The 72,089-nt window shown below is 45.4% G+C and overlaps 1 protein-coding gene across 1 annotated transcript; it reads right to left on the bottom strand.

Annotated features, from left to right (window-relative positions):
• Positions 1–30,421: 30,421 nt before the first annotated feature.
• On the bottom strand, positions 30,422–42,235 carry LOC128596338 (neuroblastoma breakpoint family member 6-like protein). Its single transcript, XM_053606020.1, has 8 exons — positions 42,058–42,235; positions 40,041–40,143; positions 39,041–39,243; positions 34,283–34,334; positions 33,344–33,519; positions 32,390–32,441; positions 31,484–31,671; positions 30,422–30,481 (listed from the first exon to the last, which is right to left on the bottom strand). Exons 1-8 carry the CDS (start codon positions 42,233–42,235, stop codon positions 30,429–30,431), a joined length of 1,005 nt encoding a protein of 334 aa, XP_053461995.1. The 3' UTR covers positions 30,422–30,428.
• Positions 42,236–72,089: the final 29,854 nt, after the last annotated feature.

Below are 72,089 nucleotides of genomic sequence, written 5' to 3'. Positions count from 1 at the left end.
ACCAGGGCGGGAAGATGGAAGAAACCGTGACAGACTCACAGCTGCCACTCGTGCCTGTGCACAGCAGAGCCGGCACACACCCGTTCTGTGAGGCTGGGACTCGTGCTCTGTGCTGCAGGGCTCTGCTGAAGGCTGTTCCATGGACATCAGTGCTTATCCAGGTAGCTTAGTGGTCCTGCCTGTGTCTATGGAGTTGTTGCTACCCTGGCTCCTCAACCCATCACAATACCTCTCCTCTCTAATTTGACTTACACTTGTCAAAGACTTGTAAGAATACCAGGAAACAAACAAATACATGTCCATGGTGTCACCTGGACATGTCCTTGAAATCAAAGCAAATACACTGTCGCCTCCTATCTCTATGAGTATCCCAAGCCCCTGGACCCTGAGCCCCGGATGTCGCTCCCACAGACCCCTGTACACACTTTCTTGTAAATCCCACCCGTTAGCGTAGCTTCAGTGTAACCTCACCTTCACCCACACCCTTCAGGGTGTCACTGGAGACAGCTGAGTCTTGCATCAGAATCACCTGAAGGCATCTGGCCTGGTCCTTGCAACCTCCGGGAATGTAGATGCGTTCAGCTGTTCATCCAGCTTGGGGCAGAGGCTGAGGTGAGGACAGAGCTGAGCATCAGTCCTCTTGGAGCTGAGACAGCCAGACCCAGACACTCTCTAGACGGCACACTTAGCAGCCACCAGTAGGGTCCATGTAGAGCGTCCTGGGCTTTCCCCGGAGAACAGCACATCCCTGAGATGGCACAGGGCTCTGTGTGATGCGCCAAGCATGTGAAGTGGGAACTGCATCCCATGGCTGGCTTTGTCTAAATTTACTTGCAGAAAATGAGAAGCAGAGCAGACATGAGAAGGAAGATGGAGCAGACCTGATGCCCTCCTGGTGAGCCACCATTACCAACTGTCCATGAAGTGTTGACATCTGGAAATCCCAGACCCAGGACCACCTGAATGTGCTGAATGTACCTGCTTCATTCATTCAGCAACAATGAAGAGCCCTGGCAAGATGGGGCTCTTCCTGGGTGGCTCTGCTGTTGGTGTTCACTTCCCATTAATAATGTCTCAAGTTGAGTGACAGGGCCTCAGTGTAACCCAGCTGAAATACTCCAAGGGATTCCTGCTCTCAGGGAGAACACCTGGACCACCAAGATAAGAGGCTCGCCTGTTTTCTGCAAGGTCACCCTTTGTTACTTGCCAGGAGTTTGATAACAAGAACGGTAGCCACACTGGGCAAGGCCTATGATTTCATAGTATTGGGAGGTCAAGACCTGGAGTGCTGCTGACCTGCTGGAGTCAGCACAGCCAAAGGAGCTTTATCCACTGGCTCCTGGCAGGCACAGGGGCCCAACCTGGCCCTGGGGCTGTGCCCAGTGTTGTGGCTGTCCTGGTCTGTTTGTCCTGGCTGGACAAGGCAGGCCAAGTAAAGTGCCTGGTCAGCCTGTTCTGTGGCCAGTGCACTGACGTCCTGCTGCTCTTGGCCAACTCTGCCCTCCCCATTCTTGTGGCAGCCCTGTTCTGTGCCATCAGAAGAGGACAGTGTGTTCCTCCTCTCTGAAGGGCCGGGTTCCCTCTCTGCCTGTAGCACCTCTCACTTGGGCATCCAGTAAGGACATGGTGATGTCCAGTCCTCCATCGTTTCATATTCTGTCTCCTCACCCCTCTGTCATCAGCCGGGAGCTGCAGGAGGGGGACGTGTGTGACATCTCACACGTGTCTCTGGATGAGCAGTATCTTACACCTTGCTGGTCCCAGGACTTCTCTGGCACTCGCCATCCCATCAGTGGTCATCCATTTCTATGTGGGATGTGACCTGTGAGTGCTCCCACTGCTTGGAGAGTGAGGCGCCCAGTGGTCCCCATGCGGCCTCCATGTTCTCAGTGATCACCTTCCCTTGTGGAGACATCTCCCTGCAGACTGGTCCTACAGGCCCCTCAATGTGACCCAACTGTAGGACCAAAGCATGAGCAGATATGTGGAGTGTCTCCCTAATCCCGGACCACAATTGTGTCACTCTGACAATAACCAGCAAGTTCAAAATGTTGTCACTAAGACAGGTCAGGTGAGGACATGAGGGTGTCCTGGCCACCTTGGCTACTTCTGCTTTCCATGCAGAGACTCGACAACTCACTCAACCAAGGTGAGGTGGCCACCAGCCCTCATGGCACAAACTTCGGGCTCAGGAGAGACGCAGTCTCCGCAGGGCCCATTTGTATCAGCTTGTCCTGTGAGGTCACCTTAGGGGCCATGAGAACAACAGGACTGCCTGGGTGGGAAGACAGGACAAAGGCACTGGTCGGAGGCCACGCTGAAGAGACGGCGGCAGTTTGTTTGAGTGACAGCGCCCTGGACTGAGAAGGAGGCTCCCAGTCTGTGTCCTCACTGCACGTGGCAGGGGTTGGACTGATCCTTCTTGCATTTTGCTTCTGCCTGTGTCAGATGTGAGCAGTGACGTGCATGGGAGCTGTAGTGGTGGAGGGGGGGTGTTTCTAAAGGTGCTTCAGGGAGGGGGAAGCCCCTTACTGTGTGGGGATGGACAAGGCACTTGAGGGAGAGAAACTTACTGGGGGAACCTGGACTGACCCAGAAATCCTTTCCATGCAGAGAATTGTCCAAGTAAATCAGCAGAGGCCAACATGGCAGTGTCTGGGAAGTCCTCAGATGTGTAGAGTGACTGGGGATAGGGCTATTTGTCCTCCCAGAGAGAACATAGCTGGTTCTGGAAGGCAGCTGAGCTAAGGCATGGAGCCTGGGCCTGGGGACCAGGTGTAACAAGAGGAACGCTACAGATGGAGAAGGGACGAGGTAATCCGAACAAGTATGTAAGGACCTGGGACCAGAGGACATTTGTAACTTTTGCGGCCACTTTAAATGTTGCCAGGAAGGCGACACATCAGAGAAGTGAGACTTTCTGTGCTACTTGATAAAGTCGATCCAGGCCATTTCTTGAAGGAAAAAACAGGAGCTTTCAGGGTGTCCTAAAACCATATCGAGATGTTTCAGTTTTCCCACCCCCCAGTCCACTGTGTTTGTAAGGAGTGAGAAGGAAGAACGTGATGGCTGACGGCACATTTCTGAATTTGCAGAAAATCCTGTGGATGAGGGAGTTGAAGAAGAAAAGGAACCACTGTCCAAAGTGCGTGAACAGAGCAGGTAGACACTGGGGCTGCTTCAAGGAGCAAGAGGAAGTCAGCACATCATGATGCAGGGGAAATACAGACTGCTGACTTCCCCATCTCATTCTTTCAAGCAGCCCTGATGCCGATTCTGAAACCAACTTCTGGATTCTGTCTGTGAACTGTGAGTGTTGGTCTGAGCCAAGGAGAACAGGCCAGTCAGGGCCTTCCTGGACACACAGATGCCACCTGGTCCTCCCTGTGGGGCTGAGAGGCAGGGGAGGTTCCTACTTTCCACTCAGTTATCTTAAGTCACGAGCAACAATTTCACAGCAGCAAAGGTCAGTAGACAAGCAAAGTATCATCTCACAAAATTGAGAGGAAAAATTCCTAGGAAGTACAGAACTCTGAGGGTCTACAGTGTCCCAGGAGCTGCAGCGGCTTCTACAGGTATCAAAAAACATCTGCACAGTTTCCATAAAGGTTCCACAATTGTGTTTTGAAGCCTTTACTGGGATATCCTCAATGAAATCCCTCTGAAACCCACGTAAGTTATTATCACTGGCTTCGAATTATAAATATTTCTTTTTATGTCACCTCAGTGATATCACCTTCCTCATCAAAGCCCAGGCATGAGAGTTGAGTCAGCTCTGCCAGACGTTACAGGAAGGGAGGGCCGCGTCATCCTTTCTCACTGGATACCTCGAGGCCCTGCTCAGCCATGATCACACTGACAACCCGCAGGGACAGAGACTCAGAGAACCCTGGCGGGGGTGCACAGGCTGGTGGATCACCTGCCTTTCTTGCTCAACCCAGGTAAGGAGGCCACAGAGCCTGGGTGGGAACTGAACAGAGGGACACACGGGGTAGGAGGTCATGGCCTTCCAACTGTCAACTGTCCTCCTGATGGAATGTGGCTTCTGAGGCAGGAAGCAGACTGTTAGAGGTCAGAGTGCCCTGGACTAAGAAGGCCACTGTCCCCAGATCTTGCATGGGCACTAGCCTCACTCCTGTAGGTGAGGGATGGGTTTAGCCCTTCTGGACTTCTGTCCCCTCATCTGTAACCTGTGCTAAGTGGTAGCTGTGAGCGTTGACTCAGTGAACTCCCATGAACGCACTTCCAGAAGGGACAAAGTCCCTGAGGGTTTGGAAGGATTCAGTTCAAGTGGTACACTCTGGGGCAGAAATGTCACTCAGTCCTGAGCACTTTCCCTGGAAGGGCTGTCCCTGCCTCACTGCACAAGCCAACCTGGCTCAGCGAGATGTCCCCACTGCATTGAGGGAAGGAGAAAGGTTTTCATTCCCTTCTCCAGATCTGAGCAGGGTATATTTGAGAATTGTGAGGGGCACAGCCCCATGCTCTTCTGTAGAAGGAGAGGCTCATGGCTGGAGAGATGGGGAAGAAACTGGCCAAGTCCCCGTGATCTAGAGACTTAAAAAACGTATTTTAAGGCTCCCTACTAAATTCAGAGGCAACCCTGGTAATGACCCAACCAACCAGGCACATTGACAGGACGGGGCCGGACATTGTGCCTCACCACTGCTCTGACATCAGCAGAGGTCTTGGGTACAATTTGCTGAGCATACCTGAACTCATTCACAGGTGACAGATTTCCATGCTCACATAAGCTCCAATATGTGTCCTGGCTAAAAGGGAGCTATTTTGTGTCTGGATATGTCTGAATTGTTTTGCAAAACCTACGAGGATGATGAAGATGAAGAAGTGGCCTCACTGGCCTCCAGGTGAGGATGAGTTGTCAGGGGTGAGAAGCAGGGTCGGACATGGCAGGCGCGGCTGGAATCTACCGTGCAGAGCAGGGGGTCACCCGGAGGTGAGATTTCACTCAGGGCCACACAGGCTCCTGATGTCCTGATCACATTGCTCACTCAGAGAGGGCAGACCCCCCAGCAAGGTTGTCCCTGTCCCCTGCTGGTTCCTCTCCTTCTTGGAGTTTGTAGGCTATGTCTGACTGAGGGGAACCAGCCAGGCTCAGGGGAATCTTGCCGTCAAATCACCCACGTACTCTCCTGGGTGAGACTATCACCAGCAGGACAAACATGTCTGGTTTTACACTGTGTCTTTAGGTCACTGACGGGGCGTCATCACAAGCAAATAACTAGAACAAAACAATCACCTCAGAGCACAAAATATATATAAACAAAAAAAAAGGCCTGGAGTGCACAAATCTCAGGGTTTGTGTACCCCATTGGACCCCATCTTAGTGTGTCTAGTTGGGCCCTGCTGGGAGCTGAGGGGTCTCATCCCTCCTGATTTCACATCAGTTTTCCCTGTGTCCCCAGCTTCCACGGTGAGCTGCAAGAGGGACAGTGAATGGAATGTCCTATGCCCTGAGTGGGCAGGATGCCCCTCCCTCTGGGGGTCCTGATCTGTGTGGTGGCCAAGAGCGTCTCAGCAGAGGTGGCACTGGCTTTCTGTGTGAGGAGTCTGAGGGCAGCTCTGTTCTGCAGGAAGCTCGTGAGTTCTCCTGTTAGGAAGCTCATCAGTGTCCCTGGGGGCCCAGGCAGCCTCCCTGTGCTCTGTGAGCTTCCGTGTCCAGGCTGAGCCTTGTCCGTCCAGCCCGGCCCAGGAGACATTGTTGGCTCCTGTCGGGTGCTTGGGCAGTTTCTGGCAGAGCGGTGAGGGGATCTGGGAGCATTCTCAACTTCCCAGGATCTGGTCCTGTGCCTACCCTGTCCCTGAGCTCCTTCCAGTCACCTGGGCTGTCCTGAGGCACTTGTGAGGCTTCAGGCTCTGTCTCAGAACCACTGCACAAGACCTGGGCTCCATGAGGAGGAGGGTAGTGAGTCCCCAGACTCCTGTCTCAGAAGTGAGATGAGGGAGAAAGGGCCAGCCCTGCCAGCGCCTCACTAAATACGAGCAGGGGAGGCCAGTTCATCTCTGCATTCAATTCCAAATCACAGAGGATGCCTTCTGGGTGGGCTCCCTGTGACAATGTGAAACCAGTGTGTGTGCACAGAGACAGTGGGGACCTGGCAGCAGTGCCACAGGCGGTCTGCCCTGGCCCCTGTTCTCCCTGAAGGGCTGGCCTCAGTAGATACACGTGAATAAAACATAAAGTATACACTGATCATTCAATGAGGGATATTCTCCACAAGCCCAACTACTGACATGTGCAGAGATCAGGACAGTGACAGGAGTCCCCTGTCCCCAGGCATGGAGAGGGTTGGCACAGGTCAGTGGTGAGGAGGCTCAGCACACAGGGAGGGGTGCAACTACAGCGGAAATGCAACCATGTCCAGGCCTTGTGGAAATTGTCCCCCGAGAGGACCAGGCTGGGAGACCGTGGTTCTGCTTCCAGTCAAGAGAGGAGCAGGAAAGGGTCCTCGTAGAACATGGGTCATGGGTGAAATCTGGGCGCTTGGAAAACCTCCCAGTCTGAATCTGAGACAGAGATCACTGCCTCCATCCTTTGTCCCTACAGCCTCTCTGGAACCTTCTCTGTAGGATACAGAAGTAATGTGAATAGGAAGAGAATGATGGGCGTGTCCCTGTCTGTGCGTCCAAAGCCATCTGAGCTCAGGGGGTGATTTTGCACTTAGGGACACTGAAGTCTGGGAAGCAGGAATCTGAGTATTCCCAGAGACACACTGACAATGGGATCTCCCTCATGTACACAATGTTTGCCAGGAGGTCACTGCATGGTCCCCCTGACAGGCAGGGACGTCAGAGCTGGGTGTTCTGGGGGAGGAACGATAGAGAGAACTAGGACAGTTCCTCCTGAAGCCCCCTCACTTCTCAGCTCCCATGCCAGAGGCCCTGAGTACCCATGTGTCAGAGGTACAAGCCTCACACACACAGCTGCAGACAAGCACCCATGGAGCCAAGTGGCTGGACTACAGATGGACCAGCAGTAGGACTGTGGCCATGACCCCGCCAGGTGGAGAGTCCCCTGCACCCCCTGGAGCCTCTTCACCAGCACTGACTCTGGATCCCAGTGGCTGCTCCTCCCAGGTTTAAAAGGACAGGAAGGGTATGGAGGGGACGGTGGGGCCTCATGTGCCTCCCAGTGTTGGGTCCCAGTCCACGATGCTGTCAGGTTGTGAGTGGAGCCAGAGCCTGGGGCTTGGGGTCAGATCTGTCCCGAGATCCTGGGTGAGCCACTTAGTGGGTGTTCTCCTTGGCCAAGTTCCCTGTCCCCTTAGGTGTTCACACTTAAATACCTTCATCTGGAGCCCTGAGAAGAGTATCTGTGTTCAGTTGTTGGTGTGATTATTATCACAGTTTCCAAAGTGCCCGATTCGGTAGGAAGGTTTATTGATTAACACTTTGAGCATGTATCCAAGTATCTAATCCTGGTGACTTGTCACTTACAGAGAGATTTCCTCCGTATAGTTTTGATCTGGTGCAGAACAGTTTTCAGTGGTGATGTCAGTCCTGGGCCCAGAGTCAGCCTCCTGCCACGTCCAGCTTCATTCTGTGTTTTTGTTTTATCCTCTTTTTGAAGTAAAGGGCAACCTTCATATCTGAACCGGCCACCCGTCATCCATCTAGTTCATCCCCTGCACTCATGGCAGGGCCCAATCCTCTCTTTTCTTTCACAAGGACCTGCTTCTGCTCTGACTGTTAAAACAGAGCCCTCTGGCCCTCAAACCCTTTGGGTCCTGGTCTTCCTTGCTCCCTGTCCCTCTCCATGTTCCGTCCTGTAGCCTATGGAGAGCCCTGGGCTCTTCTGTCATCCTCATGTCTAAATAGTGAGGATCCCCAGGTCTCCTGGAGTAGGCAAGGTCCGGAGAGGTCAGAAGCCCCAATCTGGCCTATGGGGAGGGCTTGGGAGAGTGATGAGTGTATGTTTGGGGACACAAGTCCTGACTCGGGCCCTGGCAACTTGTGTCGTTTATGCCTTTGCTCTTTCTTCTTACTGGATTTTTCATTCTTGGTTCCCCAGGAGCCCAGCCAAGACTCCCTGCATTGGCCCACACAGTCTCTTCCCACCTGCTTGACTACAATCTTGGACAACATAGGAAAGTTTAGCATTAGTGGAAGAATCACATTACATTCCAGTGGCACCTGTGCCTCGGTGGGGTGGGCGCCAGCCCCATATCCTGAGGGTGGTGTGTTTTAACTCGGCCCCAACCAAACTGCAACAACAAAATAGCCAGGCCTTCTGGCAGGTGCCTGTAGTCCCAGCTACTCGGTAGGCTGAGGCAAGAGAATCACTAAAGCCCAAGAGTTGGAGATAGCTGTGAGCTGTGATGCCATAGCACTCTACCGAGGGCGATAAAGTGAGACTCTGTCTCTAAAACAAACAAACAAACAAACAAACAAACAAAACACACACACACACAAGAAAAGAATCACATTTCATTCATTGTGCATCAATGTTTTAATGATTAAAACAGTAAACACCATTTAGTTTATTTAATCAATAATAGTCTGTTAGTCCATAGCCTAAATGAAGCATTTTGAGATTTACTATGTGCTCCTTGCTCAAAGCACTCAAGAGCATTACTCTTAATCCAATATAGGATTCTCAGAGTTATTCTTTCCTTCTTTTCTTTTCTTTTTTCTTTTTTTGTGACAGAATGTCACATGGTCAACCTTGGTAGAATGCTGTGGCATCTCAGTTCACAGCAAGCGAAAACTCTAGGGTTCAACGGATTCTGTTTCCTCACCCTCCCAGGAATCTGGGACTACAGGCGCCCTTCACAGTGCCTGGATTTTTTTTTTTTTTTTTTTTTTTAGAGATGGGGTCTTACTCTTGCTCAGGTGGGGCTTGAACTCATGATCTCAGGTAATCCACCCACCTCAGCCTCCCAAGTGCTGTGATTATAGGTGTGAGCCACTGGCCATGTTTTCTTTAAAGATGGATGCTATTTAGTGCACATTGTTTTGAATATGTGCGTGACCTTTCAGATAGGAGTGATCTTTTTGTCCTCTGATAGCTGTAAAGTTGTAGGAGTTATTTTTATTTTCCTTTGATATCTGTAAATATATTTTTATTTCTACTCATATTATATCAATTAATAATCAAGATTTCTATGTCCTCCTTCACATCAAGTATGACCAAAGGCTTGTATTTCTTTTTACTAAGAAATATGTCAGTATTTTAACTCATGGGTCACGTTTTTCAAACTTGAGGCACAAGTGGTAAAATAACGCATTTTCAATATTCAGAAAGTTTTACTCTTGAATTCAGAGAAAAATTGTCCCATTTACCCATTGTCCGATTACATGAATCATACTTTTATGATTCAGATCTCCCCCCACCAAAAAAATTTCTTTAGATTTTCTTAATGTAATTTACATTTGCTATTGAACTTCCAAGGCAAAATTGATATGAATAATATTCACATAACATTAAATGGACACTCATAGCCCAGAGGCAGAAACTCTTCAGAAACTTTTGCTGAACACATAATCAAAACTTATGCCCAGAGTCTCAGCTTTCTCTGGGGCTTTGAAATGATTAGTTATTGCTTCCCTTAATAGATGGTGCCACAGAGACAAGGTTTCTGTAGTTCTCTAACATCACATCCCTATAGAAACTCTGGTGAGCAAAGTCCATGTCTTCCTACCCCACTGGAGTAAATTCTATGGTGACATATCTAAATGTCAACCGTTGCTCAGCCAGTTCTAGGGCCATGATGTTGAACTTATAGACCTCTGAGTTCAGTAGACACTATCTTCAGGCCCCAGAGGAGTGGCCATTTCCTGGCTACCATGTTGTCCCACCGTCTCCTTTTCAGATTTTTCAGTTCATGGAGATCACAAGGATACAGAGGCTGTGGAATACACTCAGGATTTCCTCAGTGAAGGAGGCGAAGAAACGTAAGTTTCTCCATTTGGCCCTGGCAGGCTGATGCAAAAGACAAAATCGTTGTTGGATTGTGAATGCTGCCTTTTCCTCTTCCATTGACAGACCGATTGAACAGATCTCAGACCAGGAGATCCAACGGATTGTGGATCCGAAATATTTATTTTAAATATTTTTGAAATATTTAAATTAAATGGTAAACTTTACATTTTCACATTTATGCTGCAAGTCATGAATATTTTCTACGCTACAATTTGAAACTTTGATTCATAGTCAATTCAATTTTATTCAGTAGATCCTCTAAGACAACTGTTAGGTCTTTTACCTCCAGAGAATACAGTAAGAAATCCAAAGTGAAAATCAGTCAATAGTTATATTAATACAGATTTTTATGCCACTCCTAACAATGGCACACAATTCTAAATCAGAAATCATTGCTGAGAAAGATCTTTGAGAGAAAAAGAAGGGGGCGGAAGGAAAAGAATAGGGAGAAGGCAGAGTTCAAGGCCTTCATTGGAATGAAACTCTCACCAGGTGGTTATGACAGGACACCATGGTTTAGAGATGCTCAAGGGACCATCTCAATTTTCCATCATCCTATTTCCTTCTGTATGTTTCTCCAAACTCAAACCTCTTCTTTGGAGTGTTCTTTCTCTAGACATGGAGAAGCTGCCCAGAAATCACCTAAGTAATAACTGGGTGGGGATCATCTTCAGGGAATTAGGGACAATGAGTTGAACCTTGACTGTTGTCCCTGCTCAGTCTTTGCCAATTCCACTTGGAGTCTTTATTTTTCCCCTTCCTTGCTGTTCCCCTTTGGAAAAATACTTGTACTATGTCTATCACAATGTTTTGTTTGCCCTGGCCAAGGTGACCCTCAGCTTCAGTGGCTGTCAGTGGTTCCATGGGAGCCTTTCTTTCCTCATGCAAACAGCACAGAAAGGGCCTGAGGCCTGGGGCCCTCTCCAGGTGGTCAGTAGCAGGTCCCGTAACCTTAGATGGATCTCAGCCCTGTGAACCTACCCTCTCCTCTTCAGGAAAAGGTGGAGCTGGACGTGGGTGTAGTCTGAGGTCCCTGCTGGCTCTCACACCTAGGGTCCGCCCATAGCCCATCCCCTCTTCTTAAGGAACTCAGACATAGAGTTATCAGAGGGCACATCTCCCTCCAAAGGGCCCCTCCCCGAGCAGCTAACTGCCACTGGTTGTGACAGCCGACACTAAGCACATCCCTGGAGGTGTTAAAAGCCCTCAGTGTGCTGCAGACAAGGTGGACAGTGGCTGATACTGCCAGGTCCTGGGTGGGCAAGGATGGGGTTCCTACATCCTGGCCCTCAGGCTAATTGTGAGTTCAGGGAGGTTTCCTTCTGACCTGTGATTGTCACTGTCCTCTTCAGGCAGCCTGAGACTCACCCACCTCATCCCGCACAAGGGCTCAGCTGGCCCTGGTTCTTTCCCACTCAACCACCTCCTGACTAAGCCCTCAGCAGGGCCTGAGAGAGACTCTCAGTGGGTTTTTTTCTCTTGTTTCAGATATCAAGTGCTGCTGGAACTGTAAAAACAATGAGCTTTTTAGAAAAACTAGCAAATCCACTTGATGAAAAAATCTAAAATTCTTGATTGAAATAAGCATAGTTAGAAATATTATTTCCCTGTGTTGATGTATAGTATACAGTCTCTCCTGTATTTCACCCTATATTTAACATAAAGAAAATGCATTGTTATTTCCTATGAAATCATTCTGTCTGCCCTGAAATAAAATTATTTAAAATAAACAACAATGTGCGTGTGACCTCTTTTGAGGTCCCTGTGGTCCCTGTCTTAGCTCATTCAGGGAGCTAAAACAAAACATTATGACCTGGGTGGTTTATGAGCAACAGAAATTCCTTGTCTTTCAATTCTGGAGACTAAGGGGTCCATGAAAGGCCAGCTATCAAGGGCCCTGGTGAGGCCCCCTTCCTGATTTATAGCTGGCCCTTCCTTTCTGTGTCCTCACATGTTAAAAGAAGCACTCTGGCACCTGCTATATGGGCCAGGATCCAATTTTAGAGGCTCTGCACTTGTGAGTGGATCATCCTCCAAAGGCTCACCATCTATTATCATCACCTTGGGGGTGTGGACTTTCACATAGGATTGTGGGGAGCCAGAAATTCAGACCACAGCATGGCCCTCTGAGACAGAGTGGGAATACAGAAGGGGAATGCACAGGAGGGTTTTGGCATGGGAGGAGGAGGAGCAGGGTGAGATGAATGACAAGGCGATTTTCTTCCCTGGCCCCAGCATGGAGCCCCGCTCTCTGGATAACCCCAGGTCGACTCTATGGACACAGCTCACGATGGCCTTTCACCTGCAGCCTTCTTTCTTCCCACAGATAAGCATCTCACCCCTGATCCCTTCCTCTGATTCTGGGAACTCCTCTTTCCACCTGGTCTCCGAGGATTAGCACACATTCTGGAGGACGCATAGGACTGATCCTTCCCACATCCCTCCTTTCTCAGAGCTACCTTGTTCAGAGCCTCACCTTGTGATTCTGGAGAGTCCCAGGCATAAGAGTACCCTATGTGAAATGGAAGTGCAGCCAGGAACCCTGTGCAGACATGCAGTCCCACAGTCCCGGGTCAAGGTATCAGGCTTGTATAGTTCGGGAAACACAGGACTCAGGACTTTGACCTTGAGCCCTGAATTGACAGAGCTAATGCACTATGGACATTCAGTTTTGTTTCATTATCTTCATGTGAAGTTTATCACCCGCAGTTGATAGCTTTTCAGTTTTTTGAACCTCAAAAAGGCCTGTATTGACACAACACAGGACCCTGGAATCACACTCAGTCTTGTGTGTCACATGGGCAGGTGTGCACCTGTGCCCCAAGACACCTGGATGAGAGAGACTACAGCCACATTGAGTCTAAGGACCACAACCTGGGCACATTCCAATGGTCCATTATCATTAGAATGGATAAACACACTGTGGCTTATTACCTTAGAAACAGATATGTGTACCATCACAAAATGAAAGAGGCAACTAGACCCTCAGGACTAGCACCACTAAGTGCAAACAGAGCAGGTGAACTTCCTCCCCTGTGCCTCAATGCCCAGGTTATGTAGTAAATAACTCAGACAGTGAAGGAAAGGACAGGGATAAACTGATGTGGAGTGCAATAGAGTCCCCTGGCGTTGGGGTAACTATGCATCTGTCCTTCCACTAGACAATAGGTGTTACCTGTCTGCTACTCACAGCCTTCTATTTTCCTCATGATGCACACAGATTTCTAAGCTCTCCTCACCCCCTAATATCTGAACCCCTGCACACAGGACTTGAGCTCAAATTCAGGCCACAGCACTGGTCCCATTCCCGTGGCACTAGATGTCCTAAGCATGGAAACAACAGGTACAGATGTCTAACCAACTGGCCAAGGGGCAACCTGCTCTACATCTGCTCGCCCATTGCATAACATCACCGTCTCGTTCTTTCCTGCCAACCCAAGCCCTGCCTTCTCCCCATAAAGTGCTCTTCCCATTGATGTGTTCTTCAAACTGCCAAAGGGAGACCTACAGACTGAGGGGAAGGGACATCACTCACCCTATTGATTAAGGGCTCATGTCCTATTGGTGATTTTGTCCTATTTGATGTTCCTGCTCAGAGATCAACTGAAAAATAAAAGATAATAGCAGATATAAGAGATAAAAGCATTTTCCAGGATATTTATAAGATGTATTCCAGAAATCAAATCAAAACTTATAAGCAAAAAATAGGAGAAGATAAACTCAAAGGGCACATACAGGAGTCCAGATGTGCTCAGCTCTTCAAGAAGAAGAGTCACCTCAGACTGCACAGTCATGAGGAGGAGATAACTAGCAGCCAGGTATTGGATAGTAGAGGGAGGCCATGTGCTCTTCCTGGAAAAAATGCAGATGGAGCCTGCGCAGTCCTGGTAGTGCTTGGCCCAGTGGCACCATGTTCACTACAGCAAAATGTAGAGATGTCCTTTGTAAACACCATCCATTCTCTTGGTATAATAAGGACATCTTTATGTTGACTCATCTCAGAAGGAAAGATAGCAGTTCCTTTCAAGTTTGGGCAGCTCACTGTTCTTTGACTTTGTGCTGACAGAAATTTCTGGTATTTGAAGTCACATTAAGCAGCTGCAGAAATCTCAATGTCATAGTTGGGCACCATGTCCTCCAGAGCTGGCACAGTTGCACATGTCAGAAGAATCTAAGGATGAAAGTCCTGGCCCCAGAGATATCATGCAAAGAGAGTTGATGTCTGTGTTTTGATTGGGTGATGTCCTCTGTCAGCTTTTACGTAGAAGATGGGGGTGTAGGCCTCCTGGGGACCCTGGGTTCTGACTGATGTCAGCCCTTGCAGGTGGAGCTGGTGATGCACATTCTCTCTGAACTGCCTCTCTGTTTTTTTCAATTATAAGTTGGTAATTAATAATCATATAAATGTACAGAGCAAAGAATACTGTTACAATTAAAAACCAGAAGTGGCATAATAAAATCAAGCTCTTTTATCCATCACTTCAAATTCTTAAATTTGCCTTCTGGAGAGTACAGCTGAAATGTACTCTCTCAGTTTGATCCTCAATGCCTCTTTTCCTTTTCCATTTACAACATTTTATGATTAAAGCCTCATAATACACCTTAAGAACCTGGAAATCCACACAGCAGACACTGAGGCCACTTTGATTTTACTGCACAAATGCGAAGACTAAATCTCTGTAACTATAAAAACAGTTGCCTGACTACTTTGCATAGAGCATGAAATCACTACTGCACTGACAGGACTGGTCCTACTGCTCAAACTTACACAACTGGAGATGAATAGAAGGTACATCATCAGGAATCTCTGTCTTATTTTAAAAGTGTTGGAAGGTCATTTAAAATGCACGACCTGCAACTTGAGAACCAGTGTGATGAAAATGTGTCAAATGGTCTATAAAAATATTGTATGGTGCCCCACGATCACATTAATGTGCATAGCTATGATTTAACAAAAAAAGAAAAGTGATTCTTTAAAATTAAAAAAAAAAAAACCCCGAACAACCACATGAAAGGGTGGAAAATAGAACATCAAAATGGGAAATAACATTTTAGTAACTGGTGGACTCAGGAACTTAATTTTTATTGATTTAAGTTTGGAATAAATGATTATTTCATGACAAAATTAGTGAACGTCTGATGAAAAAGTACATAACTCCTTCAAATGAGGCTGCTAGTTATTCACCACCAATGACAGGGTCCTTGGAAATCTTCTTTCTATAATTAAATCCTCTTTAACCATCAAAATGTTAGTGCACATACAACTTTTCAAAGTTCCACAAAAGCCATGAACAATTTAGTCACAGGCTTTAAGGATTGTCTATTTCAAATGCTCCTTTCGAGAAGTCACTATAAGAATGTTAATGAGTTCTGTCACCAAACAAGACCGTAAGTTCACCATAACCATGAGCCTTGATCAGGGTTAATTAGGTCCATTTAAACCTAATTGTTTTCTCACGGCTTCTGCCAGCCTAGACTTACCTGGTCCCAGGTATTTCCAAGAATCCCCTGATTTGACTTTCACACTTCCTTTGGCCTCCCTCATCATCCTACTGTGTGATTCTTCACTCTACATCTCAGGGGCATTTTTTGTCCCCTGGAGTAGCTCATCGGGTCTCCCTCTCTGGCTCATCTGCCATCAACAACGCCTGGTCCTATACATGGATTGCGGTATCACCCCAACTCCAATTAGGAGACACCCCAGTGTACCGAGTTTGAGGGCCCACACTAGTCAAAATAACCCCTCCCCAACTCTTCCAGCATCTCCACCAGGGACAGTGGGTTCAGAATTTCTACAAATGTAAAGGGAAGAAATAGATCTCATGTCATCTTGCCTTGAAAATGATTCCCTATTTCTGACAAATGACTGCGTAATTATGTGATTTTTTTTTTGGTTTTCCTTTAAGGAAAGAGAAAACTTGTCTAAAAAATAAAGTTAGGTCTTCTTGTTGACATTTTGCCCTGGGACAGCTGGACTCAAGGGTCAGCAGTGGGAATGCACAACTTCCTGCCTGCACTTTCATTTCACATGGGAGATTCTTTTGCTTTGGAGTCTCCAGAACCACAAGGTGAGTGTTTGGCCAATTCAGGCCTGAGGAGGTTGAAGGTGGGAGGAAAGTTATGTTCATAAGGTAGAAAGTGCCATAAGCCTGGGAGACCAGTGGAAAAGTGAAGTCCCCAGAATCAGAGAAAGGAAGGAGGGTGAGGTGCTTCTATTCTCTCCTTTCCTCTCTTCTCCTCTCGTCTCCTTCTTTCCTTTCCCTGACCTCCTCCCCTTCCCACTTCTCTTCTCTCTCCTGTCCTCTTCTCTTCTTATTCTTCTTCTTTTCTTTCTTTCTTTTTTTTTCTTCTTTTTCTTTCTTTTTGCTTTTTTTTTGCAGTTTTTGGCTGGTTTTTGATCCCGCCACCTCTGGTATATGTGGCCGGCGCCCTACCCCTTTGACCCACAGGTACCACCCATCTTCTCTTCTTCTTTGTGGAAAGAAAATAGGCTGTAGAATGAGAGACCAGGGCGAACAGTGTGCACAGACTAGATGCAGGCGTGTTCCCAAGAGAGGGGCTCCATGCTGCAAGCCAAAGTAGGGAACCTGTTGTGATCATCACACCCTGTTCCTCCTCTTCTCCTATGCACAAATCTGTGTGGGGCCCCTTAATCAAGGATAAAGCACACAGGTGCACCATCCCTGGGGGCTCCTTATCAACACACCAAAAATGAAAGGAGCACAGGGGAACTGAGACAGGGTAAAGTCATCAAGATCATCCCTGGAGCCCCCTTACCAAGACACTGAAGATGAAAGGAGCATGGAGGTGCCCTGACAGGGTAAAGTCATCAAGACCATCTCTAGGGTGGTTTGTTTGGTCCTTACCAAGACACTGAAGATGAAAGGAGCATGGAGGTTCTCAGACAAGGTAAAGTCATTGAGATCATCCCTGGCGGAGCATCATCAGGCAAGTGGACTGATGGGCAGATAGATTAGAAAAGTGGTTTGTCCCCCTACAGAGAAGAAACTGCCTTTCCCCTCCCCCTTCTAAGTGCATCATCAGCCTTGTTGACTACTCACTACCCTGTGTTCTCAATCACCCAGCAGTTGCCTTTAACCCAGTTTTCCTGAAAGCTTGGAATTCTTTTAATCCTATTTTGGCACCTTTGCATTTTGCATGTTTGCCCTTTGTCTTAGAGGTCAATAAAAGATTTCTGAGGAGTCAGAGGCAGATGCCCTACCTCAGTCTGCCACTTGGTATGTGAGTCAATGTATGCCTCTCCTGGCTACTCAGACGTTATACATTGAGTTGGTGTGAAGTATTGCTATTTTGTGTGCATAGTCTCCATGTTTGACCCCCAACCCAGGTTCCCCAGGGAACCACAACACACATTCTGCCTGTACCTCATCCTCATTACTACTTCTATTTCAGAATGGCACATGAGAGTGCTATGGTCTGATTATCTGGGTCCCTCGAAATTTCATATTGAAGTAGTAAACCCAAAGGTGATGGTAACAGAAGGTGGGACCTTTGGAGAATGATTCACTTATAAGGGCAGACTCTAAAATGGTCAGTGTTGACCATTACACTCGGAAACAGAAAGCAGCAGGACCAATAGCCCCTTGGCAGGGAGACCTGCCCTGTCATAACTCCATGTAACATTCCTTTGGGAGAAGTGGGAGGGCAATGGGAAGGGCCCTGGAATGAGAGCCTGAATGGAAGGCCCACAGAGAGCTGCTTCCAGCATGAGAGTACACAGAGGAGAAGGGCCAGCTATGCGTCAGGAAAAGGGCCTTCTCCAGGGGTCTGGAAGGCTGTTTCCTCTTGGACCCCTCAGCCTCCAGAACTGGGAGAGAAGACATTTATGTTCATTATCAGCCATCCAGGTCATGGTATTTTGTTACGGCTGCCTGAATGGCCTGACACAGGGGCCACAGGGATCTCACAAGAGGTCACAGACACATTGTCATTTATTTTAAATAACTTTATTTCAGGGTAGAGGAAGTATTTCCACATAAAATAAGAATGCTTTCTCCTTATGTTAACTATAGGGTGAAATATGGGAGTGGGTAAGGTATACATATATAACTAGGGAAATAATATTTTTTAATTTTCAACATGGCATCCAAACATTTTAGTCTTCTGTCACCAGGTGGAATTATTAATTTTTCTGAAAAGCTCAGTGTTTTCACAGTTCCAGCAGCACTTGGTATCTGAAAAGAAAGAGAGAGAAAAACAAAAAAGCATTGATTGTCTCTGTCAAGCCCTGCTGAGGTTTGAGTCAGAAGGTGGCTGAATTAGACAGACCCAAGGACAGCTGTTGGGGGATGAGCTGAGTGAGCCTCAGGCTGCCTGAAGAGGATAGTGACAGTCACAGGTGAGAAGGAAATTCACTGAACTCACAGCCTGAGGGCCAGGATATAGAGTCCCTGTCCCCACCCACCCAGGACCAGCTGGTATCAGCCACTGTGCTCCTTGTCTACAGCAGTGAGGGCTTTTCACAACTCCAGGTGAGAGACTTGCTTAGTGTCAACCATCACTACCAGAAGCAGGCAGCTGCTGGGGGGAGCGGACCTTTGCGGGGAGATGTGCCCTCTGATAACTCCCTGTCCTATTCCTCTAGGGAGGAGGAGTGGGCTATGGGTAGGCCCTGGGTGTGAGAGACAGCAGGAAACTCAGACCACTCCCACGTCCAGCTCCTCAGACCCTTTCTACACTCTTTGTAAGAGGAGAGAAAGGCTCCAATGGAGCCATTGACAGTCACTGAGGCTGAGGGTCATCCTCACCAGGACAAGCATCTCATTTTAGACATAGTACAAGTATTCTTCCAAAGGGGACCAGCAATGAAAGGAAAAAAGGAGATTCCAAATGGAACTGGAAATAAGTGAGCAGAGACCACAGTTGAGGCTCAATTCATTGTCCCTAACTACCTGAAAATGTTCCCCACCCAGTTACTACTTAGGGCATTGTGAAGCACATTTTCCATGTTCAGGCAAAGAAAATTCCAAGCGCGTGTTAGATTTTAAAGAAATGTGGAGGAGGAGAGAAAATGATGAAGAATTGGGATACTCCCTTAAGCATCTCTAAACCACAGTGTCCTATCATAACTACCTACTGAGACTTTCATTACAATGAAGGCCTTGAACTCTGCTACCTCCCCATTCTTTCCTTTTTTTCTCTTCTTTTTCTTCCTCTTCTTTTTCCTTCAAAGCCTTTTATCAGAAAAGATTCCTGATTCATTATTTTTTGCCAGTATTATGGGTGGCATAAACAGGTGTATAAATACAATCATTTCCTAAGTTTTCCTTTTGACACTCATCAATGAGGATGAGCGTCCGGCCTTTTCTGTGCAGGGGCCACACACTTGGAGCACATAATTGTCCATAACCTGAGATCACAGCAGACCTCTAGTCCTTTTCTTCCTTAACAGCTACTTAAGACTGCTAAAGACTCAACTCACATTCCTCTTCTGCTCTGAAATCACACTGCACAGTCCTACAGATTGTGACCAAATGTGGGGATTTCTCCCACCACCAAGAAAGCAATCAGGTCTGCAAGGGACACAGGCTGTGTGTTCCCTGGTTCACTTCTGACCCACGGGGTGTCCAACTTGAGGCATGCCGATTACATTAGGTCTCATTTCCTTATCTGTGATGTCAGCTACCCTTAAATGTATGCAGGAGCTTTCTTTTTTGCTTATCAAACTTTGGTTTGGGTTTGTGTATTTACTGTATAGCCCCACAGACAGCAGAAACGAAATGGTTTGGACAACTCTGAGTGATGGCTCAGTCCTCAATGTGCCCTCCACATTAGACACCATTCACAAATCCCAGCCTCCAGAACTTCTGACCGACTGACTTCCAGTGCGGTTCTACAACCCTGCCCCTTTGTTTTGGATGAATTGGCTAGAGTACCAATTGACCACTAAAGGAAACCCTTTTATTACAAAGAATATTATTAATAATATGGATGAAGAATGCACAGGCCAGGGCAGGGGATGGCCCTGAGCTCCACCATCCAGCTAGGGTGTAACACACTTCATAAGCCTCGGTGGTTCAGCTGTACACTAGTTCCCTGGACCATGTACTTTTGGTTTTATGATAGCATCATTACATAGGGATGAATGGCTAAATCGTTGGGCATTGATGATCAATATAAACTTCAGCCCCAATCCCTTTCCCAGAGGTGGACAGTGGGGCTGAAAGTCCCAGTTCTCAAACCTGGCCTTCACTTCTTCCTTTTCCATCCCCCATCCTGATCCACCTAGTGGTTCTCAGTATTGCTGCTAGTCAATATCACCATAAAAAATTACAATCAGTAGAACAAGTAGACCGCCTACAGGATGGGAGCCAATATTTGCACACTATACTTCTGATAATGGGCTGTTAACCAGAATCTATAAAGAAGTCAAACAATAAAAAGATGAAATAATCCCCTAAAGAAGTGGACAATTATGTGAACAGACACATAAGGATATGAACTTTTGGCCAGTAAATGTATGTAAACATGTTCAACATTCCTACTCAGGGAAATGCAAATCAAAACCACAATGAGATATCACCTAAGTCCAGTGAGAATGGCTTTTATCAAGAAGTCCCAAAGCAACAGATGCCAGTGTGGATGCAGAGAGAAAGGAGCACTCAGACAGGGTTGGTGGGACAGCAAACTCCACGTGGAAAATCACATGGAGCCACCACAAAGAACTGAAAGGACAACTAGCAATTGATCCAGCAATCCCACCGCTGCATAATCTTACAGAGGAAAAAGACATGTGTGTGTGAATGTTACCTGCAGCCGGATTCACCATCACAAAGGCACGGAAGCAACCCAGTGCCCATCAATACACGTGGAGATTTAACACAATGTGGGATGCAGACACCATACAGTCCCATCAGCCATTAAAACATGGTGACCTGAAACCTTTGTGACAACCTGGATGAAACTGAAGACCATTCTTCTAAGTGAAGTAGTGCAGTCATGGAAAAACAAACACCACATGTGCTCACATTTACATCGGTTCTAACCCATCAACCCTTGTTGTGCACAAGAGGAAATGAAACTGCATGGAAATCAAGCAGGTGGGAAGAAGCAGGAGAAGAGGGTAACCTCACAGCTCACAGGTGCACAGCACAGTGTCCGGGTGAGGGCACAGTAGGGACTTTGACACAAACTACAAAAGCAGTTCATGTAAGAAATCATATGTACCCTTATAATATTTGAAAATTAAAAAAAATACATAAATTTGGAGAAAACAAAGATTTGAAGAGCTATGTGCCAAAAAAGGAACAAAGAACCCAAATATCTTTTACGATATCACAGCCAAGTGTGAGAATCATCTGGGAACCTTTCAAAATACTGATGCCCAAACCACACCACAGATCACTGAAGTGAGAATTCCAAGCTGGGAGCTGAAGGCGTTCATTGAATTAAAGTCTCACCAGGTAGTTATGATAGCACACCATGACTGATAGATGCTGAAGGGCCCGTCCTGATGTCTATACATTCTCTCCTCCATATTTATCTCAGGAATGGTTTCTTTTTCCCTGGCCTGTGGGCTTTACGCTTTTTCTGACAATTTCAGTTCATCACTCTATAGTCACTTAGGGTGGTCTGAAGTTACAAATGTCCTAAATCCTTATGTGAATATGGGCCCAGATTCACGTTTTTCAAAGCTAATCCATAACGTACTCATTTCCCATCTCTGCCTGCAAACCATGGAGGGGCAGTGAGCCTCTTCTGGGGACTTGTACAGGTACACATGGAAAGAAAATGGAGAGAGTGCCGGATGCCTGAGCACCTCATGACCTCTGAGGTATGCCGTCCTCCCGCTACGTCCAATTTACACTGATTTCACTCTAGAGAGCCATGGTGTCCTTCAGTGACTATCAGCTCAGATGAGTCCACGATGGACACTGAGTCTCTGGAAACTCGTCCGCATCAGCACAGTCCTGCAGCTGTGGGGCTAGTCTCACCTGACAGGTCTCCTGCCTCTGGCTGGCTCTCAATGTGTTTCTCTAACGAGAGGGTTCCCTGTGCTCACTTTTCACTGTTCTCACTCACAGGGAAACTGAGCAGGGACCCCTCCTGCGGGCCTACTAGGCTCCACAAGTATGGAAATGCAGGGGGATCCAAAGTTTCAAGCACCCCACAGCATTGGAAAGTCACTGAACAATGTGATCATTGAGACCAGAAGGAGGTGACAGCACTTGTTAGAGAGAAGACATGGGGAATAGAGGACAAGCTGTCACCTCCACAGAGCAGTGAGGGGCCTGTGCGACCCCAGGTGGCATTACCTCTGCACCCGAAGCTGGAGGCCTGGGGAGCTGCATGTTAGTCTCCACTTGCTGACCAGCAATGTCCTCTTGCTAACGGTCTGTTTCAGGACACCTGGGGCAGCGAGCAGCACAGAGACTGTCTGGGTCAGTGTGGTGAGACTTGGCTGGGCTGCTGGGGACCAAGAAGGAAAAGACAGACCAGAGGGAAGAGCAGAGGCTTAGATGATACAAGGAACCAGGGCCCGAGTTAGTGACTCCTATACCCAGACACACGCTCATCACACTCCCCAAGACCTTCCTGTGGGCCACACAGGGGTTCCCGACCTCTTGTGACCTCTCATCTTCTGGAGGACCTGGAGCTCCTCACTTCTCAGATTATAGGCTCGCTGACAAGGGAGCCCCCAGTTTCCCACAGACTGCAGGATGAGACATGGGGAGGGATGAAAGTGGAGAGGACCGGAAACCAAGGACAGTTTGAGGGCCAGAGTGCTCTGCTTTAACAGAGTCCGGGGGGAAGGGAGTCCTTGTGAAAAGGAAAGTGGCGGTGGATGTGGAGGATGTGGTGCTACTGTGAGTGCAGGGGATGAACTGGATAGACAATCACAGGACGATAGTTTTGGATACTTCATATGTGAAGGTTGCCCTTTTTCTCAAGATAGAATTTAGAAACACCAGAATAAAGCTGGACTTGGCAGGAGGCTGACTTGTGGGCCCAGGACTGACATTGCCACTAAAAATTGTTCTAGGTCTGATCAAAACTACACAGAGGAAATCTCTCTGTAGGTGACAAGTCACCAGGAAGATACAAGGATTAGATAGATGGTCACAGCTTTAATCAATAGAACGTTGCTACTGAATCGGGCACTCTGGAAACTGTGATACTAATCACACAAACACCTGAATACAGATATTCTTCTTAGGGCTCCAGATGAAGGATTTAAGCATGAACATCTAAGGGGACAGGGAAATTGGCCCAGTAAGTGGCTCACCCAGGATCTGGGACAGGTCTGACCCCAAGCCCAGAGTCTGGCTCCCCTCAATCTGACAGAATCGTGAACTGTGACCCAACGCTGAGGGAGCATCCAGAGGCCCCACTGTCCCGCCCATGCCCTTTCTCTTGACACCAGAGCGGTGTCAGAGCTTCTCGCTCCCCTCTCCTTCCCTACCTGGGAGAAGTAGCCACTGGTGTCCAGAGTCTGCGCTGGTAACGAGGCTCCAGGGGGTGCAAGGGATGCTCCACATGGCAAGCTCATGGCTACAGTCCCAACGCTGGTTCAGCTGCAGCTGCAAACAGTTGGCCCCCGGGGTGCTCTTCTGAAGCTGTGTGTTTGAGGCTTGTACCTCTGACACATGGGGGCTGAGGTCTTCACTCCAAGACCCTTGGAGACAGGCGTCCTGCATGGGAGCTGAGAGGTGATGGGGGTTCAGTAAGAACTCTCCTAGTTATCTGTTTAGTAAGCCTCCCCAGAACACCCAGTTCTGATACCCCTGCCTGTCAGCAACACTACCCAGAGACCTTGTGTCAATGCGTCTTAGGGATACTTAGACCCCTGGTGCCCAGGTTGCAGTGCCCATCAGTGGCCCCTGAGCTCAGATGCCTTTGGGCAGACAGACAGACAGACAGGGACACACCCATTATTCTCTTTCTGTTAACATGACTCCTCTATCCTATAGACAAGGTTCTGGACAGGGTATAGGGACAAAGGCTGAGGCAGTGATCTTTCTCCCAGACTCAGGCTGGGAGTTTCCAACCACCCAGATTTCCCTGATAGCCCCTGTTCTATGGGGACCCTTCCCTGCTCCTCCCCTGAGTGGCAACAGACCCAGGTCCTCCCAGCCTAGTCCTCTTGGGGGACAGTTTCCACAAGGCCTGGACATGGGTACATTTCGGCTGTATTTGCACCCCTCCCTGTGTGCTGAGCCTCCTCACCACTGACCCGTGCCGACCCTCTCCATGCCTGGGGACAGGGAACTCCTGTCACACTCCTGATCTCTGCACATGGCAGTAGTTGGGCTTGTGGGAAACTCCCTCATTAAATGATCAATATATAATTTATGCTTTATTCACATTGTGTCTACCAGGCCCTGACCTGTAGGGAGGGCAGGGGCAGGGCAGACCGCCTGTGGCACTGCTGCCATGACCCCACTGTCACTGTGCGCACACACTGGTCACGGTGCTGACAGGACCAAAACTTCCTCCCTCATCCCACTTCTGAGACGTGAGCCTGGGCTCCCACCATCCTGCTCCTTGCAGGAGCCCACCCCTGGTGTGGAGGTTCTGAGACAGAACATGAAACCTCACAGGGCCCCAGCAAAGCCCAGGTGAATGTAGGGAGCTCAGAGTTAGGGTAGGAGACACAGAGCCAGACCCTGGGAAGTCAAGAAATCTCACAGACCCCCTCACGTCTGTGCCAGAAACTCTGCCCTAGCACTTGACAGGAGCTGACATCTCCTGGGCCGGCCTAAATGGACACAGCTCAGCCTGGAAAGAGAGGCCGGCAGAGCACAGGGAGAGCGCCTGGGACAGAAGGGACACTTACCTGCTTCATAGCCGTATTCACCTGCTCCCTCCAGAACAGAGCTGCCCTCAGACTCCTCAGACAGAAAGCCAGGGCTAGCTCCGCTGAGATGCTCTTGGCCACCACACATATCAGGACCCCCAGAGGGAGGGACATCCTGCTCATTCAGGGCCTCAGACAGTGCATTCACTGTCCCCTCCTGTAGCTCACTGTGGAAGCTGGGGACACAGGGAGAACTGAGATGCAATTGGGAGGGATGAGACTCCTCAGCACCCAGCAGGGCCCGACTGGAAACACAAGGGTAGGGCCCAAAAGCGTGCGGCCTCCCTTCACAGAGGGGGAAGGACACTGTCCTCCTCTCTGTGAGCACAGCTGGGCTGCCGTGGGCAAAGGGGGCGAGAGAGAGAGACTGAAATAGAGAGAGACACAGAGAGAAACATGCAGAGAGAGACAGGAAGACAGATGCAGAGGGACAGGTACCCAGACAGAGAGAGAGAGAGAGGGACAGAGACAGAGACAGACCCAGAGAGAGAGGGACACACATACAGGCAGAGACAGGGACATAGACCAAGAGGGAGACAGGGACACAGACAGAGAGAGAGAGAGAGAGGGACAGAGACAGAGACAGACCCAGAGAGAGAGGGACACACATACAGGGAGAGACAGGGACACAGACACAGAGAGAGAGAGGGACAGAGAGAGACAGGAAGACAGATGCAGAGAGACAGGAACCCAGACAGGGAGAGAGAGAGGGACACAGACAGAGACAGACCCAGAGAGAGAGGGACACACATACAGGGAGAGACAGGGACATAGACACAGAGAGAGAGAGAGAGAGAGAGAGACAGACAGACAGAGAGAGAGAGACAGGAAGACAGATGCAGAGAGACAGGAACCCAGACAGAGAGAGAGAGTGGGACACAGACAGAGACAGACCCAGAGAGAGAGGGACACACATACAGGGAGAGACAGGGACATAGACAAAGAGGGAGACAGGGACGCAGACACAGAGAGATACAGAGAGACAGAGAGAGACAGGAAGACAGATGCAGAGAGACAGGAACCCAGCAGAGAGAGAGAGAGGAACACAGACAGAGACAAACCCAGAGAGAGGGACAGACATACAGGGAGAGACAGGGACATAGACAAAGACGGAGACAGGGACACAGAGAGAGAGAGAGAGTGAGACAGAGAGAGAGAGAGACAGGAAGACAGATGCAGAGAGACAGGATCCCAGAGAGAGAGAGAGGGGACAGACACAGACAGACACAGGGACACAGACACAGAAAAGAAGGAGAGGCAGAAATAGAGAGTGATACAGAGAGAAACACATGCAAGGGGACACAGGGACACAGACACAGAGACAGGGACCCAGACAGACAGTGCCCTCGCAGCAGGACAGGGAACACACTGACAAGATGACCATCTCAGGAGGAGGGGACCCCAGACACCTGTTAGGCACAGGTAGGACACTCAGCACCCAGGGCACACACTCCAGGTCCACCCTGAGGACAGATGACGAGAATGTCACACTGGGTCATCTGGGGAACACAGGATCCTTGGGCTGTATGGAATCCCTGAGATTTGGCCCTGCAGGACTTTTATTTTTAACATTTGTGTTCTAAGATGATTGTTTTGTTCTACTTACGTGCTTGTGTTGACGCTCCTGACAATGACCTAAGGCCATAGTGTAAAAAGAGACATGTGTGTCCTGCTGGTGACAGTCTCACCAAGAAAAGTATGTGGGCGACTTAAGGGCAAGATTCCCCTGAGTCAGGCCCGTTTCCCACCCTCACACCCCCGTCAGACATAGTGTACAAGTCCCACAAAAGGGAGGGACCCGCGGGGGACAGGGACAACCTTGCTGAGGGGTTCTGCCCTCTCTGGGTGAGCGATGTGATCAGGACATCAGGAGCCTGTGTGGCCCTGAGTGAAATCTCAGCTCCTGGTGACCCCCTGCTCTGCACAGTAGAGTCCAGCCCCGCCTGCCATGTCCGACCCTGCTTCTCACCCCTGACAACTCATCCTCACCTGGAGGCCAGTGAGGCCACCTCTTCATCTTCCTCATCCTCATAGGTTTCTACAAACAAATTCAGACATGTCCAGACATATAATATCTCCCTTTCAGCCAGGGCACATACTGGGGCCCGTCTGGGCTTGGTGACAGGTCACCTGTGAGTGGTTTCAAGTATGCTCAGAGAGTTGTACCGATGTCCTCTGCTGACATCAGAGCCCTAGTGAGGGACAATGTGCTGCCCTGTCCTGTCAATGTGCCTGGTTGGGTGGGTCATTATTGCGGTGTGCTCTGAATTTAGTTAGAAACATTCAAATCTGTTTAGTCTCCAGATGGCGGATACTTGCCCAGTTTCTTCTGGATCTCTCTAGCCATGTGCCCCTCTTTCTATAAGGAGGCCCAGTGTGTCCCTGACAATTCTCCAATACACCCTGCTCGGTTCTCTGAGAAAGGAATGAAATCCTTTGTTCCTTCCCTCAATGTAGTGGGGATATTTCACTGAGCCAGGTTGGCTTCTGCACTGGGACAGGGACAGTTCCTCCAGGGAAAGTGCTTAGGACTGAGTGACATTTCCGCCCCAGACTGCACTACTTGAACTAAAACCTTCTAAACCCTCAGTGACTCTGTACTTTCTGGAAGTGCATTCATGGGCATTCACTACGTCAGCGCTCACAAGTGCCAAGCAGCACACTATGGGACATGTTACGGATGAGGGGACAAAAGTCCAGAGTGCCAAACCCGTCCCTCACCTACAGGTGTGAGCCAGTATTCAGGCAAGAGCTGGGGACAGTGGCCTTTTAGTCCAGGGCTCTCTTCCCGCTAACATTCTGCCTCCTTCCCCAGAGGCCATATTCCATCGTGAAGCACACTTGAAAGTTGAAAGACCATGACTTCCTGCCCAGTGTGTCCCTCTGTTCAGTTCCCACCCAGGCTCTGTGGCCTCCTTACCTGGGCTGAGCATGCGGGCCAGATAATGCGCCAGCCTGCGCCCCTCCGCCAGGTATTGTCTACGACCTTGACCCTGTGAGGAGTCAGGATGGTTGTGGCTGACAAGGGCCTGGAGATGCCCAGTCAGGGAGGAGGACGCAGCCCTCCCTGCCTGTAACTTGTAGTAGAGATGCTTCAGCTCTCGCCACTGGGCTTCCACAAGGAAGTTGAACTCACTGAGGTGGGATAAAAAGAAATATTTGTTTTTAGAAGTCAGTGAAGATAAGTTATTAAGGTTTGAGAGTGAGTTCCTTGAGGACATTCCACTAAAGCCTTTAAAACACAATTGTGGATCATCTTTGGAAACTGTGCCGAGTGTTTTTAGTACCTGTAGGGGCCTCTTTAGCTCCTGAGACTGCAGATCCGCAGAGTTCTGTACTTCCTTGGCCTTTCTCTCTTAATTTTGTGAGATGATACTTTGCTTGTCTACTGATCGTTGCTGCTATGAAATTGCTGCTCATGACTAAAGATAACTGAGTGGAAAGTAGGACCCTCGCCTGCCCCTCTGCCCCGTGTGGAGGACCAGGTGGATCTGTGAGTCCGGGAAGGCCCTGACTGGCTAGTTCTCCTTGGCTCAGACCAACACTCACAGTTCCAGATGCAGAATCCAGACGTTTATTTAAGAAACTACATCGCTACTGGTTCAGTGACTGAGATGGGGAAGTCCGTGGTTTATATTTCCCCTGAATCATGGATGGGCTGCGTTCCTCTCGGCTCTTTCTAGAATCCTCCAGAGTTTACCTGTTTTGGTCATCCAGTGGTTCTTGATCTACTTCAACTTCCTCATGATTTTCTGCAAATTCAGAAATGTGCAGTCAGACATCACGGACTTTCTTGTCACTCATCACAAACACAGTGGACTTCGGGGCCAGGAGACTTAAACAGCTAGGTATGGTTTAGGACACCCTGAAAGCACATGGTTGTCCTTCAAAAAATGGCCTGTATTGACTTTAGCATGTAGCACAGAAAGTCTCCTTGCTCTGATGTGTCACCTTCATGGCAACTACTGTCTAACTAGCCCAGAAAGTTTAAAAATGTCTTCTGGTCCCCAGTTACCCCATACTTGTCCAGATTTCCTCTTCCCTTCTCCATCTGTACCCTCCCTCTTGTCACAGCTGGTCCCCAGGCGCAGGATCCCTGTCTCTGCACAGCTGCCTTCTAGAACCAGCTGCCTTCCCCATGGGAGGACAAACAGCCCTATCCCCAGTCCCTCTAGACATCCGAGGACTTCCCAGGCACTGCCATGTTGGAGTCTGCTGGTTTATGCTGGAAAATCCTCTGCATGGAATGGATTTCTGGGTCACCCAAAGTTCCCCCAGTAAGTTCCTCTCTCTCAAGTGCCTTGTCCATCCCCACACAGTAAGGGGCTTCCCCCTCCCTGAAGCACCTTCAGAAACACCCCCCCTCCACCACTACAGCTCCCATGCACGTCACTGCTCACATCTGACACAGGCAGAAGCAAAATGCAAGAAGGATCAGTCCAACACCTGCCACGTGCAGTGAGGACACAGACTGGGAGCCTCCTTCTCAGTCCAGGGCGCTGTCACTCTAACAAACAGCCCCTGTCCTTTCAGTCCGGCCTTCCATCAGTGCAGTTGTCCTCTCTTCCCATCCAGGAAGTCCTGATCTTGTAATGGCCCCTAAGCTGACCTCAAAGGACAGGCTGGTACAAATGGGACCTGTGGAGTCTGCATCTCCCCTGAGCCTGCACTTTGTGCCGTCAGGGCCTGTGGCCACCTCACCTGGGCTGAGCAAGCCGGTGAGGCTCTCTGCCAGCCTGAGCCCCTCCACCACTTCCTCCTGGTGGTTGTCGTCTCTCTCCTGGGTGAGGAGGGTCTGGAGATGCTCACTGAGTGACGAGGACACAGCCGTCCCTTCCCACAACTGTTGGCGCAGCTGGGTCAGCTCTCGCGCCTGCTCATGAATCTGGACCCAGCATTTCCTAAGGTGGGAGAAGGGAGAACATCAGGTGGAAAGGGGTAATGGCCGGTGAGGACTGTGGACAGGCTGCTGTGACTGTACCCCAGGCACCTCTTCAATGGGATGCTGGCGTCAATTTCATGTTAGTTTCCTGTTAGTTACATGAAAAGTGAGTGCATTTCTGAGGTATTGCGTACCCACACCCTGTGCCCTCTTGATAGAACTTCCTTTTGTCTGTTTACGTGTATCTCCCACAGAAGCTACGACAGACTGAGGCCAGCAGTGGAGGAAGCAGCCACGCGACCCTCCCTGATTTTACCCCCACAGGAGAGGACAGGTGGGAGGTGTTTGAATATGGACACCCAGAGACAAGGACACGTCCCCTGGCTGACTCCAGGTTACTTAAGGTCAGAAATGAATAGGAAGTGGTAACCAGCACAGGACTAGCAGGGAAAACAAGCACCGCCCTTAAACAGACCCGGTTGCTGCTCAGACCAAACACATCCTTTCTGCTGATCTGTCTTTTCTGGGATGTCCAGATGAGGTCCCCAAATACTACCCCAGTTCACAGTGTCATGATGATCAGAGTCACCTGGGAGAGGCTGGCCCTTGTCCTTCTTCAGCCTTGGTTTCACGGAGGTTGTCTGCAAATGCAACCAGGTGGAGCCAATCATGACATAGCTGCTGCTGTATACACTGCCAACTCAGGGATGTAAACAGGACATTCTGGGCAGAATACTGCAGGGAGCCTACATGTGTCCTGTGAGAAGGAACTTGGCCTGCTCTCCTCAGCCCCCCATGGATGGTGCCTGCTGTGACACATCACCACATGTGTCCACAGCTAAAAATGGGGAAATAGTTATACAATGATTACCCTGAGAGATTGGGGGAGTCTGCCTCGCTGCTTTCTAGAGGTGCTGTGCAACTCACCCCAGTGTACACCTGGTGGCTGCTGGTTGTGCCCCGTAGAGAGTGTCTGGACCTGGCTGTCTGAGATCCCAGAGGACTGACCCTCAGTGGGGTCCTCACAGAAGCTTCTGCCCCAACTTGGGTGACCAGGTCTACTGCCCCAGATGTGCCAGGGACCATGCAAGTTGCCTTCACAGTGGTAGTTATGCAAGACTCAGCTGTCCCCATAGACACCACGGAGGTGAGTGAAGGTTAGGTGACACTGAGCATATGCTGATGGGTGGCATCTACAGGAAAGTGTGCACAGGTAAGTGTGTGAGGGACACCTGCTGCTCAGGGTCCAGGGACTTGTGCTACTTATAGAGGTGGGAGGTGACAGTGTTCATTCCTTGAGTTCAAAGCCAAGTCCAGGTGTCAATATGACAGGTATTTGTTTGTTTCTCAGTATTCTGAAAGTCCTTGACAAGTGTAATTCAAATTAGAGACAAGATATATTGTGATGGGATGGGGAGCCAGGGTAGCAACACCTCCACAGATAAAGGCAGGCCCACCGAGATATGTGGACCCGCCCTGATGCTCATGGAGCCGTCCCCAGCAGAGGCCTGGAGGGCAGAGCACAAGTCCCAGCCTCACAGTGTAGGTGTGTGCCGCACAGCCGGGGTGGTTGTGTCTGTCACAGTTTCTTCCACCTACCCACCCTGGTCAACTCTGTGTGGCCCACTCTGACCTTGCCAGTGAGTCCCAGGATGAGAAATGTGGTCTTATAGTGGGGAGAGAGCACAGCAGCCTGGGCTTCCCAGGTCCAGGCTTAATGCTCAGGCCTCCATTCATATTCCAGCCATGTGGGACTCCAGGACCTGCTGGCACTCTCTACCTGGCACAGGGGTGGGGCCCAGAGCATGTGGAGGCCAACTGGGAGGGGACTCAGACGTACCTACTAGTGAGAAGGACTCGCTGGCTGGACCCAGGGGAGAGCCGACCTCCCCCTCGTCTGGCATGAGGGCAGCAGTGTTGAGAGGGTGGCAAGGACCAGACAAATTGCAGCCACTGGAGACAGTCACAGGCTGCTCACCCAGTGAGGTTTGCAGGATGGGACCTAGGTCCTCCATGTCCCTGCTGAGACTGGAAGGACAAAACATGCAGCTCAGAGACATTGCACCCAACAACACCCCAGCTGGTCTGCATGGAAGACCACGGCAGAGGGCCCAGGACAGTGAGACCAGCCCTTTAAACTGGAGGTGGAAACAACTACACTAGAATAGAGGTCAGTGAAGCTGGCTGCAGGGTGGGAGGCAGTCAAGGTGCTCAGGGCACTGGCCACACGGCATGGTGACCAGGATGTACACTCCTGTCCCCTGCGAGGTGCTGCGATAACATGCAGCACAGTGAGAACCAGCAAACGCTCACTGTGGCTCAGGCAGTTTGTTCCCACTGCACATGCCAGGTGACCGGGAGCAACCACCTGAGGCATCGTGACTGCAGGAGACCACGGCCCCCCCCAGGCCTCGTTCTCTCAGTGTGCTGAAATGCGATGCAGTCTTTGATTTCTCTCTTCTACTGACATGTCTTGCTATGGAATCTCTGCCAGTGAACTAGGCAAACCTTGGAGAGAAACACACTAACTCCCCACGTGCAGGACATCAGAGACTGTTTGGTTCCTTCTGGGTCACATGATTCCATGTTATTCAACTGGAGGAATCAGTGGGCAGTGGACACAACACAAGAACCCCCAAGCCCACCCACATGTGAGTGTGCAGCAGGATGGTGAGGGGGACATCTCCCTAGATTGGACAGCTCAGGTGGAGCCACGGTGCTCACGGGACGTGGCTGTCATACTTACCTGGCCACAATCAGATCTTCTTCTTCCTCACCCTTCTCATCACTGTGAGTTTCTGTAAAGTAGCCAGACAGGACCAGTCACAATACACACCTGGCTCACGGGACATCACAATCCCAGGGCCTATGCACCACACGGAGAATGTATTCTGGGAGAGAGAACAGTATCCCAAGGGAACATCCAAAGAAGCCTCAAAGTGTGTCTTCTGAAAAGTGTCCAAGCGTCCTATCCTGAGACCCTGGGCACACTGGCTCTGACCTGGTTCATCAGTGTCAAAATGACCCCTGTCCTAAGCAAAGGAAAACACTTCAACATAGTTTCGCCAGTAAGCAGGAAGAGCCTTCCTAGTGGCTTTCTAGAAATGTTGGTACAGTATTCAATCATTAATGCACCAGATACTGTGGCAGTTTTTGGTACAGATGTGATCAGACAATGTGACCAGATGATGACGCAGTCACTACAACCTTCACTGGGAAAGAACTTCAGTGCTGCTTAGGGAAAAGGACATTTTTCATTCGAGGATGAGGAGGGTGCCAAGGCCGCTTCTGTGTATTTAGAGATAATCTCAGATTCATTCCAGAGGTTTTTATGTTCTGGGGGGGTACGTTACCATGGCCATGTGAAAATATAGGTGAGTGATATTATGGGCTAGAATTGAGGAGCCATCAATCTGTCTCTGCAAATATAAAGGAGGAGTGTCCACCTCCTCAGACAGTCCCTAATGGTCAGAGCACCCTGTTTAGCATCAACACTAAAAGTACCACTCAGGAGAGGTCAGACGTCCCATCTGTAGAGAACAGGCTTGTGCCCACCCTGCTGTGCACCTGCACCAGTGATGCCTCTGGTGAGTTATACATTCCTCGGTTCACCTCCCTGAGTCTGCCTTTAGAGCCCAACTTGTATAGAGTCACCTGCAGGACAATTGGGAGTGTCTTCTCTGTTAATGGGAGCACTCACTAGCTGCATCCAGAGAACAGGAGACGTCCTGCTCCTTACAGAGGGATGCACTCGTGCAGGCAGGCTGGTGGGTGTCATCCAGGTGCTGATGACTGGCAGAAGCCTGGTGTCCTTCATCCGGTGAGTCCTGTAGGACTCCACTCATTTCCTCCTCCTCCTGGGCCTCCATGTTCAGCCTAGAGGGTTACAGAACACAATTAAACCCACAGGGATGTGACAGCAGGTGCCCAGAATGTCCTGAGTAGAGGCATTCAGGACAGTCACAGATACCAAGGACCTGCCCCCCAAAAGAAAAAGGATCCTTCTTCAATGTGGGAAGGATGTGGGCATTTCAAGGGCGGGAGTGAGAGAGGATCGAGTGTTCAGTGCACTGGCCAGACCAGGGGCTAGTGAGGAAGGGGACACAACTGTCCCCTGTGGTACAGAGTTGATGGCCAGCACACACAGAGCATCACAGACGGGTCAGCCTCATGCAGGGACAGTGTTGAGCATTCCCACAGAAGCTAAGTGAACACGGGCTCCCTGCAATGTCTAATCAAGAGCTCTTGGACCTTCCTGGACTGTTTCTACCCATGATGACATGATGCAGGTATGTTTGTGTGGTTACAATCCTTGCTCTAAAATCCCTTCCACCCGATATGCAGACAGCAGGTGTTCATGTCATCCTGAGAGCAGCCACAGAGGCGTAGATGTTGAGACTTCAAAAATCTCTAAGCCTGGTTTCTTCTCCTCAGTTACTGAGAAGTCCCTTGAAGGCAATCAGCAACCTCATTAAAAGAAGCAGTTTTCCATCAGCTTAGTGAAAATCATCAAGAAACGAGTAGATGGCATGGACCTACGCATGGGATACTCTTGCCACTTTAGACTTCTGGGAGTGTTCAATGTGGCCCCTCTTATATGTTACCCATCCTCGTCCAGATCCTGCTCATTCACTGGTACCTGGGGGCTGGGGACTCTTCTTCCTTCTTGTCCTCCTCCTCTTCACAGTTCTCTGCACATAAAGTCAGAAAAATCCAGTCATACCTTGAGTCACTCCCCATCACTCCCTACAAACACAGTGGTTTATCTGGGCAGAGAGACATAGAGACCTGTGTATGATGTCAGGACTCCCTGCTGGAACTATAGCACACGTCTCCTATTTTATATTTCAATAATTGTCCTGATCTGTTTTCTGAACCACCAGGCAAATTTTGCCTGATCTGGTGCATCATTGTCCTTGCACACTTGTGGAAATGGAAGATAAAAGTCTAAAATAACATGTTTGACACATGCAATAGAGAAGTTTTTCTCCATCCCTCTCTTTTCACAACTGCAACTTTCATGTTTCCATAAAACTTTTTTTTTTTTAATGGAGATAGAGTCTCACCTTCTCATCATTATTAGAGTGCCGTGGCATCAAAGCTCATGACAACCTCAAACTGTTGGGCTCAAGAAATGCTCTAGCCTAACCCTCCCAAGTAGCTGGGACCACCCGTGCTTCAAGATTGTTTGTGACCATGGTGGGAAAGTCATCTAAAAAGTTAAAAAATTATTGTATTTTCCATTCTACAGAATGCCTGGGGACATCTCAGTAATTTGTATGTGACATCGGATTATCAGAAATCATCACTCCTGTCCTCACCAATAGGAAACGCCTGAACAAACATGACATCAACAATTCTCACATCCTTGAGAGCCAATGAATTCACAGGACCACCCGGTGCACACACTGGATGTGGAGACATGTTAACACAGAAAATGATGACTTCTTCGGAGGGAACACCAGCACTTGTAAAGACATGGACCACTTTTAATCCTAAAGTTTAATAGATTAATTGTTGAAGGATTACTCTGAGAAATGAAACAGAAGTTTACAGTTACGAGTACCCAAACGTATGGGGCATTTACCACCTGAAACCAACCATTTTCTCATGGTGAAGTGTAGAGAAAAATCTATTAATTTCTCCAGGGGTAGGAGTGTGGTACTACACATTTTAAATGTAGCAAGACCATGCTGCTTTGCTCACAGGTCCTGTTCTCAGAAGAGAAGTTTGCACTAGACCTCACCCCTGTGACTTTACAAGACCCTAAGAGACATGCAGGGAAGAGAATACCCAACTTCTGCCCCTCTAATCTTCTTCAGTCTTCCAAGCAGAATGGGTTGGAAGGAAATCCTGAGTTCTTAGGGTCACAGCCGAGGGACACAGGCTCAGTGAGGCCCTGAGACCAGGGAATGCCTCCCCTTCTTCCACACTGAACTGGCCTTCAGTAGGGCTCGCTTGTGATAACGGGAGAAAGTGACTTAAAGAACTGTAAGTTTATTCCTTAAGGAATGAGAACTGTGTGGGGGGAGAAAAAAAGACAGCAGAGGGCACAAAAACATGACTATCAGAGAAAATGACAGACTCTGACACCTACGGAAACTGTAAACAGAAACACAAACAAGAACCTAGTCAGACAGACAAACATTCTCACACCAAACAGCTCTTCACCTCCATTTCAACTACCCAGAAATCACGTGTGACTTTTAACAAAATAATTAAATGACATGAGAGAAGATAAAAGACAGTTTGAAGAGATGCAATAAACATGAGAACTAGGCTCAGATATGGGAAATATTTGCAAATATCACATCAGGAATTTAAAGCAGCCCTTGTCACTATGCTCAGGGCTTTAGTGGGGAATGTGTGCAACACTGAAGAACAAATGGACAGAGAAGTAGAGGGATGGAAACTTTAAGCATAAGTTCAAAAGAAATCCTAGAAATAAAAACACTTCAAGAGAAATAGAAAATGACCTTGATGGACTCAGTGAAGTTCACATGTTTGTGGCGATCTTCACTGAGCTTGAGGAAATGTTAATTCAATTTTTCAAAGATGAAATACAATGGGAAATAAAGGAATAGGAACAAAAAATATTTAAGAATTATGAGATAATTATTGAAGTCTAAAATGAGCATATTTGGAATATCAGAAGGGGGAGAGCAAAATAATAAATAAATAAATAAAAGAGAAGCAGTATTCATGAGAATTGAAATTCTTACCTTGGCAAAAAAGTAAAAATCTGTACAGAAACTTTATTGTTGGGATACAGTAAAAGCTGTGCTTAGAGGGAAATGTATAATATTGGATGAAGGTAAAATGAAACCTTTGATTTTTCTTAACTTTAAATGATCTAACCAGTTAACACTGTGTTTAAAATAATGATAGCAATGCTGTATTCAGTGATTCTACTTGACTGGTAAGTGAAATGAAGTCACAGCAAACTATTATGGATGGGAAAGAAGAATTCAGAATACTCCATTATAAATAGAGTCACTAGGCTCGGCCCCCTTAGCACAGTGGTTATGGCGCCAGCCACATGCACCAGGGCTGGCAGGTTTGAGCCCAGCCTGGGCCTGGTAAACAACAATGACAACTGCAATAAGAAAATAGCCAAGCACGTGGCAGGGGCCTGTAGTCCCAGACACTTGGGAGCCTGAGGCAAGAGAATTGCTTAAGCCCAACTTTGAGGTTGCTGTGAGCTGTGACACCACGGCACTCTACCAAGGGCAACATAGTGACACCTAGTCTCAAGAAATAAATAAATAAAATAAAATAAAATAAAATAAAAAGTAAGTAAATAAATAAAGTGACTTTTACCCTTGAAGCAACATAGTGTAAGGTAAAAAATAGCTCAGATTAGATGTAAATCAATATTGTGATGTCAAGGGTGACTACTACCCATAAGAATATAATTCAATAAATATTTAACTGACAGCCAGGAGATGAGAGAATATACAATCACATGAAATTCTCTTTCCATTTAAGAAAACCAGAAAAGGAAGAAAAAGAGGGAAGAGTTGAAAACAAACTAACAGTAAGAAAACTAGAAAAGAGGAACAAATATAAAATAGTGATAAATATGGTAAATATTAACCAAATTATGCATAAAAACTTAGTTTAATGGTCCAAACATACCAATTGAAAAAATATTGCTAAATTAGACAGGGTCTATGTGGTCCTCAATAAGCCCATTTGAATTAACATATCAGAGGTAGACTAAAAGAAAAGAATGGAGAACGTTATACCATATTAACACTAATCGAAAGAATGTTCTAGTAGTAATGATTTCAGACCTAGCAGATTTCCCATCAATAAAACAATTTTCAGAGATAATTAGAACTATTACATAATGGAAGGGGATTAATCTCTAAGAAGACATAGGAGGGAATGTGTGTGTGTGCTCCCCATGAAAGAATATCAAAGTATTTGTGGCAAAAAGAGAATTGCATTAAGGGGAAGAGTTCCCTACGACAATTGGAGAATTCACCCCCACTCTATCGGTGACGGAAAGATCCAGCAAGTAGAAAATCAGTAAGTAGACACTTGAACTGAACAGCGTCATCAATCAGCTGGATAGAAATGACATGTACAGACTACTCAACCCACAACACATATTCTTTCAAAACTCACATGAAACATTCACCAAGACAGACACCATCTGGGCCGTGAAACATACCTCAAGAAATTAAAACCAGAAAGCATAGCAAATATGCCCTTGGACTACAGTGGAAAAAAACTAGGAGTTAGAAATAGAAATATAGCTGGGAAATACGAAATATATGCAAATTAGACAAATCATTTCTACTGGGTCAATGAGGAAATCTTAGAAGAAATTTTAAATTCTTTGAAATAAATAAAAATGAAAATACAACTATTCAAAAATCCTTGCATACAGCAAAAGCTGCGCTAGAGGTAAACCTATGACAGTGAATCAATGTCATAGAAGAGAAAAATGATCTACAATTGATCATATAGGCATCCTGTATAGGATGCTGAAAAGGAAGAACAAATCAAATCCAAAGGAGTCATAAAAAATCACTAACAATACAACAGACTCAATCATATTAAAATCAGAGACATCAGTGCACAAAATCACAAAACCAGAAGCTGGTTCCTTAAGAGCTCCTGTGGCTCAGTCGGTAGGGCGCCGGCCCCATGTACCGAGGGTGGCGGGTTCAAACCTGGCCCGGGCCAAACTGCAACCAAAAAATAGCCGGGCATTGTGGCAGGCGCCTGTAGTCCCAGCTGCTTGGGAGGCTGAGGCAAGAGAATCGCTTAAGCCCAGGAGTTGGAGTTGCTGTGAGCTGTGTGTGGCCACGGCACTCTACTGAGGGCTATAAAGTGAGACTCTGTCTCTACAAAAAAAGAAAAAAAAAGAGCTCACTACAATAATTCCTAAACCTCTATTGAAGATACAGAGAAAGGAGGACAGAGGACACAAGCTGCTAGCCTGAGATATGACATACTGACTTTGCCTGTAGATCTTTAGGCAGAAAAGGATAGTAAAAATTAAAAAGGAAGACTTCCTCCCAGGCTATAAAGACTGCACTCAGTTCAGGCCACAGCATGAAACTGTCATTCCTAGGCCAGGACTGCTGTCCCCCTACCAAGGAGAGCTGTCACACCCTCCTGCTGTACCCAGACAGGGAATGGAGGCTGTGTCCTCACCCCCAGGCCATGGTGCCCCAGGAGGAAGGACTGAGTTGGGACAGTAGGAGCTCACCGCAACCATTTCTGTCCTCTGTGTCCATTGGCCAGCCCAGATCCTGTCATGACCTCAAAAGTGACCTACAAACCTGGACATCTGGTTAAAGAGCCACATTGGAGGTGCAGTGCCTTGTGAGCCAGGCACTTTACATCAGCTCAGAGTGGTGAGGGCCTGTGGCCACCTTACCTGGGCTGAGCAAGCCGGCAAGGCGTTCGGCCAGCCTGCGCCCCGCAGCCAGCAGACAATGAAGGCCCTGCCCCTGGTTGTTCTCAGGGTCATCTTCACAGAGGAGGGTCTTGATTACAAAGGACACCTCTCTGCTCTTCTCTAGTTTCTGCCTCAGCTGGGCCAGCTCTTGGGCCTGACGCTCAATGATCTTTTGAGCTTCCCTGTGGACAGAGCAAAAGGAAATTTTGAAAGGGTCCCGTGAACAATGTATTATATGGGCTCTGGCAGAGATTTCAGTGGGAACGTCCCAGGAAGCATTCAAATACAATCCTGGCACACATTTGGGGACCTACTGTGGCAAGGAAAGAGAAGAATGTGTGAGGAAAGTCCCTCAGTGTCCGTGAGTGCTCCTGTGAGAGTCCTGGACTTTCCCTTCGTGGTCGGACTGGACACACAGCCTCACAAAGATGTGTGGCCAGGCCCAGCTGGGGCCGATTCCTACCGTGAAAGAACACAGGTGACAGGGCCAAGGAGATGATATTCTCCAGGGAAAACAATCAGAAGCCACATTCAGTGCAGAGGTGACTGCAGCTCAGAGTAAATGGGATGGTAAATTCGCAACACTGTTAAGTTTGAATCGTGTGACTGGGAGGTGTCCGAGTGCAATTGGGTTCCATGGACACACTACGCAGAGTGAACTCTGGGCTTGGAGTGTCTCCATGCTCTGAACGCACATTTTGACTACACTAAGTGCTGCTGAGTTACTCACTAGCCTTCTTTAAATTTTTGTTCTGTTAATTTTCCTTAATAATTATAATTTGAAAAGAGAAAACATTTCTCTGACCAACAATTTTAGACTGATTGTTTTGCTCACTTGTTTTATTACTGTGCATTCACCACATGCCCGCTGTGTCCGTTCTGCCCAAGCCCTGCCCAGCGGAGCTCTGAGCTGTCCTAGCTGAGACACCCACTTCGGGGACTCCCACACCTTCCCACCTCCCACACCTCGGCCCCTCACCTGAGCTGGGCAGTGAGAGCTGAGTCCTCAGCCTGCTTTTCCTCTTCAACATCTACCTTCTCCCCGAGCACAGCTTCAAGAATACCCTTGAATTTTTGGCATTCTGAGGAAAGACAGATACACCTGCCTCAGTGGGAGACTGACATGCGGCTGTGGGCACTGCTACTTGGGAGGACACAGGATCCATCTCCAGGACTAAACTTTCTGCAATACCAGGTTCTGCTGGGGTGAATTTATAGAATTTATTTCTCAACCTCACACCCCCATGTGTAACCCCTATTAAACCATGAGGAAAGAGAAGCTTAAAGGCACAGGAAGTCACCTGACAATTTTGAATTGGGATTTAGGACAATTGACATCGCCTAAGGACTGGCCCTGAGTCAGGGGCCACTGGACCAAGCTAAACAGCCTGTAATATAAACTCAGTGCTGGGGCATGAGGAGTGATTCCTGCACAGCCAGAAAGGCCCTGAGGAAGGCAAGACCAAGGGTCCTTTGTGCTGGGAATGTGGAGAGCGTTGAGTGTCCCACAGATCAATCATCTTGCCTGGAAACACTGGTGAAAAACTTTAAGTCATTAGACCACAAGGACCTCAGACAAAAATTCCCAAACTCTATGGTGGCCTGAGTTAAATGAGAAGGGACAAACTCTGAGCTCAGAGTGTGCACTCCTGACAGACCTGCGTGAGAGCTTCACAAGGATTAACTCACGTGCTCCTTACAATCAAAGAAATGGGTGCAGGAAAGCACTGTGTAAACAGAGGGAAACTGAGGTACAGAGGGGACCAACAAATTGAACTGGAGCCAGAGACATTCCCAGGGTCCCTGCTCTCCATCCTGTGACCTCACCCAGGTCCTCAGCCCTGTTCTGTCTTCTCCGTCCACTTTACAGTTGTTTCATATCCTCATAGGATGATGACAAGGATGAGTGATGATAAAACCCAGTTTGTCCTTTCCCCAAACCCTTCTCTTCACTTTACAATTTTTACTTTTCTCGTTCAAGGCTTGTCACTTAAAAAAATCCCCAGTGCTTTGCTGGAAAATAATCTGTAGCATCATAATGTAAATTTAGCCTCAGAGGACAAGATTCCTTGTGACCCTGCTGCTGTGCACGTGACCCATTCCCAGGATCCCTCAGTCACTACAGCTTCTCTTCCCGAGCAGGACAAGGGCTGGCAGTGACCAAGAGGACCAAGGGAAGGGCCCCCTGCCTGCTGCTGAGTCACAGGGCTGCTGCTCTCCTCCTCGGCCCTGTTCTCACTTGGGCATCACATCTCCTACCTTAGGCCTGCAAGGGCCACTTGAACCTCCTGGCTGTCCTTGGTCCCTGAAGATTCTCCAGCTCAGGGGACACACAGTGGAAGGAGGGGTTCCCTGACATGCACAGAAACACCATGTCCCTGACAGCCATGTTTGAAATGACTCACACGAGCACCAGAGTTCCAGGAGACAGGCTCCCTCCCACAGGGTCGGCCCTCTCCCTGGGGTCACTCAGGATCCACAGCGTCTATTGGGACCACACTCCTCAGGAAGCTCCTTTAGAGCTGGGGGTTATGTCCTGTCACCACCTCCCTCCTATCACCGTGCGCTCCTCCTGGGGCTCAACAGAAGCTTGAATTGAATGGAAGTCTGTCAGTCCCAGAACTTCAGACCCACAATGACGCTACATGACTGTGGGATTGGACACAGTACAGAGAGGACATTGGACACACCAGTTCAACTTGTGCCTCCAAATAACAGGCACGTCCCAGCCTGCTGAGGGAACAAACAACTGAGACTGTGACCTGAGTCACCTCCCGCTCCTCACGTGGAACCAGGGTGAAGCCCTGGTGCCTCAGTGTTTCCCTCCTCAGAGAAAATGAAGGTCAAACAGCCACTGTTCTTTTCCAAAAAAATATTCAGGATGAAGTTGTGTAAAGGGAAGGGAAGAATGAAGTCCACTGAGTGTGGATTTGTTCAGACAGAAGACACAGGGTCACTCACAGAGGTCATGAGGACCATGACCCTGCAGAACTTACTGTATCGCTGTAGCTCGTTGGCCAGGGAGAAGGTAGTGGACTCCGAGATGGTCAGCCGCTCCCTGAGGTCTAGCACCTGCTGTCTTCGCTCGGCCAGCTGGGCCCGCAGCTCCTTTATTTGGTCCCCAGCGGTGACCTCTGCCTTCTGCCTGCAGGCAGTGGGGGCAGGTCCGGCCATGACCTAGTATAGGCCGTAGAGGCACCACCTGGGACTGGGGAGAAGAAACCCAAAGACAGGATGGGTGAGAAACTAGGGAAATCCAATAGGTTTCATCAGGACTGGGGGATGACAAACATGTCACTCTTAACTTACTGTTGGGGGCAATCTGATTAAGTCTCTACTCTGCTAAACAAAATGTGTCACGGTTTCACACAGCTCAGAGCTATGTCCCGGCAGTAGCTCACGTTCTGTGTGAAGTGAGGTAGGCAGAGCCCAGCCTCCAGGTAACAGCCTGGGGTTGCCATAACAGAATTAGAAGGTGGGGGTGTCTCAGAACCTGAGGGGCCCCTGCCTTCCGGTTGCCTGGCCTATGCTGATACACCAGCCACGTGGTCCAGTGTGAAGGTCACTTCTGATGGGGACACCCAAGGGCAGCCATGATGCAAAGTGCTGCAAGCTTGTGTGATGCCACCACCCAGCCCTTTCCAAGAAATCTCAGCCTATTTCCTATGTTCATCCTCACACAAATGAAAATATCTAAGTGGAAACAGTTTCCCCACCTGTTTTTTTTTTCTTCCAGGTTATTATGTAGTCACCTGAGCATTTCATTACCGTGAATGCAGATCTTAGGGTGTTTCCTGCACTGAATACTGTGAAACTCTGTACTGTCCCATGTGCATCTCTCCCACCGTTCCTCTCTGCATCTTCCTTCCCGCTCTGTGAACAGGACAGAAGCACACTGAGTTTGTAACGCTAAGGAGGCGAACACCTGGATTTCCATCTGCTTCTGTCTTGCCTTGGTGTCTGCTGCATTCTAGTTTTGTGTTGGCACACATTCTCTCACGAGGGCAGCTGCATGTTCCTCATTACACCAACATCACCTGAGATGTCCCTGCCACCTGTGTCCTCCCTCTCTGAGGGCTGCTTTGGGTTTTTATTTGCCGTCACTAAGCATTATATTTCACAGTTGTTACTAAGGGATTTCATTGTACACCTTATGTTCTCTTTACCAGCTGTCACAGATGTGATCATCTATGTTGGGAGGACATGTCAACCTGGTGGCAGATTTTAGGTGTTTGGCCATTTCTTCCCCATACTGCACAGGACAAGGGTCAAGAGCAGGTCCATGGAAACTGCTCCATAGATCTTTGTGAACTGACCTGACCTGACAGTGTCACCCTCATGTTGTGTTTCCCTGACTACAAGGAAAGATCAAGGTCCTGAGTCTGGGTGCTGAGGTTCCACAATGGCCATGTTCAGAGACAGCAGGTGAGGCTGATATGAGAGGGACAGGCAGGTAAACCAGAGGGTCCCCTGAGCCTCCTAGTTACATTGTTTGCTTCCATACCCACTGAGGTCCTATGAGTGTGAGATGGGGAGAACCCCTGTATCCCAGACGTCTGTAGACCAGCAGGTAGAACCACCTCAGATGAGGGTGTAACATGTGCTCTCCTGGGACCTGAACATTCATGTCAAATAGGATAAAGCAGAATTGGTCTACAACTTTTGAACGTGTGTCTCTGACAACTTAAACCATCATCCTGATATGCCATGGATTATATTTGTGTTGAGATGTGTGTCAAGCCTCGAGGGCCACTGGGTCCGTATTCACCAAATACTTCTATGAAAAGGAATGTTTCTGAGCTGTTCCTTTAGAGCTCTGCCATCTCAGCCCATTCATATGGTGTAGTTTACCCAGGATGACTTCCACTCTGCTTTCTCTTATATCACCATCCCATACAATCCATGCTAGTCCTTGGTCCTAAAGATAGAGTGATTTTCCCACCATATGTATTCCCTTAAAGACCCCCCAATCGGGTGACATCAAGAGAGGTGATGGTTCCCTTTGTCATTTGGTGTACACAGCCTTGATTTGGGACCCTTGGATAATGTTTAGGCTCTAAAAGTCATCACTTGAGAAAACGCCGTCAATTCTCTCTTATTATCTGATACTTTAACCCAACTCAGCCATGCATTCTTCAGAGCTGCACTTCCTCAGGAAAATCTTGACCATTTTAGGGATCCACTTCCCAACCAGACCCTCTTCAAGGGTTTCCAGTGTTTTGCTGCCCTGCTTTGCTCTTGGTGCTATAACCTAAGTATCATCTGTGAAGCAAAACACAGGGCGGGACCCATACTGAGCATCCCATTGGACGCTGGCAGCCAGGACCCTCTCTGCAGGACACTGTAGGTAGATAGATACAGGTAGAGCTGACCTGAACCTACAGGGGCTGTGAAGCCCAGGCCTGTCTCTGTTCCCGCTCAGCGGCTTCCTCATCAGCAGGGGAGCCTGTGGTATGAGCTACTGATTTCCCACCCACCGAGCCCCCAGGCTCACTTCAGAGCAGACAACGCTCAGCTCCTTTCAGTGGGAATCGGGGCACCTTCCCCTGATGCCCAGTGCAACCGGCACAGGCTTTACCCACAGGGGTCAGTAACTGCACTCACTGCGCTCAGCTCACTTAGAATCCAGCTTCCTACAGATGTGCAGATGTTACATTCTACAGAATTGGAGAGGAGGCTCAGAGGAGGGAAACTAGCAGTGTCATATGTTTCAGTCTCTATGAGGACAGAAATCACTCTGTTCATCCACCATGTGAATATCACAAATCCAGGCTTTAGGACTACTTTCCCCACGTGTTCACTACAACATGGAATTTGCTTTATCCCTTGCTACATTCATTTTGATGTGAAATGTAAGAATAAAATATGAGCTTCTGAAATTGTAAAAACAGACTCATTACTTAATCTATTTTCATGTGATGAAAAGTTAGTAAAGTATGAGAATCATTTAACTTAGCAGAAAGAGTGAAGAATAACATAACCTTTCCGGTGGCCACAGATGAACAATCCCTGCTATATTTGCCTCCTGGTGTCTCCAGAAGGCCATGATGTACTCAGTAGCTGCTGACAGCAGCAGTTTTCTTGGCTGACCTTGCCAGTGTTCACTTTGAGAGGACCTGGAGGACCGATATGGGTTGTATCCTGGGACGTCAGGAAGGTTGTGTCTCGGCAGTCCTAGGCTTTCTCCTAAATCACCCAGGTGAGTTGCCATCAGTCATGCGTGGCAGAAATCAAGTCAGGACAGAGGATACAGAGGAGCCTGAGGTAACGAGGGCAGACCCCACCCCATGGAAGACAGTCAGACCATGACAAGGGCAAGATTTGATCAATTTGGGAGGGAAACATTTCCTAAATCAGGAAGCTGAGGATGTTGCCTTGAGGCTGAGGAGGAAGGCCGACAGAGGGAGAGAAGAAAGGAAAAGGTAATGATTTCAAAGAACATGAAATCAGTGCAGATCCAAGAAGCCAGGGACAGAGCACAATGTCACAGAAGATTAGTCCAGGCTTTGACAGTAACCATGAAACTCCTGCGGGACTGTGCCCAGGTCAGTTTCAAAACTGTGTAGGGTCAGTGACTTCCTTATACTCCCCATTTCCCCACTTTTCAAATAGGAATCTCTATAGTCATCACCATATGACTGTCCCAGAGCTGCATTTGGGAGCAGTTATGGGTCTTTAGCTTCACAGGTCTATGGATGGAAGGCGACTTCCCAGGGATTAGTGGGTACAAAATATCCTCAAGCACCTCAGGTGTACTTGATTTTGAGGATTTAAGTGGACTTTGGACTTCACTTGTTCAGATGTACTTGACATTCTTTGCCTTTGATTCTGTCATACTTGAAGGTGTAGCATTTTGGGAGGGGTGGATGTATTTTGCATTGGGATGGACATGAAGTCCAACCTCTGTTCCAGAGGTTAGAACAATGTAGGCAGAATTTCTAAATGGCCTCCAAATGTGCCCGACCCAAATTCCCAGAACTTCTTCATAGAAGTGGACATCACTCTTATCATCATGTCACATGTCTCTGATGATTTTCAGTCGGGGACATGTGTGCAGCGCCAGATGGACTCACAGAACAGTGAGAAAAGTTCCGGCCTTTGGTAGTGAAGATGGAGGCAGAGAATCAGAGGGTGAGAAGGGATTGTTGCCCTTTTAACTGCTTCTACATTGGAAAAGGGCAGTGACAATGAATGAGGTGGCCTAGAGAAGCACAGTGTCACTTGTCTGACAGGAGCTCTGAAAGACGGACTCAGTCCTCCAACCATAAGGACAGAAATTCTGCCCATCTCTGTAGTGAGCTTGGCATGGTGGCATGACTCTGTATGGAAACGCAGGAAGCTGACTCGGAGATTTCAGCCTAGGAGGTCCTGAGCAGAGAACTCAGCGGTGCCATTCCAAACTTTCCGTCCCCCTGGAAGACATCACGTGCATGTTGTTTAAACTCCTGGGTCAGACTAATGGGTCACTCAGCAACAGGAAACTGTATAGAGATGACTGTGTGCTCTCTGTCAGTTTCTATCTTCAGACAGTGTGCTAATGCCTGTGGGAGTAACACACACAGGAAAAACACCGCACTCCTCTCATGGGGCTGTTCTTCAGCCTGTGGAACGTCAAGGGCACCATGAGGGGCAGTTCAGACACTTCAGAATCTTCTCTTCATATTACCAGCCCGCCCTCAGAAAGCATAAGCAAGGTGCCATAGTTAACGTCTGGTTAAACTTACTGGAAAATTTTTTACCTATCTCTATTTTCTGTGGTCAGTTTTTATTGACTCCTAGAACATCTGAGCTCACCAGACAATCACCTGCCACATCCCCATGTAGGCAAACTATTCAGGAAGCTCACAGAGCAACCATAGTCATTGAGATCATTCAGTAAAGTCATTAAGAAAGCATTTATTCAGCTTTTTTTAAAACTTGAAATACTGCCAAGTTCCATTTTAAAGTTTCATTTTAATGTAAATTTAAATTTAAAGGCTTCACTTTTTCAGGCCCACCTGCATATAACTCCTACTGGGGGACATTTTTTTTAATTCACTGCAGCCTAGTAGTCTGTAAAAGAATTAAGGACAACACAACTTCGAAACTCTTCCGTGAACCTGCCCCTTACCATGAAATTCAGGGCACTGTGTAATCTCAACAGGTAGTAGCTTCCACCAAGAAAGAAGGAAATGTTAGCGCTGCTGTTGGCCCGCATTTTGTGAAAGAATAGAACAGTCATCACAAAATTGACGAAAGCAGAGAAAATCGTGTGTATTTCGAGTTTTCCATAATGCCAATTTGCTTAGGCCAATGAATGTAATCAAATTTGAAGAATCTTTGAATCAAGGGTTAATGGAAAGCTAAACTTAATGATAGACAGACTTTATCTAGTATGGAGGAGTTGGCAGGCCTGTGCAGCCTCCTCCCAGCATGTGCCCTGCCTTCACACCCTTCGTCTTCCCATAAACTGCCCATGTCTGGGGCTCCCAGCTCCCTATTCCTGAGGGGCATTGAGTCTGAGATGGACATCTCAGCTCATTTTCTCCTCAGCTCCCTGTTACTCATCTCTGGGTTCTCCCCACTCACCTGTTGGGTTTATCTTTCTTCTCTGTGTATGCCCTTGCATGTTCTGATTTCCAGAATACTTACTTAAAATGATATTGCAATTTTTTTTTTTTACCTTTTTTTCTTGCTCTTACAGTTTCCATTTTCATGAGTTCTAGTCTTAAATTGGTCCTACAATAAGGCTGCCTACTCCAGGGGCCGTAAAACTCTAGAGCAGTGGTTGTCAACCTATGATTTGCAACCCCTTTGGGGGTTTCCTTCATATGAGATATTTACATTACAATTCATAACAGTAGCAAATTTACAGTTATGAAGTAGCAACGAAAATAATTTTATGGTTGAGGGTCACCACAAATGAGGAACTACATTAAAGGGTCATGGCATTAGGGAGGTTGAGAACCACCGCTCTAGAGTGAATCACATCACTTCTCCCTCAGTTGGTGGCCACCACACCCAACTACCTTTTCTAATTTTAGTAGAGACAGTGTTTTGCTTTTGCTCAGGTTGGTCTCAAAATCCTGAGCTCAAGTGTTCCTCCTGCCTCCTGCTCCCAGAGTACTAGTGTCACCTGTGTGAGCCACCGCATCTCAGGTCTTGATGGTAGATGTTAACAGAATACCTTCACAGCAACACCAAGTGTGTGACTATCGGCTGACACTATAGCCTCATGCGGCTGAAACTTAAAACCAGAAATCACACTCAAAGAAAACAATACAAAATTTCAATCTCCGCTCTCCCATCTTACCAAGATAATTTGCTGTATAACTGAAAGTGGTTCCTTTTGGGAGTAATGTTAACACTCTTCTTCAAGCGTTTAAATTTCCCACTACTCTCCTTTATTGCAGTTTTCATCAAGAGGGGAAGCTGCTGCTGTCTGGAGTAGGAATTCCGTGACATTGCTACATGGGCGGGAAGCTTGTCTACACTAACATGTCCTCCAAGAGGAAAAGACTCTGTAAGAAGAACAATCTATAGTTACTTAAAGCTTGCTGCTAAAAAAGATTAATAAAATATTAACTTACTTATCTCCTAAGAAGTGCAGCCTAAGGAATCTTTTTTTCTTTTTTTTTATTAAATCATAGCTGTGTACATTGATATAATCATGGGGCATCATTAAGGAATGTGAGAATCATCCTTAGGGGTTTCAGAGTTATAGCATGAAAGGTCTATGTCTGGGGACATGGACGGTGAATGTCTGCCTTGTCTGAAAACTATATTAGTTTGCTGAGGCTGCCACAACAAAATGGCACAAACTGGGTGAGTAAAATAACAGGAATATATTGTCTAACAGTTCTAGAGGCTGGAAGTTCTCAGATCAAGTTGTCTGCAGTGCAATTCCAAGGTTTTCCCCGAAGTCTTTAAGACACAGTCTGTTCCGTGTCACTGTCCTGGCTGCTGAGGATTGCTGAGAATCCTCCTGTTCTTGTTGTTTTGATGGATCTGTCTGCACACATCCTCCCTGGCATTCTCTGTGTGTCCTTCTGTGTCCAAATTTCCACCTTTATAAAGACACCAGTCATAAGGGATTAAGGATCCCCCAACCCTAGTATTATCTAACCTTAACCTAACTAATTTCATTTGCACCAAGACAAATTTCCAAATAAAGTCACGTTCTGGAGGACTGAAGGTCAGGAAGGACTTCAATATACAAAGAGTGGGGGACACGATTTAAACGATAGCATATGCCAACCTTAGAATGCATCACGCTAAAGATAATTTCTACTTAGATTTTCCAACATTGCTAAGTGTAATGTGAAACAGTGAGGGCATTAGTTGTTTGGGGGGGTTGAAATTTATTGTGGAAAAATATCACACTCCTTTTCTCTGGGATGAGGGCTTCCAGAACGCAAAGGTTAATGCAAACCAGGACCTGTCTTCAAGATAGCTTCAGAGCCAGAAAGCCACCTAGAATGAAGCGACAGAGACCAGGCGTTATCACCACCAGAGAGACATAATCAAAGTGGCAGAGGAGCACTGGGGAGGGAACTGTGCACCCCCAGAGAGACACTGAGAGAAGCAAATGGTTTCAAAACAGAAACAATCGGCACACCTGGCCTTCATGCAAAGCACAACAATGGAACAGATGTATGAAGTGTGAACACTCCTAGAAAATCCAGGACTCCGCATGGTCACAACTGTTCAGGGAGAAGCAGCAGAATGTTTATTGCAGCCCAATTCATAATTGCCAAGTCATGGAAGCAGCCCAAGTGCCCATGGACCCACGAATGGATGAAAAAACACATGTCCACCATGGAATACTATGCAGCCATAAAAATGATGCAGACTTCACGTCTTTTAGGTTTACCTGGATGGAGCTAGAACGTACTCTTCTTAGTAATGTATCTCAAGAATGGGGGGAAAAAAGTATCCAATGTACTCAATACTACTATGAAATCAGTATATAATCACCTACACGTTCATAGGGAGGTTATGATTCTCTTCAAAACTATTAAGAATAGAGCACAAATGTCTTACTACAACAAATAAGTGAGGGATGGTTATGCTAATCAGTCGATGTAAGCATTCTGCATTGCACATCTAGTCAGCTATAAATGCATCAATGTACACAGTTATGATTTAATAAAGAATAAAAAAAGAGAGGTGATGAAGGGACAAAAAATGAAAAACAATAAACACTATTGGGTGATGGAGTCTTATTCCCAGAACTCAAGCACTACAAAAGTGACCCATGTAATCCATGTAAAAATGTATTTGTATCCTTTTAATATTTTGAAGTAAAATGAATAAATACATAAAAACAAAATAAACAAATGAAAAAATGAATAAATAAATCAGGTGTTAAAGAAAATCATTTTACAGATGGTGCTGGAGTGATGAGGCAGGGGTTTCAGGAGCAAGGACTAAAAGGAACAAGTTCAGGGAATTTTGAAGGGTAGAGGCCTCCAGAGGCCTCGGCAGATGGTAATGGTGACAGAAGAGATCTCAGAGGAGATCCAGGGGACAGTGACAGGCAGGAAGGCAGCCCTTTGTCTGACTGTTATCTACGCCAGCTTCAAAAAGCCACTCCAGGATGAGACTGATTTGCTATATTGCATCGCTGTTATCAAAGTTGAATTACAAGTATGCGGGACTCCGTTTGAGCATTCATTATGCTCAAAATTCACCTTTCCTTTATGAGATGTGTTCGTCTGCTCCGCTGGTGCCAACACTTTCTCTTAAGTTCAGGAGATTCCAGGCCCCAATTCCTCAAACTTTGGCTGCGAAAGGATTACTACGGCTGCCTAAAAATACTGATACCATGGTTTTGTTTTGTTTAATTTTAGATTAATGAGAGGGTACACATGATCAGGTTATAACGTTGCATTTGCATCTTCTTTACAGCGTTTCAGAGTTTATTCCATCTTCAGTAAATCATCACCGTGACTCTCCAGGATGGCACACCGTGCTCACGGACTGAAAAACGCAGGCGAGAAAATGTAAACGAGAAAAATGTCATATCTGTTGATTGAATGATGTCGCCTCCTGGGTAGATCACAGCTTTCAGGGGCTCTTTGTTTTCAGCCAATTGAGATTTAACAGCTGTTTATAAAATATTTACATTCTGATATCAGTCACACTGACAGCACTTTGGGGTCTTTGGAAGATGATAATTATAGGTTAGGAAAATGATAAAAAAAAAGTGAATTTAATCTGTTGAGGAGAAAAATCTATGTTAAAAATTATACAAAGGAAGAGCATCCACCTTATTAGAGGATGGCTGTCTGAGCAGAAATAGTAGACATTTATAATCCAAAAACATACCGTATGTAAGGTAAGAGAATGTTTTTCCCAAGCATGACTATCCTGGGTACCTCAGCTTTTCTTGGTCAACTCTCTCTAACTGGATAGAGACTTCTCATCCTTCACTTGACAATGTCCACAAAAATATCAGGGTTTGTATGATACATGGGTAAACTGGATAGGATTTTGAAGTACCTCTGTGGAGTTTTTTGGGAAAAAAAAAATTCAGTACGTATTTTTTGGTATTAAATGAAGAGAAGCGAAAAGGATTGAGAAGAATGCTAAGTATTGGATTTACATAGAATTTCTAAATAAGATATTTCCAAATCTTTTAATTAGAAGCATAAATATACGTGTACGTTTTTATAATCAGGTATTATATTAGAAATGGTTGCCAGGATATGGTTATTACATAGCACATTTCTTAATATATCAAAAAAGGAAAAGAATTTGTGACTTAGAATTCTTGAAAGCCTTGATGATCAAGCCAGACTGGACCTCTTGCTCCTCCCTCAGCTGTGAGTGGCTCACTCTGTGTCTAAGGAGTGGAATCGACATCTGGGTGGCAGAGCCCACCTCAGCTGTGCTCAGAATATCATAGAAGAGAGGCAGGATCCAAGTGTGCCCATCACGTGTACGGCCCGTCTCGCCCTGAGGCCCAGCACCAGAAGCAGCTGAGCCACCCCTGCCTCTGAGGACCAGAGCCCCAGTCCAGAGCTGGCCAGCTGCAGGGCTATGAGCACATGGGCATCTCTCTCATACCCCAAGGCAAAAAGACACCTGAGATGGAGATAAAAAGTGCAGCAATCCTCTTACAGCTATTGTAATGCATCATATAAGCACAGGTGAAGAAGTGACATTAAACTTTTCAGAGATGACCCACATGCAAACAATTCATTTCATTTAATTAACTAATTATTATTATTATTTTTTTTATTTAGAGACAGAGTCTCACTTTGTTGCCCTCTGTAGAGTATCGTCGCATCATAGCTCACAGCAACCTCAAACTTTTGGGCTCAAGTGATCCTCTTGCCTCAGCTTCCCAAGTAGCTGGGACTACAGGTGCCTGCTATAACGTCCGGCTATTTTTTAGTGACAGGGTCTCACTCTTGCTCAGGTTGGTCTCAAATTCCTGAGTTCAGGTAATCCACTCGCCTTGGCCTCCCAGAATGCTAGGATTACAGCCGTGAGCCACTGTGCTTGGCCGCAAACAATTTATTTTAAAGAAATCATGCTGAAATTCACAGAGGAACATTTGGACTAAAAGGAAAAGAAAATCCAAACCAGTAACAAAAAATGAAACAGAAAATAATAGATAGTATTCTTAAATAAAAGAAACAAATGCCTATGTTACGTACACAAAACAAATGCAATGAAAAAATCAAAGTTGGTTAAGTTATCAGAATGTATCACAGACAGTGTTTACAACAGAAATAAAAGTAATATCAGAATATGGACATCAAAAATAAAATAAATCTTATGGAATGACTATAAAACATTATTATAGAATAACAGCTGTGGAAAACCAGGAGTAATCAGGTGAAGTAAGCAGGTGATTACTTTCTTAAATTGCAGTTCTGAAGTTGGTGGGTGGTACTTTTTCACTGAAACAGAGTTTTTGACACAGTGCCATAACGTGAAGAAATTAAGTTACATTCCAAGAGAAATTAGAGTTGCAATGAATAATTTTTGGAAATGGACTTGAATATCAAAGTGTCAGCCTTTTTACAGCAAACGATATGCAACCTGTATGTAAACATAAGAAGAAATAAATTCAAAGCACATTGAAGAATGCCTTGAAAAAGAGAGAGCATATTGGCTAAGCACCCATAGCTCAGCAGTTAGGGAGCTGGCTGCATACACTGAGGCTGGTGGGTTCGAGCCTGGCTCGGGCCTGCTAAACAACAATAACAACTGCAACTGAAAAAAAAAAAATAGCTGGGTGTTGTGGTGGGCGCCTGTAGTCCCAGCTACTCGGGAGGCTGAGGCAGGAGAATTGCTTAAGCCCAGGAGTTGGAGTTTGCTGTGAGCTGTGATGCAATGGCACTCTACCCAGGGTGACATAGTGAGACTCTGTCTCAAAAAAAAAAAAAGAAAGAAAAGAAAAAGGAAAAAATAGAGATTATAGTGCGATCAAAGGCAAAGCTGTATGTGTATCATGTGCAGTGTTTACATGCCAGTGTACCAAAGACAAGAAAAAAATCAATTCATGCTGTTTCTTATCAGCCTTTCTTGAGGCTGCAAACCCTGTCCAATTTTGACACATCCTTTCAGCAAACTAGTTATTCAATTAGAGCCGTATGTTTCTGAGATAGAAGGAGACTTTACTACATAGTCCCTTGCAAGAGCTTCCAAGAGCTTGCAATCCAGATTTGATGACAAAGTATACATGTATTTTAAACACATTGACTGCCACAGAAAGAAGATTTTTCCATGAGACCACAGTGTTCTATTATGAAAAGAGAAGAAAAACTTGAAAAACAAAATGATCCTAAAACATACATCAGTAAGAATGTAAAATAAAAACTGGAAAATTACTAATGTAAAAAGCCATGTGAAAACTACTCCATAACTCACATGGCTGTTGATGTGTTAAAAATGCTGTGAGGGTTCAGTGTGACACCAGATATACACGGGATGTCTGGTGCATATTCTGAGCCTGTTTGGATGCTTTTCACAGGGATAGACGCAGAGAAGGGCTTTTAGAAAATATTTGTGAAAAGGAGGTGTTCATTGATATGTCAAAATAGAATACGAGGTAATGTTGTTATGTGGTTTCTGGGCGTAGAGATTCCCCTCTGGGACTAGAGGGCATTTCATGAGACTTGAAGAAAGGCAGGTTTACATAGGCACAATGAAAGCAGAAGTCTCTGAAGAGGATCGTAGCCACAAAGCAGGGCGCAAGTGACAGCTTCAGAGCTGTGATGTGCCTGGACATGGCTCGTGGGCTGCAGGACAGAGAAAGACAGGTAGGGCCAGCAGGAGAAGGACTTTGTGTACTTGAATGAACTTGGATTTTATCTTAAAAGTTACAAAGTAACACTGAAAGAGTTTGAGCCAAGGAAAGCATGAGGAAAATTAACTGGGCAACAATTTATGGAAATAGGTTGAAAGTAGGGAAATAGGTAGATAGATCACTTTTCTGGGGGAAAGAAGAGATTAAAGACCAAACTAGGGAGCAGGAGTGAGGAAAGGTGGCTTCAGAAGACCCCAGGAGTTAGTCTGGACCATATCCCTGCCCTCCTACATCAATTTTGTATCGGCCTCTTTCGTGTCTTCATACTTTTTAACTCTTTTAGTTATTTGTCTTTCATACTGTAAATACAAATAGATTTGTTTCGTAGAAAGAAAAGCAAACTCCATCGCCTCCTAGGTTCTGCCCGGACTTCAGTCTCATCTCCTCCGCTCCCTCTCGGCATCCTTGACCCCCATCCTTGAGTTCTAGTTCATCTTCCCCTCCCCGCTCAAATCCCTGCAGTTTGACCTCTGATCTTACCACCTCCCTCCAGCGACCTCACCGAAATGAGTAAAGATCTTCTAGTTGATAAACCCTAAGGATTGTCGGTTCTCACTTTCCTGACTTCTCTGACTTCTTTTTTTTAACCACTCACTTTTTTGAAATTCTCTCTTTCCTTGCATTCCAAGGAACCTCCCCTCTCCCTGAATCGTTTGTAAGCCTCATTGTTTTTTTTTTCAATTTTTTTCTTTTCCTCTTTTCTGTTGCTTTTCTTTTTCTGTCTGCTACTGAAGTGAGAATCCCCTTCCCTGGCCCCTGAAGTTCTGTTCAGAAGGTTTTTCTTCTTATTCCACTTAACTTTCAGGCTTAAAATATGACTGTTAATCCCACAACTCAAATCTATGTCTCAAACTACATATTTTTCTCTAGTCCACATCTATATATCCAAGTGGACAACTTCATGGGCGATTTGGCTCTATGCCCTCAAATCAGGATGGCAGACCTGACCTCCTGGACTCCTTCTCCTCCATATCTCCGTCCCAGTCCTCCCTGCGTCACACAGGTGAAGCCCCAGAGCAGAAGCCATCCCTTTAATCTCTCTGAAATGAGAATCTCATCATGTCTGAAATTGAGTCACTTCCTAATTGGCTCAGCATTAGTGACTTCTGTGACTCTCAGTTTTCTTATCTATAAAATGGAAAAAAATAATAGCACCTAGCAGGAATGTTGTAAAAATCGTAACTGGCACAATGTAAACCCTCAATAAACTTTGACTTTTTCACTTTTGAAATAATCAGATGCCCCATTGACCTAAAAAGAAAAAAGAAAAAGTGACAGAAAACATCTTAAAGGAGTCAGCAAGCTATTCAACTTTTTGCTTAGTTCTCAAGCCCCGTTTCTCACCATTTCCTAACCAGCACCCTGCCCTCTAATCTTGACGAAAGACCATCGAGGGCGCTCACTGTGCCCCATCCACTCCCAAACTGACCCATACCTGTCTCTGGCACTAGACCATGACTTAGCTTTGGTTGCTCCAAAGCATATTCAGGATGTCTCTTCTTGCGCCTTTCCCCCAAGTCTAAGTTAATTTCCACCTGTGCTCCTGGGAGCCGTTGACGTAGAGAATGCTCCCTTATTATTCCCATTGTGCATAAATCTTTAGCTGCCTCTCAGGCAGAGGCAGGTGTTTGATGGTAGAGGATACGCTTCTCATCTTCAGATCGTTTTTAGTGAAATTATAAGAGCAGAGTATGGACAGAAGACAACAAGCAGTAGAGGCACCAGTTGTACGTCTAGAAATGGCCCTACGTGGAGGCGAGCTAGCCCCAACCCCCTGGGCCCCTCCTCTGGGCCTGGGCAGTTGAGAAAGGGGAAGTCTGCATAGGAAAGCGTGAAAGGGTCAAGATGTGTGGCACGTTGACCTCTTGGGGGTGAGACGCGATTCAATAAGGGACTCTACCTAGTAAACGCAATTAGTGTAACCCAATTTTTTGTACCCTAGATGAATCCCAAACAATAAGGAAAAAAAGGAAAAAATTAAATTAAACTAAAAAAATAGATAAAATTGCCTTAAAGAGGAAAAAGGAAAGGGAGGGAATAAGAAAAACAATAAAAAAAAGGAAAAAATTAAATTTAAAAATAAATAAAATTGCCTTAAAGAGAAAAAAGAAAGGGAGGGAATAAGAAAAAAATAAGAAAAAAAAGGTAAAATTAAATTAAATTAAAAAATAAATAAAATTGCCTTAAAGAGGAAAAAAGAAAAGGAGGGAATAAGAAAAACAATAAGGAAAAAAAGGGAAAAAATTAAATTAAATTAAAGAATAAATAAAATTGCCTTTAAGAGGAAAAAAGGGAGGGAATAAGAAAAACAATAAGAAAAAAAGGAAAAAATTAAATTTAAAAATAAATAAAATTGCCTTAAAGAGGAAAAAAGAAAGGGAGGGAATACAGCCACCCCAATGATAAGCTAAGCTCTGCTTAAAATAAAGATGGGAGGAAAGCTGCAAGCCACTGGGAGATGGTGGTAGTGGATTAGCGGGGAAGAGAGTGCTGTGGGGCTGCCGGCAAGACAGAAGACTCATGATGACTCGGTGATGTTTTTAATCTGTATGACACATCCTTTAAGAAGATTCAAAAGGAGAGAAACTCTCAGTCTCAAGAATGAGGAATGGACATGGCGGGCACATAAATTGGCAATGTGCCGGAATTAGAGATAGTAACTTGGACACGTGCGTGTGGGTTTATTGAGTCGCGGTACTTTTTGGCTCTGGCCTAAGCGTACACACAGCTGTATGTGTGTAGAGAGAGTGCCGTACGTAATAGTGTAGTGTATGTACACATTTTGATACATTTTGAGTATAACAATAGTTAATATTTATTAGGGAAGTGTTTGCAGTCTATGCTGTGTTCAGAATTTTTGTGTCCCTTCAAAATTCGTAATTCAAAATTCATATGTGAAGATCTTAATCCTTAAGGTGATAGTATGAGGGGATGGGGGAGGTTCTAAGGAATCGATGCCCCTGTGAAAGATGCCTGAGGGAACTTCCTTGCCCCTCTGTTGTGTGAACACTCAGTGAAAGGCATGGCGATGAGCCAGAAAGACGCCAGTTCTGCTAAAGTCTTGGTACTGGATGTCCCAAGCCTCCAGAACTGTGAGCAATACATTTCTGTTTTTTATAATCTACCCATTTATGGTACTTAGTTATAATAGCACAGACAGATAAAACAAGGGAAACATGTAAATCTGATTGAAATGGGCTTAAAAACAGAAGTAAAATTTGGAGGAAGTGGAAGCAGCTGTTATCTGCACGTGACTTCATAAGCAGACTCAATCATTAAAAGTAGAGAAGTTGGGCAGCGCCTGTGGCTCAATGAGCAGGGCGCTGGCCCCATATGCCGAGGGTGGCGGGTTCAAACCCAGCCCCGGCCAAAACTGCAACAACAAAAAAAAATAGCCGGGTGTTGTGGTGGGCGCCTGTAGTCCCAGCTACTCAGGAGGCTGAGGCAAGAGAATCGCCTAAGCTCAGGAGTTGGAGGTTGCTGTGAGCTGTGTGAGGCCACGGCACTCTACCGAGGGCAATAAAGTAAAACTCCGTCTCTACAAAAAAAAAAAAAAAAAAAAGTAGAGAAGTTGTATGATAGCGGTTCTGGTACGGATGGAAGAGATGGGACCTGAGGCCAAGTGAAGGCTTCAGGAGAGATTAAAGCTTATTGGTGAAATGGTGTAAATAATTTAGGAAGGAAGAAGAAACTGCTGGTGGATGAGAAATAGCAAACATCACACACGATGGGCTGGCCTTGGGTGGGTGCAGGGAGCGAGGGCACGGACGCTCGTGCATGAATAGATATCAATGACCAGAAGAGGAAATGGTCCTCAGATTATTATGACTTTTGTTTTCTCACCTACAAGGGCTTCGGCAGCGGGGGACTGTGTTCCATTGAATTCAAATAAAGTAAATATTTAAAAATGTCCTTTGGGTTTAGAAGGATGACAATGAAGAAAGGAAGGTGAATACATAGTTCCAGAGCTCAGGGCTGTGTTCTCAGACAGGCTTCTGAGCTCTGACCAAGCCGCCTTCCACCCAAATGTGGGACTCTGTTTGGGTGAGCTGGGAGGCGTCATGCTCAAGAGCCTGGGCTCTGGACTCAGCTCCTCAGCGCCAGGTCCTCAGCTCTGTCAGCAGCCGATGGGTCAGACACAAGGCCGTTCCTGCCTGGTGCTTCTCCTGTACCCTGAAAACTGCAAAATAACCTTTCTCAGAGACCTGCACAGTTCAGAGACAACCCTGCTGCAGATATTTGGTGCAGTAAATGTGAGCAGTTATTATTTCGCCTCTGTAGATCTTAGCTTCTATCTGCAAAATGGAAAGAATAAAGCACCTTGCTGGGCATGATTGTTGTGAAAATACAAAAGAAATTGCTTGAGAAGTTCTTAGCACTTGGTAAATAAGTGTAAAGGGGGAAAAGAACTATGAGTGTCCAGAGATGCCTCACTGGGCAGCAGCTGCAAAAATTGGATCCTGACCACAAACCTAGTTCAGTGCCTAGCACGTAGTAGGTTTGGACAACAATGAAGAAAGCCCACATTTGCAATTTGTGTAACTTATGTTGGAAGTCCTCATCTCAGAGAAACGTATTTTCCCCAGGAGTAATAAGGCCCTAATGTGAATTTGTAAAACTGGGAATGTAAAGGAAAGGACAAGAATTGGAAACAAATACCTTCCAGAAGGTTCACCTTGGCTTTTCCATGTCAACAGGAAGCCTCAATATCATAGGAAAATAAAAATGATTCACTTCCAACTGGACATTGTTCTTGCAAAGTTTCATCTTTAGATAATAGTTTTATGAAAGTTGATGTGATCAGAAGTACGAATATAACTTAGTTATGTGTTCTATTTTTATGTTCCTGTGCAGGGAAAGAGAAAAAGGAAGATTTCTATTCATGTGTCATACTCTGAGACTTATGGTAGTTTGCTAATTATAAGTTCTATTGTCTTGATCTCAAAAGGAATTCAAGAGCTGAACCAAGTGTAGTAAGGTCTCCCAGACCCCAGTGATTACACAGCTGCAACATTTGTAGCCAAAATGTCAGCCTGCCCTAGTATTTTTGTAGGCCAAAAGGCCAAGCAAATTAAAGTCAAACAGTTTCTCGTTTCTTACGACAGTTTGTGAGACCTAACAATAGAGCTCAAGCCTGCATCAGAAACTTGGAGTCTTGGCTTGGCCCTCCTGGACTGCTGGCTGGGCCAGGTTTTTTCAATTTGTTGTATGGGAGCTAGTTCTACCTTCATCCATCCCTGCTTTTCTAACAAAAGCTTTTTGAGCTCCCTGGTGGCAAGGTATCATCATTGGGTCCAAAATGAAACATTGTCTGCATGACCTTAGGCACAGCTTTGGGCCAGCTGGTGTAATTCTTTAAGGTAAGGATTAGCTTCCTTCATCTCACTTTTTCACAGGCCTTGGTGGCCAGCTGACTTTTCAGGTCTAAAGTTAGTTCATTGTCCTGCACAACCAGACATACTAATAGTGTAATCTTGAAACGCTTCCTCTGTACGGACAGTCTTTCAAAAGACTCCCCAAATAGCATGACATAAGCAATTGACTTACTGTCACTTGATTGCCCTTTTGGTAAAAATAAATATTAAGAAAATGTAAAGTAAAAGAACAGACATGGAAATTGTAGTGTTCAGAATATTAGTGATTTAAATGTTTTATCATTTTTGATGTTTTTACATTCTTCATAAGGAACACTACTACTTATTGTTTTGAAAAGATATTATTAAAAATAATGTGACCTGGGGTGGCGCCTGTGGCTCAAAGGAGTAAGGTGCCTGCCCCATATGCCGGAGGTGGCAGGTTCAAACCCAGCCCCGGCCAAAAACTACAAATAAATAAATAAAATAAAAATAATGTGACCTGATCGGAAAATACATTTATATTTATAAGAAAAATATAATATAATTATAATTTATAATTATAAATTATGTTTATAAGAAAAATCATATTTCATTTTTATAACTTCTGTGCTTTATTTTCAAAAGACATATTCTGTCCTATTATGTTGACAATTATTTGCATTAAAGAGTTATTGTCTTCTATATCAATCCTTTTCAAAAATTTGGATTTCAAATAGTTCAGGGTCTTGATACCAAGTTATGAGCTATTGGTTTTGAAAATGAGGGCCATTTAAAACAGCAACTAATCAAAAAAAATAATAAAAGCAACTAATCTTTGTTCTCAGAATTTTTAAGAAGAATATTGTGTAAACCCCATACTGATAGAAAGGACCTAGTCTTAGAATAAAAGTGGACCCTTCATAAGAAAACCCAGCAGGTGCCTTTGAACAAACACGTATGTGTATAATTTCGATCTTATACAATCTTATTTGATAACATTATATTGTATAGAGCTATTTTGGAGACACTCATTTGAACATGAAGGAGAACTGGAATATCTGAAGCGTCCTAGTGCTCCCATTGTAGAATTATCCAGTTTCACATAAGCACTTTGAGGAAGATGGAAACAGTGGTCCATGTGGTTTGCACTCAATTTGGAATGCTTCAAGTAAATTGAGAGATACCAAAGTACAACCAACCACCTTACCAATTTTTTCCCCCTGCAGAGTTTGGCCTTAAGAAGTTGGGCTGACAAGGTAGGGTCAGCTATGGGCTCTGATGACTCAGCGCAGAGACGTCAGCAGGTGGGAGGAGCGATTTCCCCAGGTGGTGTGAGAACAGGCATTGGAGAAAGCCTTCGTTTCCCTTTATTTCCTTTTTATATTCTGACATCTTTTCCCTTCCGTCAGAAACATATGTTAGCTACTAAATTTCACAATAAAAACACTTTAATATCATTTTGATATGATGATTCGAATATGAACAGGCAAAGCACTTAGAAAACGTTCACACTGGTATGTTACCTTTTAAAATAAAGCAAAATTGCGGGGCGGAGCAAGATGGCAGCCGAGTAACAGCTTCCTTGCATCTGGGCACCGTGAGTCTGGGGATATAGGACTCCAAGCATCTCTGGCTGGTGGGATCTGCCTATCATCACCCCTGAGAGGATACAGGGAGTCAGCGAGAGACTTCTGGACCCCAAGAGGAGGACTAAAACAGTGGAAAACCGGCAAGTGGTCGCGTGTGTTCAACCCGTCTAAACCCGCCCACAACTGTAAGTTCAGTAGCAGCGAGACTGCAAACCAGAAAGGCCTTACCTGTGAACTCTTTTGATGTCCTTGGACTTGGCACTGAGTTGAACTGCCTTGGGGAAGGCCTGAGTGGGAGTGCGGAGAACTTTGGCCGTTGTCTAGGGCCCCAGTCTGAGCCGCTGAGCCAGACGGAGCTAATAGTGTTTGGCGGTGGGTCACACGGATCCATTGTCAGTGATCTGCCCCGGCAAGCTCCGCCCTCAGGGTAGCAGAGCTAGAAACGGGTGGGAGCTGGTAACCCAGCAACCAAGTAGCCTAAGGGTGGGGTCTGAGCCGCCTTGCAGCCCTAACCCTCAGGGGCAGAGTGAGACCGGTTTTGGCACACTATGTAAGTGGATAGCCACTTCAGCAGTGATTCCAGCGAGAAAGCTGGGAAAGCTTCTGCTCAGCAAGTTTACAAGTTCAAAGTGCCTTTTAAGTGGGCTGAAGAGAAATTTAGGGTGTCTACCTGCTGGGGTTTGAGAAATCAGCAGCCTCCAGTCGTATCAGAACTGTGACTAACATCTCATACCCCAAAAGACCACGTGTTGCCCAGACAATATTCAACAACATATACAAACTGCTTTGTTTTTGGTTGTGTATTTTTTTTTCTTTTTTTTTTGTTTGGTTGGGTTTTTTTGTTTGTTTATTTTGACGTTGTTGATGTTCTTTTGTTTCTTAATTTCAATCTTTTCCATACAGATCCCTTTTTCTTTCTCAATTTTTCTAGTTTAATTATAATTTCCCATTGCTGCCTTTTTTAATAACTACAACTTCATTTTTGCTAGTGTTTCTACCACTATCACTTGGTTTTTCACCCAATTTTATCGCCATAAAGTTTTCTGTTTGCTTGTTTTAGTTTCATTTATAGCATTTTTGTCTTTCCTCTCTACTTGGTGGAGGTGGGGTACTGTGTCTGACCAGGTTAGCAAAGAGCTGCTGACCTCAAGGGAACCACCCAACTGGGCACCCAACCCCCAGAAGGTGGGGTTTTTTAAGGTTGTGTCAAAGTACCCTACTGTACACCTATATTGCCCTGTCTCCCTCTTTCTGTGCCTCTCTTCTTTTTGTCAATATTCCTTATCCCTACCCCCTCTCCTTTCTCTATCTTTCTTTTTTTTCTTATCACTTGGTCCTCCTTTCTTTCATCCCTTTTTTGCTCTTCAACCTTCTCACCTTTCTGGTCCTATAACCCTTAGTCCACAGGCACAAGAACTTAAAGAGCAAGAGGAAGTGAAAGGAAAATTAGGGCAAGGAAACAGATAAAAGAAATCACTCATGAGGAAGAATCAGCAGAAAACTCCAGGCAACATGAAGAACCAGTCCAGAACAACCCCGCCAAGGGACCATGAGGTAGCTACTGCAGAGGATTCCACCTATACAGAAATGTTAGGAATGACAGAAAGGGAATTTAGAATACACATGTTGAAAACAATGAAAGAAATGATGGAAACAATGAAGGAAACTGCTAATAAAGTGGAAAATAACCAAAAGGAAATCCAAAAACAGAACCAAATCAGAGATGAACGATATGAAGAATATAAAAAGGATATAGCAGAGCTGAAGGAAATGAAACAGTCAATCAGGGAACTTAAAGATGCAATGGAAAGTATCAGCAACAGGTTAGACCATGCAGAAGAAAGAATTTCAGAGGTAGAAGACAAAGTTTTTGAGATAACTCAGATAGTAAAAGAGGCAGAAAAGAAGAGAGAGAAAGCAGAACGTTCACTGTCAGAATTATGGGACTTTATGAAACGTTCCAACATACGAGTTATAGGAATTCCAGAAGGGGAAGAAGAATGCCCCAGAGGAATGGAAGCCATACTAGAGAATATTATAAAAGAAAATTTCCCAAACATCACCAAAGATTCTGACACACTGCTTTCAGAGGGCTATCGGACCCCAGGTCGCCTCAACTCTAACCGAGCTTCTCCAAGACACATTGTGATGAACCTGTCCAAAGTCAAGACAAAAGAAAAGATTCTGCAAGCTGCCAGGAGTAAGCGCCAGTTGACCTACAGGGGCAAATCCATCAGAGTGACCTCAGACTTCTCTAATGAAACTTTCCAAGCAAGAAGACAATGGTCATCTACCTTTAATCTACTTAAACAGAACAATTTTCAGCCCAGAATTCTGTACCCTGCTAAGCTAAGCTTCAAAATTGATGGAGAAATCAAATCATTTACGGATATACAAACATTGAGGAAATTCACCACAACAAGACCAGCTCTACAGGGAATACTTCAACCTGTTCTGCACACTGACCACCACAATGGATCAGCAGCAAAGTAAGAACTCAGAAATCAAAGGACAGAACCTAACCTCCACACTGATGCAAAAGATAAAACTAAGCAATGGACTCTCACCAAATAAGACGAATAGAATACTACCACACTTATCAATTATCTCCATAAATGTTAATGGCTTGAATTCCCCACTGAAGAGACATAGATTGGCTGACTGGATTAAAAAACACAAGCCATCCATTTGCTGTCTGCAAGAAACACACCTGGCTTCAAAAGACAAATTAAAGCTCCGAGTCAAGGGTTGGAAGACAATTTTTCAGGCAAATGGAATTCAGAAGAAAAGAGGAGTTGCAATCTTATTTTCAGATACATGTGGATTTAAAGCAACTAAAGTCAAAAAAGACAAAGATGGTCACTTTATATTGGTCAAGGGAAAACTACAACAAGAAGACATTTCAATTCTAAATATCTATGCACCAAATTTAAATGCTCCCAGATTCTTGAAACAGACCTTACTCAGTCTGAGCAATATGATATCTGATAATACCATCATAACAGGGGACTTTAACACACCTCTTACAGAGCTGGACAGATCCTCTAAACAGAAATTAAACAAAGATATAAGAGATTTAAATGAGACCCTAGAACAATTATGCTTGATAGACGCATATAGAACACTCCACCCCAAAGATAAAGAATATACATTCTTCTCATCACCCCATGGAACATTCTCCAAAATTGATCATATCCTGGGACACAAAACAAATATCAACAGAATCAAAAGAATTGAAATTTTACCTTGTATCTTTTCAGACCATAAGGCACTAAAGGTGGAACTCAACTCTAACAAAAATGCTCGACCCCATCCAAAGGCATGGAAATTAAACAATCTTCTGTTGAATAACAGATGGGTGCAGGAAGAAATCAAACAGGAAATCACTAACTTCCTTAAGCATAACAACAATGAAGATACAAGCTACCAAAACCTGTGGGATACTGCAAAAGCAGTTTTGAGAGGAAAATTCATCGCTTTAGATGCCTACATTCGAAAAACAGAAAGAGAGCACATCAACAATCTCACAAGAGACCTTATGGAATTGGAAAAAGAAGAACAATCTAAGCCTAAACTCAGTAGAAGAAAAGAAATCTCCAAAATCAAATCAGAGATCAATGAAATTGAAAACAAAAGAATCATTCAGAAAATTAATGAAACAAGGAGTTGGTTTTTTGAAAAAATAAATAAAATAGATAAACCATTGGCCAGACTAACTAGAAATAGAAAACTAAAATCTCTAGTAACCTCAATCAGAAATGATAAAGGGGAAATAACAACTGATCCCACAGAGATACAAGAGATCATCTCTGAATACTACCAGAAACTGTATGCCCAGAAATTTGACAATGTGAAGGAAATGGATCAATATTTGGAATCACACCCTCTCCCTAGACTTGGCCAGGAAGAAATAGACCTCCTGAACAGACCAATTTCAAGCAGTGAGATCAAAGAAACAATAAAAAAGCTTCCAACTAAAAAATGCCCTGGTCCAGATGGCTTCACTCCAGAATTCTATCAAACCTTCAAGGAAGAGCTTATTCCTGTACTGCAGAAATTATTCCAAAAAATTGAGGAAGAAGGAATCTTCCCCAACACATTCTATGAAGCAAACATCACCCTGATACCAAAACCAGGAAAAGACCCAAACAAAAAGGAGAATTTCAGACCAATCTCACTCATGAATATAGATGGAAAAATTCTCAACAAAATCCTAGCCAATAGATTACAGCTTATCATCAAAAAAGTCATTCATCATGATCAAGCAGGCTTCATCCCAGGGATGCAAGGCTGGTTCAACATACGCAAGTCCATAAACGTTATCCACCATATTAACAGAGGCAAAAATAAAGATCACATGATCCTCTCAATAGATGCAGAAAAAGCATTTGATAAAATCCAGCATCCTTTTCTAATTAGAACACTGAAGAGTATAGGCATAGGTGGCACATTTCTAAAACTGATTGAAGCTATCTATGACAAACCCACAGCCAATATTTTACTGAATGGAGTAAAACTGAAAGCTTTTCCTCTTAGAACTGGAACCAGACAAGGTTGTCCTCTGTCACCTTTACTATTCAACATAGTGCTGGAAGTTCTAGCCAATACAATTAGGCAAGACAAGGAAATAAAGGGAATCCAAATGGGAGCAGAGGAGGTCAAACTCTCCCTCTTTGCTGATGACATGATCTTATACTTAGAGAACCCCAAAGACTCAACCACGAGACTCCTAGAAGTCATCAAAAAATACAGTAATGTTTCAGGATATAAAATCAACGTCCACAAGTCAGTAGCCTTTGTATACACCAATAACAGTCAAGAGGAGAAGCTAATTAAGGACACAACTCCCTTCACCATAGTTTCAAAGAAAATGAAATACCTAGGAATATACCTAACGAAGGAGGTGAAGGACCTCTATAAAGAAAACTATGAACTCCTCAGAAAGGAAATAGCAGAGGATATTAACAAATGGAAGAACATACCATGCTCATGGATGGGAAAAATCAACATTGTTAAAATGTCTATACTTCCCAAAGCAATCTACCTATTCAATGCCATTCCTATCAAAGTACCTACATCGTACTTTCAAGATTTGGAAAAAATGATTCTGCGTTTTGTATGGAACCGGAAAAAACCTCGTATAGCTAAGGCAGTTCTTAGTAACAAAAATAAAGCTGGGGGCATCAGCATACCAGATTTTAGCCTGTACTACAAAGCCATAGTGCTCAAGACAGCATGGTACTGGCACAAAAACAGAGACATAGACACTTGGAATCGAATTGAACACCAAGAAATGAAACTAACATCTTACAACCACCTAATCTTCGATAAACCAAACAAGAACTTACCTTGGGGGAAAGACTCCCTATTCAATAAATGGTGTTGGGAGAATTGGATGTCTGCGTGTAAAAGACTGAAACTGGACCCACACCTTTCCCCACTCACAAAAATTGATTCAAGATGGATAAAGGACTTAAATTTAAGGCATGAAACAATAAAAATCCTCAAAGAAAGCATAGGAAAAACACTGGAAGATATTGGCCTGGGGGAGGACTTCATGAAGAAGACTGCCATGGCAATTGCAACAACAACAAAAATAAACAAATGGGACTTCATTAAACTGAAAAGCTTCTGTACAGCTAAGGTGACGATAACCAAAGCAAAGAGACAACCCACACAATGGGAAAGGATATTTGCATATTTTCAATCAGACAAAAGCTTGATAACCAGGATCTATAGAGAACTCAAATTAATCCACATGAAAAAAGCCAACAATCCCTTATATCAATGGGCAAGAGACATGAATAGAACTTTCTCTAAAGACGACAGACGAATGGCTAACAAACACATGAAAAAATGTTCATCATCTCTATATATTAGAGAAATGCAAATCAAAACATCCCTGAGATATCATCTAACCCCAGAGAGAATGGCCCACATCACAAAATCTCAAAACTGCAGATGCTGGTGTGGATGTGGAGAGAAGGGAACACTTTTACACTGCTGGTGGGACTGCAAACTAGTACAACCTTTCTGGAAGGAAGTATGGAGAAACCTCAAAGCACTCAACCTAGACCTCCCATTCGATCCTGCAATCCCATTACTGGGCATCTACCCAGAAGGAAAAAAATCCTTTTATCATAAGGACACTTGTACTAGACTGTTTATTGCAGCTCAATTTACAATCGCCAAAATGTGGAAACAGCCTAAATGCCCACCAACCCAGGAATGGATTAACAAGCTGTGGTATATGTATACCATGGAATACTATTCAGCCATTAAAAAAAATGGAGACTTTACATCCTTCGTATTAACCTGGATGGAAGTGGAAGACATTATTCTTAGTAAAGCATCACAAGAATGGAGAAGCATGAATCCTATGTACTCAATCTTGATATGAGGACAATTAATGACAATTAAGGTTATGGGGGGGGAAGCAGAAAGAGAGAGGGAGGGAGTGGGGTGGGGCCTTGGTGTGTGTCACACTTTATGGGGGTAAGACATGATTGCAAGAGGGACTTTACCTAACAATTGCAATCAGTGTAACTGGCTTATTGTACCCTCAATGAATCCCCAACAATAAAAAAAAAAGAAAAAAAAAAAATAAATAAAGCAAAATTGTATTAACATCATCTGTCGCCAAAGCCTTTGATTAGTTTGTGGTTTTAATTGTTCCTTATATAATTAATATATACACATCATGCCTTTACCATTCGTTGGAGATCCATTGTAATTTTTAATCTTTTTTTCTTTCTTCTTCTTCTTCTTTTTTTTTTTTTACCGATAGCTCCATTAGTGTAGTGTAAAAAAAAGAAAAAGAAAAAGAAAAAAACTGACAACAATGGAATGTCCTTTATTGGGACTATTTTAAAATGGTCCAGTCCATGCCCCTTTTTAAATGAATTTTAATTTGAAATTTATGGTTTGCACTTTTGATGGTTCTGTCTCTCAATTGAGGAAAGTTCTGAGACTCAGCATTAAATAAATTTGAGACTAGCTATTTAGGTCTGGTTTTTTAAATCTGAGTGACTGATAGGCTCTTGGGACTTCAACCAATGAAGTTAATTTATCAAAATAAATTTGCAGTTTGACCATGGTCGTCTTCTGTGTGAATGACAATGTAATCCTAATATCACCTCCACAAGATTTGCGAGTATGCTGTATTTCTCAAACTAATTAGTAGATGGAATGGTGGGTGTTGTGTTGAAAAGCATCCCGAGCCCTCTTTGGCATCAACCAGAAGGAATGTCAGGATTGGTTTGTGATGTCTACAAAAGGCACAAGAGCCAAGGGTTATCGCATGAGGCTGGGCGTTGCTAGACCTAATTTAAGATAACATCTTAAAATTGACCTTGTAATTTAGCACTTGGTTAGATTGTCCTGGGAGTCTTCTCTGTAGTTGCAGGCTTTCTGTCTTGATGATATGTTTGCTTTGAATACCTGGCAAATTGAGACCCAATAAATAATAATCATTGACTGATAGATTAATGACTATACAAATTAACAGTGATTTGGAACCCTAAAAGTTGCATCCTCTTATAGCTTCTTCAAAATAATTTTACTGATTTGACTTTTGGTCAGTGTGTTCATTCTGTAGCCGCAGTGTGAGAACACCAGTGCAGTCCAATGTCCTTATTCTCCGTGGTTGTTTCTCCTCTTGCTCAAGGTTAACAGCTTTGAGTTTTTGGCTAGGTGAGGTGGCTCACACCTGTAATCCTAGCACTCTGGGAGGTAGAGGCAGGTGGATTACTTGAGCTCAGGAGTTAGAGACCAGCCTGAGCAAGAGCCCATCTCTAGCCAGAAATTGTGGCAGAAAAACTAGCCAGGCATTGTGGCAGGAGCCTATAGACCGACCAACTTGGGAGGCTGAGGCAAGAGGATCACTTGAACCCAAGAGTTTGAGGTTACTATGAGCTGTGACGCCACCACACTCCACTCAGGGTGACAGAGTGAGATTCTGTTTCAAAACAAGCAAACAAACAAAACTAGCTTGAGTCTCTACATCTTCCATATTCTCTGTTTTTGTGTATCTCTGGGGAGAGAGAAGCTTTTCTCCCTCACCTCTGTGTTAGCCCCTTTTCTGCCATTTGTTTCTTTTGTTAACATCTTGCTACCTCAGTTGCTCCCAATATTTCTATCCTCTCAATAGGGATCTGCCAGTCCTTTAGATTTTAGAATGAATTCCACTTCCCCTGTCTCTGTCTCTCTCCTCCAGCAACCATCCCATTCCTCCCCTTAGTAGGCGCATCCCTAGCCTCTGGATACTCCCTGGAGAAATCTTTCTATGACAGAAATGTTCTGTGTCTCTGCTGTCCAGTGCAGTGATCACTAGGCCCTTGTGGGTACTGAGCACTTGAAATGTGACTAGAGTAACTTGAATAAAGGACATTCTATTCTTTGCTTTAAATTTATATTGGAACCACTCACATACAGCAAGTGCCTACCCTGTGGGTCAATAGATAAACAGTCCTATTTAGAGTTACTCAACTGAACCAGAGAACACAGAGAATTGTTCGAATGTATCAATTCACCTCCTAAGGATGGTACATGACTAGTAGCATTGCAGCACGCGTGGAAGAGATGCTAGCTCATCACATGCAGTGGACGCCTGAGGGCATTGAAACTTTATTCTTTCTGCTTAGGTAACTGAGGTCTTGCTTCCATGCCCATTGAAAGAAGAAGTTCAGATATCTGTCATTTGCAAAGATCATCAGTGATCTCTAAAAGGCAGCACAGGGTAGGTCTCTCATTCGGGCTTCAAATTCTCTGCTTGAATAAAAGTGATCCCTGTGCTCCAAATGGTACTTGAATTTGTTGATTTTCAGCCTAGGATTTTGCTCTCTCCTCTTCCCCTTATATCTTGTTTCCTCTCTACACTGACTAAATGACATGTATTCTTCAAGAATACATCTTTCTGGTTTTCTGAGATGCTTCTGTAGGCCAGACAAGCCTATGAAATTGCTATCTTTCAGTATTTTAAAAAATATCTATTGAGAGCGTAAGAGATTCCACACAAGCACAAAACATAGGACGGTTAATAATAATGATGATAACAAATTAATAATTGTTGAAGATTTCCTATATGTCAGATACTCTTCTTAGCTCTGTGTGTGCATAATTTCATTTATTTGCCAAAAGAATCCGGTGACATAGATGTTACTATTATATAACTTTAAATATGGGAAAACTGAGGTGTATAAAACAACTTTCCCAGGTCTGCTGATCAGTAAGTGACTCCTTACAAGGCCATGTTTGTAAGGAGTTACATCCTGGCACTTGTCAGCTCTTCTTAGTCCTCAGTGGTACCAAAAGACTCCGTTTCTGTTACCTCTCCTCTACTTTGATTTTATGTTGTTGATAAGTTTTGTTTCTAAACATCTCACATGTGTGGTATGGACCGAGTTGTCTTCTTGTTTGTAGTCCAGCAAACACCTAACGATATATTTCAGGCAGTATTTTTCAAATTACGGATATGAGTCAGTCCTGAAATCAGTTTATTAAGTTCATACCCAATTTTTTAGTGGAACAGAACTAAAGAATAAAACTGTGGCAGTCCATAGGGTGGAATATTATTCAGCAACAGAAAGAATGAGCTGTCAAGCCATGCAAAGATGAGGAGGGAGCTCCCATGCGTATTGCTAAGGGAAAGAACCTAATCTGAAAAGGCCACGTACTGAACAATCCCAAGTGCATGGGAACAGCACCGCTAGGGAGACAGTGAACAGGAACGGTGGTCAGCAAGGTTGCGGGAAGTGGGGGAGATGGATAGGAGGGAGCTAGGATATTTTTAGGGCAATGTAACTATTGTTAGAAACTGCAATGATGGATGTATTTCATTACACATTTGTCTAATTTCATAGAGTGGCCAGCACCAAGAGGGAAACCTGATGTGATGCATGCACACTAGTTAATCATAACAGATCAGTATTGATTCATTCATTATAACCAATATACTAATTAATGGAAGATGTTAATAGTAAGGGAAACTGAGACCATGGACGAAAGGATAAAGAGTATATTGGGCACCCTCAGTAGTTTTTTTGTGCTACCTTTCTTCAAAACCTAAAACCACACTAAAGTATAAAGTCTATTAATTTAAAAAACATAATAGAATAGATTGTATCTAAGCAGATCATGCATCGCAAGAACAAATATTGTTGCAGGAAATATCTGTTTCAGTTTTGGAAACCTTTACATACTTGTGTGTGTGTGTGCGTGAGTGCACTGGTTTACAATATAAAAATATGTAAGATACATGATACATACACTAAAAAACTATTCAAATATAAATTTATATGTGAATTACTATGGAAAAGAAGTAGAAAACTTTAAAAGCCACTGTTGTAGAGACCATTGCAAACACACAATGCCTGTTTGCCCACGGGTTAAAGTCCTGTAGAATTCTAACCAGGACTGGGAGCCTGCCCGGTGTGAGTAGGAGCCGTCTTTGATCCACAGACTTTAACAAGAATGAAAGGGGACTGGTGTGCTGTGTCTGTTTTATAAAAGGATTGCAAATGATTGTTGTAGGATACTTTGTGAGAGCTTTTAATTATGGGAAATAAAATTAACCCAAGTGAGGTAGATGACAAAATATTTTTGTGGGGACACTTTTCAGCACTCCTGATTGGGTGTGGTAGTACCCTACTCAAGTTTTGGTAAATACTGGGAGTATCTTGATTTTTGCTTTTGACAGTGGTACAACTGAATTATAGCCTGAAAACAGGCCAAATGCATGGGAAATTCTTGAAATGGCCCATGAATGCAAATATGAATATATATGCAAATAGGAATATATA

The sequence above is a fragment of the Nycticebus coucang genome, chromosome 10 (assembly GCF_027406575.1).
Source record: "Nycticebus coucang isolate mNycCou1 chromosome 10, mNycCou1.pri, whole genome shotgun sequence".
NCBI classification, from domain to species: domain Eukaryota; kingdom Metazoa; phylum Chordata; class Mammalia; order Primates; family Lorisidae; genus Nycticebus; species Nycticebus coucang.
The sequence above is the reverse complement of the archived record's forward strand: the minus strand, read 5'-3'. Positions and strand labels throughout refer to the sequence as shown.

Coding starts and splice junctions, on each gene's coding strand:
- LOC128596338 (XM_053606020.1), bottom strand. CDS start 42,235: ATGGCCGGACCTGCCCCCACTGCCTGCAGGCAGAAGGCAGAGGTCACC. Junction 40,144..42,057: donor CAACGAGCTACAGCGATACA/GTAAGTTCTGCA, acceptor GTCTTTCCTCAG/AATGCCAAAAATTCAAGGGT. Junction 34,335..39,040: donor TGCCGGCTTGCTCAGCCCAG/GTAAGGTGGCCA, acceptor CTTTATGTGCAG/AGAACTGTGAAGAGGAGGAG.